The following is a 72,089-nucleotide window of genomic DNA, read 5'->3' on the forward strand; positions in this document are numbered from 1 at the left end:
AAGAATAAAAATACTAAAAATATATTCACAAGGTTGTCACGAATATCGAGAGGTACTGAGACATAGGATTTCACCACTAATCACATTCAATTGGTTCATATGATGACTCATAACAATTCTAGCTCTTTTGTTGACTCTTTTCTTTGCCAAAAGTAGATTTTATAAATCATTAGATGTAAATCACAAGAATGACGCATCAAAAGTTCCTAAAACCCAGCATGCGACATCAAAAAAAATCACAACTAATCAAGAAAAATCATAAATCGATTAAAACAAGTGCAAAAGTCATAAAGAATCAATTATAGTTACCAAGTGATTGTGAAATAGGGCTTCCTCCATTATCCCAGTGTTGGGATTTAGCTCCTCATATTAATCATGATCTCAAAGTACATGTATAAAGCTCAAATTAAAAGGGAGTAAAACAATTGAACAGAAAAATCGCAATAGAAATAACTGTTGCAAAGGCGTTGTTCACTGTTACAAGAAGACCGATATATATGAAGTGTTGTTGAGCCTGCAGCTGCGACCCCCAAAACTTTTTCGTAAACACTGTTGAAGAACGACTGTCTTCGGACGTCCGTTCTTCGTGTTCTTCAGCAGCACCAGCAGAAATAAAACTCCAATTCGTGATTTTAGCTCCCTGTTCTCTTCTAAACCTCTCGTAAAGTTGTCTAATTCTCTTTGTGATTTGAAGCAACCTTTTTATAGCCAACAAGAACCCTAATACTCGATTTAATTCTCTATTTTCTTCGGCAGAAAGTCTCGGAATTCTCCACTTTCCAAACTCTTTTCTACGCGTTTTTGAGCTGTACAGGTCATTCCAGTTCCTCTATTATATTGATACGAATCTCAGGAAGGGTTATCTTCCCTCAAATCACCCATAACTGCGAAATATAATCTCAACAGATCCCGAAAACTTCTTCCTCCTCTGTTTTCTTCTCGCGGCTTATCCAGCCTCAATTTGGTTGAGTCCAATCAATCTACCAGCCCTGTTGTGATCCAGAAAGTCCAGCCCAACAAATATCTGCAATCGAATCTGGTCGAATCCTTTGCGAAATCAAATTCCAAACCTTCACGACCGCTGTCGTTTTTCCCATCGAATTCCGATTCGAATTGTGAAGAAGAAGAAGAGGCCCCCCTATCCAGAGTAGGGGTGCCTTTATCAGCTGCCTTGGGGTGTCCTGAGGGTGCCCCTTATCCATGCTGAGAGTCTGAATAACAAGTGTCCTCCGGGCGCTTTTAGACAACTTTTCGAGCCGATTTTTCCAAAAATATTTATTGGCCAAAAATACCTACACACACATAAAACACCATAATAATTACAAAAATGAGAACTATCAATATATAAAATCGAGAAAAATTAGACACAAAAATGTGTCTATCAATGCATTACTAGGTTTTCCCAATTATGACGCGCGTTAGAGCTTATTTATTTTGCCTCTTGCACAAGCGAACTAGGCTGCACGTCATAATTGGTTACCCAGCCTCCCTAGTTAGTTTTAAATTTTATTGCCCCCTATTGAGGTACTTTGAGGCCTTGTTTTTGTCTTGTCTTCTTTTTGCACATTTTAAATATACATTTGTAGGAGAAATGGAATTTTTCTTGTAATAATTGTTGCTCGTACACATCTGATTTTTCTTTTTCATATTTATTCGCACAAATATAAATATCCTACTAGTACTTTAAAACTTACTCACTGCTTCATCTCTTTACTCACTTCGCATGCACATAACATACTAACCATAATATTGCTTCGGGTACATCTTGTTGTAAAGTCGACTCTCCAGAACCAGAGCTCGTTTTCCAGTAACAAGTACCAGGTCGAGCGGAGATAAACCGCATAACGATCTTATCTCCAGAGATGCGGCTAAAGTTTTTACACCGGCTGCCTGCTGGCCTAGACGCAACTTTCCCGGAGGAAAGACTAATCCTTAACACATCCCGTGTCTTGTTCGTTTTCGGTACATGGGGTGGAATTACGCGTTCGCGACCATTTAGGTGATGTATCCACATACTCCATGTCCCGGCTGCAGGGGTACTGGGGGGTCTCCCCCATTCACAATCCTGCGAGTTGCAGAGCTACTGGGGGTCTCCCCCATTCATAATTATGTCGTGGTTGTTTACGTGTTCTCGGTTTAAACAATCATACTAATAGAAAACATAAAAATTGAAAGGTAATAGGGTCAGCTCACGTACCTCGAGTACATACCTCCTTCACGTGGATCGCTGCTTTCCACGCACTTCTGTCGAGAGCCAACTTTCTTTCCAAGCTTCGGTCGTTCAAATCCCATTTTATCAATTCATCCCATGTGAGTTTCGGTCGTCCTGGACGCTTCATTCTACCTTCTGGCCGTGTGATGCGTCCTAAACAAACTGGTGCGTCAGGTGGTGTTCGTTGTAGATGCCCGAACCAGCGTAGCCGGTGTTATGATAGTATATCCTTCACTGGTGCTACCCCCAGTTTCCCACGGAGACAATCATTTCTGATTTGTAAAGTCGACTCTCCATCTTCTCCATATTTCTTTCATCTCTTTCCATTAGCTGGTACATTCCCTCACCAACATATTTCTTCACCACATATGGTCCAGCCCATATAGTTTTTCCTTTCTACTTTCTTCCTTGTTTTCGATAAGGTGGCATTTCGCTTATGACTAACTCTCCTGGTTGAAAGTATTCCCTTTTAGGTTGCTTCACATATTTAAACCCTTCTGTTCCTTCGATTCCTTTTTGAGTTAAGTTACTATTACTCCATTCTTTCCTCGAGGATTCTCCGTTCTTTTCATCCTATCCTTCTTTTGTTATGAAATGAACCATCAATCTCTCGCACCTCTTGCTCTCTTCTGCGTCTTTCTTCCTGACGTTTCTTCTCTTAATCGCACGCTCTTCACTTTTCTCTACATCGATTTCATTACATGTCTTCGCTTCAGTGGTGTTTCCTTTTATGATTCCAACACCTTGGGGCAATGGAAACTTAATGCACTGGTGGTATGTGGAATCCACCCCCAGGATGCTATGTAACCATGGTCTTCCAATCAATGTCGTTGTATGGAGATTCGACATCTACAACACAAAATGTTACTTCTGTAGAGATTGTCTTAAGTGGTTTTCGTATTGTGACTTCTCCTTTCGGTTTGTTTGTCGTTCCATTGAAGTCGTATATTTTATATGTTGAACAAATCAAATCTTCATCGATGAAAGAGAATACCCACAGAACTTCCTGAATCAATTAGTATCCTATTTATCGCCCACGCGAGGTCTTCTTGCCCTTATTCCTTGTTCGGTTTTTCTTTCGGTATTATCTCTAACTTAACCACTAATGGACTGTCGTGAAATTCGCCTCCTCCAGTTACTTCTTCTGCGCTAAATGTTATTGGTTGTTTCTGCCACTCCTTGAGCTTTGGTATCTTTGCTAAATTAAGAATTTCTTTTCCTTAAGCATCCCTCGCGTATACCCGACTCAACACATTGTCATGGAAGTTCTCTATGCTTTTGTACGAGTGTATTTTTGAATTGCATTGTAGATTTTTGGCACTATCTCCCACTTCAATGAGAAAGGTATTTTTGCCTTTGTCTGTTCCTGACGATGATCCTCTTGTTGTTGGTTGCGCTGGTGGTGGTTGATGAGTGCTAAAAAGTGCATATTTCTATATATTTTTCTTGGCATTTAACTCATCTTTTGTGCATTAATTCTACATTTTATCCCATATTCTGTATTTTCATTGTTTTCAAGAATAAATATTTTTCTTACTTAATTTTGCATTTTTAGGTAATAAATAAAGATTGGATGAGTTGCGAAGCAAAAAGAGCAGAAAAGTAGTGAAAATCCAGGAGGAATTACGCAAGGAAGCCGCGAAGAGTGATGTGCGGAAGACCAAAAAAAGGATAGAAATGGGCTTGAAGAAGAAAGTTGTTCTTAAAGAAGAAGTGGGCTCAAGGTTTTCCAAGCCCAAACTCATTTCCCAAACCCATATTCTATACCCAAAAGCCTAAAACCCAAATCCATACCCGCTTGCGTCTTCAGCCGTCAGATCAGTTCTCAGAAGCATCCGACGGTCGCTCCCTTGCTGTGCATCGAAGTTTGATATCTCCGCCTTACACTACAGCACCTAACTCCATCTTGAGCCGTCAGTTTCGTTGTATCCCTTCATCCGACGGTCGCTCCTCGCTTGCCTCCGCATCACCGTCCGATCTACCTACCAGCTCCACATCTCACGGCTTAGTCTCGCTGAACATCAAAAATCGATGAACCCGCCACACACTGGAACACCAAACCCTATACCAGCTACCCAAACGCACCCTTCTCCCAAACCATCGACTTCTTCCTCTCCACCTTACCATGTGCAGAGAGCTCTGCAACCACCATGTACGCCACCACCTTCTTCAACTCCACTGCCACCACCACACCTCCACCATCATCACCCCTATCTTTCTCCATCATTACCCCCTTGTTCTAGCCTCCTATTATATAGTTTTCTCCCCTAATTTCTCTCTAAAAACCTAGGGAAGAAATCAATAAAATAGGACGAGTTGGAAATTCAATTAGAAAGCATGGAGAGGAGCAGAACAGCAAGGGGAAGAATGGGTTGAAAGAAGACTCGTCAAATCACATGTTAGGTGAGTTTAATTTCAAACCCTAATTTCTCTGCCAAATTAGGTATTTGGGAAATTGTCCCCAATTTTCAATTGAAAAAGCATGGAGAAGAACAGAGATGATATGGGTATGGCCGAATTAGGTGAATTAGGTGAGAAATCCCAATTATTTTAATGTTTTCAATTTGGGGATTATTTGGGTGAAGAACCCTAATTTTGTATTTTGGGGAAATGGGGTCTGTGGGTATAAATAGCCTTGTGGGTGTTGTTGTAAAACTTTATGCCTGGGTTAGCCAGTGTGTCCAGAACCAAGTTCTGTTAATGATCATTTGTTTGTGCTGTTAATGTTGTGTTCATGTGTAAATGTAATATCCTGTTGTGTTCTGTGTGTGAATGTTTTGTTCAAATTCTGTTTATGTTAACCACCATGATTGTTATGCTTTTATCCATGTTATGTTTGTGTTAAATTCTATGTATGTAATGTTTCTTCACATGATCCTGTAATCTCAGAGAAGACTCTTAATCCATGATGGTTAGCTATTAGGATGGTTTTTGTTGAACTCAAAATAGCTTAGGCTAGTTAGATTCCTAAAAGCCCAACTGATTTGTGATTAGTGGTGCTGTAAGAAGACCACTAATGCTAGGGGTCAGTGGTGGCTCTAAGGGGTTAATCAGCTACATTAGTTAGTAAGCCACTGCCTAGTTAGTCTGTGATTGGCTGTGCTTTAAACAGACATCCAATGCTAGGGGTTAGCTAAGGCTGTATGGTTAGTTAACTAGACATATGACAAAAACTTAACCTAGGTGAATTAGCTAGGTGAAGGGAATTCTCATCCATCTCCTTACACTTCCCATCCACAATTTCTTTTCCATGTTTTGTTTTGATTAAATTGTTCTTAGTTTTTCTTATTCTTTGCCACTGCCTTTGGCTCACTGCCACTGAATTTTTCTTTGGTTCTTTAGTTCACTGTCTGTCACTAGCTCAGCTATCTAGGAAACTTCAATATCCCTCTCCAAGTCCCTGTGGACAAACCCTTTCTTCCCATCACTAGCTACAACTGACCCTGTGCACTTGCAGGTCAGTTTGTAGGTTGTTTTCAAAACCCACCAGTGGTGGAGGTAGTGGCGTAGCTAGGAAGTGATTAAGCTTTCCTTGTCCGATCATTCTTAATATTATTCTTTGAATATTCTTGCAGTTATTTGTTGTGTGTCCGTGGAAACGATGATAAGCGCAAAACTCTTTGCTTCTTCTTTCCGACGGTGGTTCTTTCCCAAGGTTTGGTGGTGGTTTTATCTCCTCCATCAATATAACAGCTTCACAAACTTTCTCCACTGTTGTGTTAAGAGGTGGCACCCTGACCTCTATTCCTCTGTAGTTCATACCCTGATTGTAATACCTCATATTTCCTCCATATTCGTCTTCATGATTATCATATCTTGCTACTTTGTTATTTCCTTCGTGGTTGTTATACTGCCTCTCTCTGTACTCTTGCTCGTACATTTCTTGGTCTCTGCTACTCATTGCAACTTGCCTGGATTGATCTTCTGCAATTATTTTTTTCTTTGCTTCCCTGCAAAGTACTTGCAACTGGATTTGCCATCCTTGGTAATAGACTAGCATTCCTTGTCCTTTCGTTCGTTACTGCGATCGGGTAAGACTCCATATCTCTATGCTTTTCTTCGAGTGCGATGTACTCCTCTTGGTACTCGCGCAACTCAGCCATTGTTATTTTGTCTTTCATTCTGAAGATATGTGTAAACAACAAGTCAGTTGGTAACAGCGCATTGATGTATGACAAGATGAGATTTCTTTCATCCACTCGCCCCACCATTTCACTACTCATCGTCCTCCATCTGTTGGTCATATCTCGAAGACTTTTGTTTGTTCTCTTTCGTAGGCTGAATGCTTTTTTGATTCCTGGTTTTAGCATACTACTGCTGATGTATTGTCCCAAGAACAGACTCTGTAAGTGCTCGAATGAATTTATTATTCCTACTGTTAACCCATCGAAACACTTCAAGGCTTCTCCCATGAGGCTAGCAGGAAAAAACTTGCATAAGACTGCCTCATTATCCTCATATTGTAACAAAGCCAAGCTGTATGTCTTTATGTGCTGGATCGCATATGTAGATCCATCAAAGATGCTAGGAAATGCAGGTAGTACGCACTTTCTTGGTATTGTTACTGATTGTATCCTCCGTGCGAAGGGTGTTCTTGCTGCTTCTTCTATCGCATCCTCTAATTGTCTTCTTCCTCTATCTTTCCCTTTAGTTACTAATTCTCTTAATTCTACTATTTCTCTTCGGATTTCAGCGTTTGGGAGTATGTCTTATTTTTGTTGTTCCCTTGGTCTTTTCAACCGGGCTTCTCTCATCCTGTTTTCATGTTTGCTTTGCCGTATTGCCTCTTCTAGATGTTGTCGTTCTTCCTCATTTCTTCTTTCCCTTCGTCTTTCCCTTTCATTTATCGCATGGTCTTGTGCTGCTCTATCTCTCTCATTCTGATGTCTCAGCATCTCTCTTCCATGAAGTATCATCCTTGCTTGTTCTACTCATTTTCTCATTGTTCGTCATTATGTGCGCGATTGTGCTCCCCATTCTGCTCCAATCTACCTTCTCTACGACGCATTCGCCTGAGCTCATCCTCTCCTACTTGGATATACCTATCCTCTATGTGATCCCCTTCATGCTCCTCCTGCGTATTTTCATTTTCCTGAAAAGTATTATCCAAAAACTGCCCTTGTGTATTATCTTTGTGCTCAGATCTACTCCTCCTAGTGGTACTCCTTCCTGTCCTTGATCTTGAGCACGCACGTGTTGTTCTAGATCTTGATTGTGACCTTTGCTCTTGTAGTCTATGATTTTCCTCTCTTAACTCATCATTTTGTTGTGTCAAATTCACACGTAGTTCTGTTTTTCTTCTTCTTTCCTCTGCCAATCGCTGCCTTAACTCTGCAATGGTTATGTTGTTTTCAATCTCTGTTTCAGCTCCTTCTGCATGTATCCTTTCATCATCTTCCTCAGTGGTATCTGTATCCGTGGTATGAACACTTACTGCATCGTAATTTCTTTGATCGTTCTCCGTTTGTTCCTGTTGGACCTCGGATCTGATCGGTTGAGATCTGTTATTTATCTCGCCCATTCTTGATGTCTCTGCTATTTCACCTCTTCTTCTACCCATATCTTCGACTCCTCCTAACCGGTGTCGTGTTTTCTCCTGCAGATGTTTGCCTCGCCATTTTGTGTTCTTGAAGTAATACTTATGCAGACTTATGAAAACTACAGCTAAAACGTGAGTAAACTAAAATTTCTTTTCCTAATGAAAATCGTGTTTTGAATGAATGATTTCAAATTTTTGAAATAACAGTAAAATGATTTTCGTGGTAGTGATCAAAATCTTTCACAAAAACAAGAACAATAAAAAACTTAACTTTTAAAAAAACTTTCGAAAAAGAAACTCATCTTAAAATTTTGACAAATAGATTCAATTCCAATCCCGAGCTGTATTATAGCGCCAAAATGCAGTAGTAGAAAATCCTACTACTACACCCCTTAAACAATCTATATATCAAACTATGAAGACATTATGAAGAACAATAAGAAATAATCTTATTAAGTAAGGAAATCAATACAAAGATGATAGACAGAACCCTAACTTGGGAAACAAATAACTTTCTCTCTCTTAAAGTTCTATTTCCACTCTCAAAAAGATCTCTCCTTACCACAAGGGTGGTTGGTCCTATATATAGAGATTTTACATAGTGGAGGACAGCTAACAAAGCCCCTATTTTCGGATCTAGCATGTGATGTCTTCGCACCCATATATCTGGTCTTCTCGCATGTGCTCAACTTCGTACAACTCTCACACTTTACTCGTGACTTTGTGACGTCATTGATTCCGTCATTTAAGACATGCTACGTGCGAACTCCGTTCGCTCCTTAGTAACTCAATTGTCTCGCATGATTATTCACATGTGGCGGTATTTAACCCCTACAAGGTTTGTGTACACATCTATTAAATAAATACATGTGTTCGTGCGTATGTAATTGTATTGAGTGGATGGAGACATGGAGCCAAGGCCATGCTACTTTTGCTAAAATTTGCTGCTAACGGGACATTGATTAAGTCCCCACACGGTATTAGCTATCTAATCAGACAACAACCAAACCCTGATCCTCCACACGTCCATAATGTCGTTGCATGTACGCACTATCTATCAAAATCATGAGATACTTAATTAATTATCTTATGTCCTACTTAAATTAATGATTAGGTATAAGCTTTCATGTCAAACAGCTAATATCTTAGTATCACTGTTTTGACTAGGACTGGCCATGGAACTAGCTAATTAATTAGATAATGTATGTAACCGTGTGGTATTGATTCTGTATTTTTATGGTGGTGGGATCAAAATTTGAAAGGTATAATAACCGTGTGGTATTGATTCTTTCCTCAAGGTTTTAGGCCTCAGGGTCTCCCCAGCTGAGTTTCCAGGAAACTTCATCTTTAGTTTCCTAGAAGCTACATTACATTACAGGTTATTAACTACATACATTGCAAGGATGACGGTGCTAAATTTGTTGTTGAGGAAGACAACCACCATACTGCTCGATTGTCAATGGTATATTTTAGTGTTTTTGACCAAATTATGTCAAAATCATGATTAGATGTGAAAGTCAATCTAAAGGAATAATAATGTGATTTAAAACCTTAATAAGAAAGTTCCTAAGTAGCTTTAGAGCCAGCAGATGTTTGTCAAAATCAGTATTAGTTGTAAACTATGATCTCTAATCTCCCAACATCAAAACATAAAATAATTAATTCAGATCCCAAACTGACATCACTTATGATGTTATTCTTGATTAACCTGGATCCCAAATTGACATTATACTTGTGATTAATTTAAAACTGAAAATAAGTTCAAGTGCATGGCTTCACCTTATGTCTAGATTTTGGAGGCAATCTCATCGAAAATTATTTAAAATTAAAATAAATTTATTTTATTACTTAAATATAATTTTCATATAAGTTCCAACGGAAGCATATGAGCGTGTGCTTGTAGGCAGCGGCGAATCTAGAAACTAGGCTAAGGGGAAGCAAAATCTTGTTAGGAGTAGCAAGAAAGCAAAATTAGGTTTGGAAGATATTTTTGGCTTAAAAATTTAGGCTTGGAATCCAAATGAGTAGGGTAGCAAGTACGCACCCTTGGTATAAGCTGGATACGCCACTGCTTGTAGGTTCTCATGGTGGTGGAATTTATTTTATTTACTAAAAAAAGAGATTAATCTTTATAATTAACAAATAAGAAGTATTTAAAAATTAAAAATTCAAAGGAGGAGATTTCAGATTTATTTGATCTTCCACAGATGTGGCTGATCGTGGATCACATCTGGTACCGAACAACTGCCACCAGAATACAAAAAAAAAAAAGGAAAAAAAAAAGTTAAATAAAAACAAAATTTACCTTTAATTACATCATCAAACTGTCCAAAATAATACCTAAAAAAGGATTAGTTAAACACAAAATTCACCTATAATTAATTTATTAAAATGATAAGAATAATACAAAAACAGGATAATTAAAAACAAAATTCACCTTTAATCACCTTATTAAATTGTCCAAGGCATGCACAAAAAGGGCTTAAATAACAACAAAAATCACCTTTAATCAGCTTATTAAAATTTTAAAGATGATACGAAACAAAAACTTCAATCAACTTATTAGAAAATATTATCTCATAGAAATTTATATTTGTTCTTTGGTGATCGACGATAACCAAGTTTATGAAATGATTTTGTAGGTAACCAATCAAATATATGGTCTATGGCTTTAGCTCGGAGCAATTTTGATCTTAACCGACTGAGTGATAATAATTTTGACGGGCATGCATAAGCAAGAGAAAAGGCAAATAGTTAAGTCAGTTTACAGGAGGACAAACGCTATTCCGCACCGTTTTGTGGGAAGCTATCCCATTCAAGTAGACTTCTTTATCGTTAGATGATCAAATCAACGGTTAGATTCGCATTTAGGAAAGGACTCACCACTTTCAAGAAAAGACCCACCAATTTTCCTAAAGGGTTCAAGACTGTTAGATGTGAATTTTAACGTGATTTAATGGTAAAGAAGCCGCTTGAGCGGGATAGCTACCCGCAAAATAATACGGAACAACATTGCTCTTACAGGAGTAATAAAACTTTCAATAGAGGACTCATATCCCCATAGGGGGCCAACCCAAAGAGAGAGAGGAAGAACAGGCTCAACCTCCCAAACCCATGGTTTCCCACGGACTTAATTTGGAGCGTGACCATATGTACGTAATCGTACGTAGTTGGCACCACCATATACAATTATTAATATTATGGTACAGGATGAGGAGAGTTGGCGTGTATTCGTGTGCAATTAAAATTTAAAATCTCACTTACAAGTCAGCGACTTGTCCATAGAAGTTGAGGGTTAACAGCTTGTGTTTATACACAAAAATCCACGATGTATACCTAATATATGTAGTTATGTACACATTGCGGGACACTAAGAATTATTAGGGTACCTAACTCAGACATACTGAAAGGTTGTTAGTCTATAATGCTAGTTAACTCTCCTCTGTTTTTTATGATTTGCTAAACAAATTTACTTAGTCCAAAATTAAGATCTTGGTTGAATTGAACCCACTTCCATACCCTCTAGCCCAAACCCCTAGGATCATTCCTTGGACTGCTAGGAAATGCCGAAATGGAGAGTTTTTTCATATTCCGTATTTATTTTCCAACCAAATCTTTCATTTAAATAAGTGAAATGAACTAGTGTCCTCAGTAACGCTCAAGGTCGTAAGATCAAAATGTACTAACACCATGTGGGTACACGAAATAGACTCGCCACGTGTCGAACACAGAAGGAAGAAGCATGGCTAAGAAATCTCACTTAAAGATCTTAGTCAGGGCCTTGGCAATTCGAATGTCAGAATTACCTCGTCACCGACCAATCCCGCGAAGTATCCTACAGAATCAAGGAGGCTTCCACGAAGAATATAAGTTACGAAAGACCAAGCTAGAGTACCCAACAAGATGCCAACGAAGAAACTGGAAGGGCGAAGTAAGCTAACTTGGCAGAAAAGATAACTTGCGAAGTAAATGTATTGGGGAGCAAGAAAAGAGACAGGTGTCCCGACAAGCCCATGTGAAAATGGCGAAAGAAGAGGAAAAACTTTATGGAAAATGGACTGGGAAAAGTATAAAGCATCCCCGAAAGAACTTGGCGAAGTAAAATGAGATGTATCTCATTAGGGTTGATTGGCTTATAAATAGACGTCCTTGGGCAAGGCATGAGGGATCGGATTTTGGAGAGAGAAAATAGCTTAGGATAGAGAGTGAGATTAGGGTTTCCTTGTGTCCAAGAACTTGTATTTTGTTTCCTTAGAATTCATCAATAAAGATTTCTTGGTTCATATTATTTTACCATGTCTTAGATCTTGATTTTTTTCCTTATTGGGTGTACTACTGGTTTTCCAGTAGTTACATTTTGGCGTCCAGAAACAGGGAACTTAGATTGGGGATTCATCCTCATCTAAGGAGTGAAGAGAAACTGAAGTTGTAGGAGTGAGATGTCTTAGCGAGAAGTTCCTTTTAAGATTAGGATTTTAAGAGTAATCGATATTGAAACTAGGATAAGTTGATGACTAGAACACCAGATCGAGCGGCACACATGATAGCGACAAAGAGAAGCAAACGATTGGAGGAAAAAATAGGAGGAAGAATGGAAAGAAGAAGAACATCGGCTATAGGAGAAAGGCAAGACGTGAACCAGCAACGGACTGAGGAGGCCAACGAAGATAATTTTAGACAAGGTTATGTACACACTTTCGACACGGACACCATTGCAGGCGAAGAGATGACTCATGAGGAAATTGAGGAGAATATCGGTGAAGAAAACATGACGTTGGAACAACCAAGGGAGACACTTCTCCTTGAAAAGGAAGGAGATAGGGATCTAGCGGAGCAGCATACCCGATTGACGAGAAAAAACGCCAGACAGATGCTACAAAATCGACAACTAAACGAGGAAGCGGCAGCTGACGTCACGGATTCAGAGGTGGACATGATATCATCAGGAGAAGAAGATTTACGACGAAGGATACATACCCGTGAGGACGACAGAGGAGAGAGAAAAAGGAGACGATGAAGAGAAAGCGGTGAAGAAAGAGAATTGAGAAAGGCATTGGAAAAATCAAGTTGGGAAGATCAAAGGCGGAGAAATGAAGAAGAGCGAATATGTGAGGAAAATGAGAGGAGGCAAGAAGATGAAAGATAGCGCGAATTCGACCAGAGGAACGAGGAGGAAAGGAGACGTGGTGATGGAAGACTCGGCGTTATGAGAGGTGGCCGTCGGGAAGAAAACGGAGGGAATCTGAACCAAGAAGTCCTGGATGAGCTGCGAGATATGAGGACGTTGATAAACAATTCGTGAAGAGGCGACAGAGTGCATCTGGCAGAAGCAATAGAAGAGGCAGATAAATCCCCATTTACGTATGAGATAATGTATGCTGATATCCCAAAGAAATGTGTATTTCCAACGCTTACGAGCATATTCAGCGGGTCCGAAAGTGTTGTGCAGCACTTGAAACAATACACTCTTTCATTGATGCAATGGGGACGAAATGGTGCGGTGCTTTATCGATATTTACCCACGATCTTGGATGGGGAAGCACTGGCTTGGTTAGATGGGCTACCAGAAAGATCAATTTCGTCGTTCAAAGACTTACAGAGAATATTCCTGGCCACTTACATTACTAACAACATGCTGAGGCCGGTGATTAAGACTCTATTCAACTTAAGGAGGAGATCCATGGAAAGCCTACGAGGATTGGTGACGATATGGAGGACAGTATGCAGCGAGCTTGCAGGAAGAGTTGACGAGAAAAGTTCCATCCTAGCTTTCGTGAACGCGTTAATCCCAACTGATCTGCTGTACACTCAGATATTTATTATTCGCAACTCCTTAACCATGAATGAATTAAGAGAGTACCAAGAGGAATACATAAAGCTAGAAGAAAAGCAGAGGCAAGTCAGCGAAGCAGTACCAATTCCAGCAAAATAAGGGAATTCAAGGTTATTACCAAGGGAAGTTCATGTCGTGGAGAATGATCCAAAATATGAAAAGGGAGAGCCATCAACTCCGAACCCAGCAAAGTTAGTAGATGTATCAAGCGGAGATCAAGAGTGGATCGATCAACAAAGATATGAGGAGTAAAGACGAAGGAATTATGAGCCACGAAGCTACAACACGGGATATCAACAAAGAAAAAACCAAGGGCCCAGATTTGGAGAGAGAAGACCAGATGCACCATCTTTTGAAGACATAAAGCTCCCTAGGCTTAACACAACTGTGGAAAAGGTATGGGAGGCAATAATATTAACAGAGGATATCCCACCACCACCTAATTTGGGAAGAGAACCACCACCGGGAACTAGTAGTCATGAGTTCTGCAGATATCACCGCTTTCATGGGCATCATACTAATGATTGTCGAAACATTCGGCAAACTATACTTCGTCTGATAGAGCAGGGAAAACTCGCACATTTCTTAGAAAATTATGTACCACCACTGCCACCAACTCGTGACAATCAGCCGGTATACTGAATTGAAATAGATCAAGGAACGTAAAGATGAAATGTAATACGATGATACATGCAGCAAAGAACATCCAAAATTTCCATGACAATATACTCAAGAGAGTACATAAGAGGGACTTCGAAGGAAACGAAATATTCAGCATCAATACGAAGGAACCGTTGAAGGAATGTAAGAAAAGAGAGATAATGTTATCAGCAAAGGATGTACCCGAAGGAGGAAATTCACACAAAAACCCTTTGGTTATAACCCTGAATTTTGGGAAATACTCAAGATGGGAAGAAGATCCATCCGAGAAGGCAAAAATCTGGGCAACTGACAGAGTCTTGGTGGATACGGGGATCTCGGATGATATACTCTTTTATCATACATTTAAAACCATGGGATACAAGAACTCGGATGTCGTGCCATCGACGTACAACATATATGGGTTTAACGGAGTTGCATCTAAGCCAAAAGAAGAAGAATTAGTTGTAAATATTTTTGCTGGCGAGCTGGAAACGAAAGTCACAGTCTGCGTGATAGACATAGACTCACCTTAGAATTCTCTTATAGGAAGACCATGGATACACGGGATAAAATGGATTGTGTCTACATATCATCAGGCCATACGGTTTCATATGCCAAGTGGAATCGGCGAGATAAGGGGAGATCTTAAAGACGCGCAAGATTGTATTAAAAAGGAAGAAAATAGAGCAAAAAAGGAAGGCCTGCGAAGAAAGAAGAGCAGAGCGGTTGATGGTATTCACAATTGGGATAAGTGAAGATATAGTTGCACCACAGAAAGACATGGAAGAGGCGGAGAAGACAACAACGAACGGTGAGAAGAACCGCGAGATGACTCCAGAAAAGGAAAGCCAAGCCGAAATAAAGCAAAGCGGAAAGGCGAAGAAGGGAAAAACGACTAAAGAAAATGAGGTAACAAAAAATGATAAATAAACCCCCGCCATCAAGGAAAAACGAACCCCACGAGGAGGAGCAAAAACGAACACTAATAAGCGCGAGGAGGAGAAAAAACGAACACTAATAAGCGCAAAAAAGTATCGATACAAGAAGCCGAGGAGAGCGTTGAACTACATGATTCTCTAAATAAAGAAGGAAAGGCTTGCGAAGAAGAAGAGATGAAACGATTAAAGAAAGAACTCTATGAAGAAAGACGAAAGAAGGAAGATTTGGTGAGGGAGCGCATAAGGTTGGAAAGGCAAAATGAGAAACTTGTTATTAAGAACAATCATCTAAAAAGAAATCAAGCAGAAGGTAATGCACAACGAGGAAAGTATGCTCCATAAAGTGCGTTAGCAATTGAAGGACGTCACGAATACCGGCGAGAAATTAAGGGACGAGGAGAACAAAATGAACAGGAAGACCTAAAAAGAGCCGTAGAAAATAACACAAGGGAATTTTGAGAAAGATAGTACCTAATGCAGCAATCAATGATGGCCGGTGGGAACAGAGACACTATCCTAATGACGAAAAATACAATCGGACTGCAACCAGAAATGATGAACAAATATGCGAAAAACAAACCATGCGAACTAGAGATGGCGGCACTATTCTCGTAAAAGCAAAGGGAAAATGAAAGTTTACGAAGTCTGCTGGCGAGATGGGACGTAATTTGTGAGGAACTCAGAGGAATAATTTCAGAGGAAGATTTAGTGCGCTCGTTCATCTATGCGCTATCAACTAGGCAGCCATTATTTTCGACTTTGTTAAAGATCAGGAACGAAGTGCAAATGAGGGAGTTGAAAAGATATCAATCTGAACACATTCGCATGGAAGAAGAACACTGATAATCGAGAAAGGGTCTTAGGAATAAGATAAATGTAATAATTTTAATCCTCAATTGATAATGTATCGAATTTTCAAAAGGATAGCAACGAAATCTTGATGAATCGTATCATAAATATGAATTTTCATACTTACAAGATACAAAAAGAAAAATAAGACCTCGCATTATGAGGCAAATAAGATTCACAAAGTAGACAGTTTCTAGGGAAACTTAAAACCTTCGCCTAGGAAGGCTGAGAATCCACGGCATGCACCCTAGTTCGCATGAAAATGCAAGAGGCAATACCTAACGCATGTCGTGAACAACTCTCAGAGAGAAAGTTAGGGTAAATGGTAAGACCTATCCCCCGAGGGTCCCTTTTATGATGGCCTTCGGTAAGGGGTGCAGAAATATGACCAAGACGCCGACGTATTCGGTTGAGCTGCGGGTGCTTGGGACGTATGGTGCGTTACCGGCCATGTCCGTATGGCAAGTCTTGGCTACGATGCACCCGATCCCAAAGAAACCTCACTTATGGTGTGACTTCGTAATCCCAAGTCACATCGACGAAGGTGATAAGAGTTCACAAAAACAACTGAATGTCGTAATAACTGGATGGGAGGAGACCAACATGCATGTTAGGGTTAACCTCCTTGAAGGGGAAATCAGGGGGAATATAAAGGGATGGCACCCTCCATATTTGGGAGGTGTGTGACCAAAAAAGACGGCAATGTCATGGGACTAGCATTCATGGGAATGTCTAGACCTTTCGCATTGTCGCGAGATAGGGAAAAATAAGTGTTAAAGCGAGGTTGATGGATTATATTCGAAATAGTAATAAGCGCCTGAGACTTAGCCGAATAAAAATCCTTAAAGAAGGATGAGGCACAATAAGACCTTAATTAGGAGGCACAGTAAGACCTTGTATACAGTAACATGTAATAATCAGAATGAGAATAAGGACTAATTACGGCGAGACACTTGATGAATTACAAAAAGAAAAGAAGGCAGATAAAAAATCTAGCGAGATTCAAAGTTTGTGAAACCGCAGTAAAGGTAAAGCAACCAAGGGGAATATATAGTGACTTGAACAACTTCGCCTTGATCGGCTAATGCTCAACAAGAACAAGAGGCAAGTATATACTTTTATATTTTATGTTCTTATTTAGCATTATCCTCGCAAGACTCAGCGTTCCGCCAAAGTAAGACCCTGTCAAGAAAAGGCAAAGGCAAAAACAAGTGAAATAAGGAAGTTGAAGAGGGGAACGACGTGAAAAGGATAGACGAAATTCAATATAAGATGCGGAGAAAATGCCTAGTGAACCCCGGGGGAAGAAAGGAGCTCGCAAGATTTAAAGCATAAGGTCTAAAGCTTATGGGGAGGTTTGGATTAGCCTTAGGTCATACCTCATAAATACACAAAAGAATAAGAGGCAAGTATATGCTTTAAAGTTTAATTATTCTTTCAAAGTATTTCTTCGGTAAGTATATACTTGACAAAATATAAAATCATAATAGCAACACAAAATTCAATTAACGACCACCCAAAGAAATTAAGATGTTTTGCCCCCCAAGCTTGGGAGCGCCCAGAAAGATAAATTGTTTCAAAGATAGTTAGACAAAAATATGAAGGAAGAAAAACTAGGATTGTTACTGGCAGAGGCACCCTTGGATTCTTCCTCCTCGATCTTCTGTTCCTCGTCATCTTCGCTGAGCCTCTCTTCTTTGTCAGAGATGATTCTATTGTCCTTTGGCTGCTCATCATCGGAGAACACCTCCATAGGAAAGGCAGGACGAGGAAGGTCATGTTCGTCGCAGAAATTACCAAAAAGAGAAACCAGATAGTCATGGGTGTTCTTGCGAGCTAACTTGGCTATCTTCGCAGAAGTTACGATCATTTCATCCATGTCAGCATTCAAATCACTAACCTCATTCTTCAGACGAGAAACCTCTGTGCGAAATTCATCCATTTCACGGGAAAGACGAAGGACTTGGCTCTTGTGACGATCTTCAGATTCTGCAAAACCAAACAAAATTACATCAGAAACTAGAAATCTGATATAATCAATAGTATTTCGCACTGCACCTAAAGCTACCTTCCATTTGCAAGATAGTGATGTTCAAGGTTTCTTGGACGTCGGTATGCAAGTGGTCCATCCTGGAGATATCTAGATGCGATTTGTGAAGTTGAACACATAAATCGTGGTAGGTATTGTCCCAACCTGTAATGTGACCCGACTTCGAGGTATCTTTGTCAGATTGAATGACAAGAGCACCCTTGTTGTTACGAGAACCCATGGACTTGGTTTGAGAATAAGATTTGATTGACCTCGGTCGAGATGAGCTATCTAACTGAGCTTGAATAAGTTCCACTTTCTTCTTTAAACAGTCGATCTCTTCGTTTAAACCAACTACCTTGTTGCGAGATTTGCGAAGATTGACCACGAGTTTATCTTTACTCTTGATCACGCGCTCGTTATCTTCTTCCAGTCTCTTATAGTTAGCTAGTGACGAGGAATGAAGGTGCCTCAAAGTAGTGAGGGAATTGCTTACCCGTTGAAGATCGGACCTAAGACGCTCATTCTCGTTGTGAAGATGGTAATTTAATTCCTCGTTACGAGAACAATTAATGGCAAGGCGGTCCACTTGTGAAAAAAGAGTCTCGACCTTTTCGTTCAAAATCATATTCTCAGACACATAACAGTCATTTTGGGTCACGAAGTTCAGATTCTCATCACGAATATCTTCTAGCGAGGCAGACGCTTCGGAGGAATCCATTTGGCGTTGCATACAACGAGCTTGACGAAATACAAAATAAGAAAATAACAGAAGTAAAAGCAAAGGCAAAAAAAAAAAAAAAAACGATTCTGCGATGGGAGGGAACTTACTTAAAAGCTCCTCTATCTTCTGACTTTGCTTGCTGGAATGCTCTTTTTCCTCTTGCAGATCCTTTGTCAAAACTTTGATTTGAGCCTCGTCATTCTTTGCTTTCTCGCGAACAAGTCTAATTTCCACGAGGCTGGCCATGTGACGGTAGACCTCCTGCGAATTGAAGAATCGAAATTCAATAAATTAATCTCAGATAGAAGGAAGGCATAACAGGAAAAGTATAAAAGGCTCACCTGGTTCATCAAAGTTGAGTGTTGTTGGAGAGACAAGTTCATGGAGGCGTTAAGTAGTACGGACGGATCTTGAGAAAGGAAGTCATCAGAACTAAAAGTCACCAGAGATTCTAAGGCACGAGACCTCATGGATGGGTCTTCACGAGCTTTGTCGTAAATCTCTTGGAGGAATTTCATATCCGGATCATAGAGAGGGTTAGATAGCACAGATGGAGTCCCTTGCTTATTCTTCTCTCCAGCAGAGGGATCCTCTGTGGATTTCTTCGGACGTTCAACCTTGGGATGAACAGGAGGATCAGCTACTTTGGGAGGAGGAGTTGTGCGAGGCTGAGAAGTTTGAATTTTGGGAGGAGTAGAGAGACTTGAAAGTACGACTGAACTTGGAAGTGCCATCAAAGCATCCAGATCCAAGACCTTTTGTTGTCTCTTGGACCCGCCAGAAGAGGGGACACTAGTCTGCGAGATAATGAGTTCGTCAGGCAAAATGACTAAAAAGATCAAGTATGCGAAGTAACCATAATGACGAAGTAAAAATACCTGAGAAGAAGGAGGAGGTGGAACAAGATGATCACGCCTTTTTCGCCCCTTAGTTGACTCATGAACAGGCTGCTTCGCAAGAAGAGAGTCGTCCTGTGAAGGATAGAAGGTTAGAATTTAAAGATGTCATAAGAAGAAAATAATAGGCGAGGTAGATACCCGCTTGGGAGTTAAAGACTCGGAAGTAACAACCTTCCCCTTGGGCATCTTGAGAAGACCAGCAACAGGCATCACGAACTGAAAGAAAAGGGGAACATAAGGACGAGATTGGGAACTAAAGCTAGATAAATCATAAGGAAGAAAAACATACCTCGGCTGGCACAGACCACCGAAGTCTCCAGGGATCACAACCAGCGAGATAGCAGTGTTTAGGAAGAGGACCTTGGCGAGGAGCCCCCTTTTCGTCAAAACCCCAAACAGAAAGGCCACCAACCATCAGAGGAAACATCTCCCAATCATCATCACAAGAGAGGCGAAGTTGGGAATCCACATCTAACAAAAGAGCTTTGGTAAGATCCATAACAACATTTCGAACAAGATCAATGCCCCACTCCTGGTACTCACTTGTGATGGTAAATTTAGCTGAGTAGTTGGCCACGAAGGAGTGCACATTGAAGTCACGAGAATCGAATTCTTCAGGTGATGATGGGACTTGCGAAATACCATTACTTGAGCGAATCCTAAACTCGCTGGAGATGCGAATTGCGTTACCAGAGAGTTGAAAAACTCCACACTGCAACTTGCCTAGAATCTCGAGAAAGATGGGGTTAGAAGGATCGTAAAGCGGGAAAGATAATCCAGCCCTCAATTGGCCCAAAGTGACGATCATCTTGTCGGACGTCCAAATATCCGACTGAATCCACCTGTAGTTCAGTTCCATGTCCTGGGTAGCAGAAACAGGCGTACTCACAGAAGAATCAACGGCGGGAGTTAGGGTTAAACCCATCTTTTGAAAGTATGCTTGGAATTCTTCAAGAGATTTGAGTGAGATACTCGCGGAAATCTTCTTGGGTGCCATGATAACGAAAAAAGAATAAAAGATTTAGATAGATAGCAATAATGGCAGAAAAAGGAGAAAGCGCAAAAGCCAGATGAACGCGGAATAAGGGAATAGGAAAAGAAACCCCAAACCTAAATCAAGTGGGATATAAATAGCACAGAAAAAATGACCGGCTTAGTGGGTTGACGACACGTTCGAGGTATGCTAACCGGTAACAGACGGTTACTCAGAGAACGTGGACACGTGGAAGAAGGAAAGTGGAGAACGTGGCGGTTAGGGAATCCAAAACGGTTCTTATTCCATTCACGTATGGCTTGAATGGAATAAGAAAAGGCAAAATGTGGGTACACGAAATAGACTCGCCACGTGTCGAACACAGAAGGAAGAAGCATGACTAAGAAATCTCACTTAAAGATATCAATCAGGGACTTGTCAATTCGAATGTCAGAATTACCTCGTCACCGACCAATCCCGCGAAGTATCATACAGAAGCAAGGAGGCTTACACGAAGAGTATAAGTTACGAAAGACCAAGCTAGAGTACCCAACAAGATGCCAACGAAGAAACTGGAAGGGCGAAGTAAGCTAACTTGGCAGAAAAGATAACTTGCGAAGTAAATGTATTTGGGAGCAAGAAAAGAGACAGGTGTCCCGACAAGCCCATGTGAAGATGACGAAAGAAGGGGAAAAATTTTATGAAAAATGGACTGGGTGAAGTATAAAGCATCCCCGAAATAATTTGGTGAAGTAAAATGAGCTGTATCCCATTAGGATTGATTGGCCTATAAATAGAGATCCTTGGGCAAGGCATGAGGGGTCGGATTTTGGAGAGAAAAAAGAGCTTAGGGTAGAGAGTGAAATTAGGGTTTCCTTGTGTTCAAGAACTTGTATTTTGTTTCCTTAGAACTATCAATAAAGATTTCTTGGTTCATATTATTTTACCATGTCTTAGATCTTGATTGTTTTCGTTTTTGGGTGTACTACTGGTTTTTCAGTAGTTACACACCAACAACTAAAACATAATTTAGAACTCATTTTCTCTAACAAGGTGAAACCAACACCAAGGCCACTGCAAAGAAAGTTAAAGGGAAGAGATACCCTGAAACTGAAAGCATACCAACCCACTTGAATAGAACAACATACTGATCCCCAAGACCACCGAGACAAAGAAAATGCTAGTGGTGGTTAACCCTGATTCCACCTTGCAATAAAATTTCCATGTTACCAAGGAAGTTGGGATTGTTAAACGACCAAATTAAAGAACAAATATTCTTGATGCGAGCTAAGACTTGTTGTTGAATTCCATTTGATCCCTCTGCGCAACAAGGTTCCCAGATGATAGCAGCAGGAAGGATGTTTATCACATTTGCTTTTCTAGTGTTCGCTTTAGACTTAGGCCACGAAAAAATAGCTGCCGTATAAGTGTAAGGCATGTTTCAGTTGAGATTAAAAGAAATTCTCGAAGAAATAGTAAATGAATATGCCTAACGTTAAGTGTGAGGCATGCTCCATATATTACTAAGTTACTAACATTATCCTCTTTAATATAATGTGCTATTGCTTATATCTATCTTTTAAACTAAGTAGAGCCTTGTTTCATGCTTGCTTAGAAAACTAGTGTGTTATTCTATCCTCGAGTTATTACTTGATTTAGACAATAAGCAGCACGTAGTGGTGAATCCCACGCACCAACTGAGACTTCCCTGATTAATTGAGTGGATGCTATTTGATTGGATGATATTATTTATTCTCAAATTATATCTGGTCGATGAATCCAGTATTCTCCCTATTTGATAAAGAAAATCTCATGTTGTTGAGTTTTGGCACTTGGTGTCATGAATCATGCCCTATTTGAACATTATCCAGGCCAATACATATATAGTCATGAACGATAACTAGGCATATTATATGCATATGTGCATGCCACTATACATAATTTCATGTGCTTTTTGTTCTCGAAAGAGTAAATGCATGAGCATAAAAGTTTATGCAGCAATCATCCTTCCAACAATTTACATCTGGGGAGGAATCGGACAAAATACCATAGCTATTGCCAAATACAGTTTAGTTTTTTTCTTTTTGGCATTTTAATGCGTGGCTGTAAAATTAGAACACTTGGATCAAACTGTTTTTAGAATTTACATTCAGGCTATTCGGCTTTGATTTGATCATCTTTAGTCACCGTTGATTGTCAAAGACCATTGAATTTGGGAGGTCAATCAACAAGATGTACCAAACTTAAAGCAGGAAAAATTGAAGTGATCGAGTACCCGCAAACTACCTATAGTAAAGAAAAAAGAAAGTACAGAAGTCAACAAAAAAAAGTAATTGAGTAAAACTTTCAAAGAGAAAACGAAAAACGAAAATTGATAGAAGTCCATATATGTACCTCATCATCTAATATTCGACAACAACCACCATATTTCCTCGATGTAGATTTGACAAGATCACATTATACCCAGCTAGCTGTCATGTATTTAAGATAGTTGAAAAATCTACTACTACCACTTCACCAATATTCTGTAAAGTTGAGGTCTGGTTTTGTTCATGACCACATCAATCATTGGTTCTTCTTTGTAGAGATTTACTAAGAGAAACTTAATTTAAACAAATTCAATTATTATCATTTCTAAGTAAAAGAGGTTAGACCAGACCTCACTTTGCTTTTTTCTTATTATATAAAGACTCTTATTCTCTCATAGTTTTCTCATCACTCAATTCATTCTTCACTCTCTCTGTCTCTCTTTGTCTCTCTTTGTCTCTCTCTCTCTCTCTTTCTCTTCTCTATCTCAAACTCTCGCTCTTGGATTTGTTAAAAAAATTTATTGAGTATACTATTTCATTATCTGATTTATATTCCATATATCTAGCCAGATTAATGGCTATTGAGATTGGTTCTATTACTAGTAATAGTGTTGAGTTATCAAATGTTGCGAACTCTGATACTCATGGAGAGGATTCTCCATACTTTGCTGGATGGAAAGCTTATGATGAGAACCCTTATGATGAGATTACTAATCCTTCTGGTGTTATTCAGATGGGTTTAGCTGAAAATCAAGTAAGTATTCATCCATCACATCAAAATTCTCTTATATTCGTGTCTTCTTCAATTTTCATTAATGGGAACTAGTTTTGTAATGTTAATTGCGTTGTTTTGAACAGGTTTCGTTTGATTTACTAGAAGAATACTTGGAAAACAATGCAGACAAACAACCAACAACCAGGAAAAGTAGTGGGATTTCAAGCTTCAGAGAGAACGCTTTATTTCAAGATTATCACGGTTTACAAAGTTTTAGAAACGCAATGGCAAGTTTCATGGGGAAAATCCGAGGCGACAAAGTGAAATTCGACCCTGAAAGAATGGTTCTTACTGCTGGTGCAACAGCTGCAAATGAACTTTTAACTTTCATTTTAGCAAACCCTGGTGATGCTTTATTGGTTCCAACTCCATACTACCCAGGGTGAGTAATTCAACTCCATAATACTTTAACGCAATCTCGTAATTTGATTCTGATTTAATGATCCATATCTTTATTTTTAAAATTTGTATTAAATGTTTCTTTTTCTTTTTTTGATTGACAGATTTGATAGAGATTTAAGATGGAGAACTGGTGTAAATATTGTTCCGGTTCATTGCAACAGCTCAAACAACTTTCAAGTTACTCCACAAGCATTGGAAGATGCATACAGAGAAGCTGAATCAATGAACATAAAAGTTAGAGGACTTCTGATTACAAACCCATCAAACCCACTAGGTATAGCAATGGAACGTAAAGTACTCGAAGAGATACTCGACTTTGTTACGCGTAAAAACATTCATCTCGTATCAGATGAAATATACTCAGGGTCAGTTTTTTCTTCAACCGAATTCGTAAGCGTTGCAGAAATACTAGAAGCACGAAACTACAAAGATGCGGAAAGGGTTCACATTGTTTATAGTTTATCAAAAGATTTAGGGTTACCAGGGTTTAGAGTTGGAACTATTTATTCATACAATGATAAAATTGTGACAACTGCAAGAAGGATGTCAAGTTTTAGTTTGGTCTCATCACAAACACAAAATCTTTTAGCTGCCATGTTATCCGATACGAAGTTTACTGAAAACTATATCAAAATCAATAGAGAAAGATTGAAGAAAAGATATGGTTTAATTGTTGATGGACTACGAAAAGCTGGAATTCAGTGTTTAGAAGGAAACGCCGGATTATTTTGTTGGATGAATCTCAGTCCGTTTTTGAAGAGCTACACAAAAGAAAGCGAATTGATACTCTGGAATTCAATGGTGAAGGAAGTTAAGTTGAACATATCTCCTGGATCATCTTGTCATTGTGATGAACCTGGTTGGTTTAGGGTATGCTTTGCTAATATGAGTGAAGCAACATTAGAAATAGCATTGAAGAGAATTTACGACTTCATGGAAACTTATCAAAGAAGCATGAAGAATTAGAAACCAACACATTTTTATTCATATTATTTTTTTGGTATTACATTGATTCTTTAGATGATTCAAGATAACCCATTTTTTAAAATGGGATAATTCATCTCTAAATATTGTTAAGAAATGGGACTTGCATTTGATTGTCAAATAAATATATTATTTTTATTCTTAATTTTACATTACATACATTCTTTGGCAAATTTATTTACGCATTTCTTGAAATGAATAAAAACTCCCTTTTGAGCTTGTGTTCCGAGTCTTTTCCGACTTCGGATTGGTTTGTTCAATCCATTTTCAATATAGCTTGTTCTATGAGAATCCAACAACTTTAGAGGTGTGGACCAAAATGAAACAGCTACTATATCCTTGATATGGAAAGTAAAAGTATGTTGCTGAAGAAATTACGTACCTATAATAAAGATCTTTAAGAGTTTCCACTCTTTATGACTCTTGCAAGATAAGTCAGAGTTTACAGGTACAGTACGTATAACCATGACAAAGAAACATATATTAGGTAGGTCAGAAAAGGATATTTCAAGTGGCGGTGGTGTTTGCATTAATGTCGACAGGGACATATTCCACTTAATTAAGGATATCAAACCATGCATAATTATGATTAAGTTATAGTTTCATTTTCATTTTGTAATCAAGGTAGGTCAACTAGAGGAATTTCATTGGAGGTGACTCAGTCAGGAGTTGACCTTATAAACATATTTGACTTTGAATATGTAACTTAATTATATGGAAACACTTTGTATGTCGTGGGTTTCTCCCGAGTTTTATACACTGTGACACAAGCCGGAAGACCAGTATTGGCTCGTTACTATCCCACTGATAAAATCATTGACTCTTTTAAGGATTGCCTTTGAGTTCTTATACGGTAGGATCTTTTGTCGTTGTAGAATTGTTGAACTGAATAATACTTTCCTAAAGAAGTATATATGTTAAAAGAAAATTCAAACAAGGGACCAAACATCAACAAGAGAGTAGTGCCAAAGAGAAAAAAACCATTGTGGTTAGGATCTATCAAAATTTCACGAAAATGTTACGTGGTTTATGGACCAACTACACTTAGGGGTCACATCAGAGTCTCAAGGTTCAATGGTTCATCGGCAAGTGGCTTCTTCTTATGTCTTGATCGGCAAACAAGCCAAGCAACTGACTTTTTCTGAACTTTTTTTCGCTAACTTTTTCTTAAGTTTGGCAAACAAGTATTTGCCAAACTCTTTTGTTAACTCTTTCTTTCACCAAAAATGTAGTGCTGACTCCCGATAGTGAAATTTCTGTCAGCCTTTTCCTATAAAAGTAATTTTATTTTTCTAATATGGTCAAATGTGGTCCTTCTCGTTACGTGCCATTTTCTTATTATGGTCTCTAATTCTCTATATACTTCGACAAATCCATACACCTGTTAATTTCGTCTTGTTCCTGTAGTTAAAGTCAACTCAAAACTCCAACATGACACTCTAGTAGCCAAGTAGTTATAATCTCCAAAATACTCATTACGACGTGGCATTCGTACATGGTGGACTTTTCCGGCTCTTATTTCTTTCACGGATGAGTTAATCACCAACAAGTCTCCCTTGGAGTCTGAATTTGTTCACACTCTTCCAAGAAGTATATATTTAATATAGTTTTCGTGATTGGTTGATTATTTAATTGATGATCTCACTATTCTTCATGTTTAGAACCTCGACGCTCGTTATATAGCTTTATAAGTTAAATCAATGGTAAAGATTGAAATGTTACGTGCACATTCATTAAGGAATGTGCAAAAATTCGGACTCGTCTCCTTTGCTTTAATTTGTTTTCGAACTCTATTATTAGGACTGAAAGAAGGGAGTTTTCAAAAAGAAAAAAGATAGTTCTCGGGCTCACTAGGTAACAAAAAAGGGTAACGAAATAGTAATCTTGAGAATGTTTACAATGTCCTGTAAGAAGATCAATGGAACACAAGACTACAAGCAAGACATGATTATTGCAAATTAGCTATTCTAAAGGCAGAGAAGTGGAGATCCAGAGCTAGAGTCAATCACATGAAGCAACACGATGATAACACTAAATATTTCCACAGACTTGCAACAGATAGAAGAAGTTATATTGGTGCTATCAATGTTAGAGGAGAAATGACTAAAGTGGAAGCAAATATTAAAAAGGGTATTGTTGATCATTTTCAGCATATTTTTCTAACTACTTCTTCCAGAACTGTTTCAATGGATCATATGAATTTCAATATTATTTCTGAGGAACAAAATACTTGGATAGAGAATGACTTCACAGAGCAAGAATGCTTGTCAGCAATGAAAAAATTGGGACAACTTAAAGCCCCATGGCCGGATGGCTTCCATCTAAAATTCTTTATTCTTTGTTGGGATATCTTGAAGATGACGTTATGTTGGTGTTCAAAGAATTACAAGATAAATGTTTCATGGATTGGAGGCTTAAAAATTCTTTCGTAGCTTTAGTTCCAAAAAAAGAAACAATAGAAGAGATCAAAGATTTGAGACCCATTAGTCTGATTCATGGTATGTATAAAATTATTTCTAAGGTTCTTGCACATAGATTCAAGGAAGTTCTTCCATCAATTATTTCTTCTCATCAGTCTGCTTTCATCAAGAAAAGACCAATCCTAGATGAAGTGCTTGTGGCTAATGAACTTATTGATTCAAGAAGAAGAAGTGGAAAAGCAGGGTTACTAGTGAAGGTGGACTTTGAAAAGGCTTTTGATCATGTTAGATGGGACTTCTTAGATGAAATTCTTGCTCTTATGAATTTTGGTGAAAAATGGAGAAAATGGGTGAGAATATGTCAGATTTTCAATTCTAATCAATGGGTCTGCAACTGGTTACTTTAAGTCTGAAAAGGGAATCAGACAAGGAGATCCCATCTCTCCTTTCTTGTTCTTGCTTGTAGGTGAAGCTATTTCTTTTATGATTAAGAATGCTCAGGAACAAGGTTTCATTGCAGGTTTTCAAGTGACAAATGGTGGTAAGATGATTAGTCATTTGCAATTTGCAGATGACACTTTAATTTTCTTAGATGCTGATATTGATCAAATTAAGCATCTCAGACTGTTACTGTTGGCTTTTGAACAACTCACAGGTCTTAAAATTAACTTTGCAAAAAGTCAAAATTTTGGAGTAGGTTATGATGGTGATTTATCTCAATTTTATTCTTTACTAGGCTGCTATAATGGAATGTTACCAACTACTTATTTAGGCTTGCCCTTGGGTGACAAAAGTGGAGGAGTTGATAAATGGGACAAAGTTGTTGATAAGTTCACTGTGAGATTGTATGGATGGAATAGAACTATGATGAATAGAGCAGGTAAAATCATCCTTATTAAGAATGTTCTTTCCAGTCTTCCTGTTTATTATATGTCACTTTTTGTTATGCCAGTTTCTGTTGCTAAGAAGCTAGGAAAAATTATGAGGAATTTTCTTTGGAATGACAAGTCCAACAAAAAGAAGATGAATCTAGTGAAATGGCCTACTCTATGAAGAAAAAGAAGTTTTGGAGATCTGGGTATTAAATCACTTTTGAAGATGAATAAAGCTTTATTAACAAAATGGTTGTGGAGATTTGCTATGGAAAAAGAGGCTTTATAGAGAGGAATTATTGAAGAAAAGTATGGTGCTGAAGCAAGTGGTTGGTTCTCTAAAATTCCGAAAATTTCTTATGGTACTTGTCACTGGAAATGCATCATGAAGTGTGATACAATTTTTAAAACTAATGTCCATTTCAAAGTTAATTCTGGCACTAGTGTCAGTTTTTGGAAGGATGTTTGGCTTTTAGAAACCTCTTTACAATCAAAGTACCCTAATCTATTTGTTTTATCTAGAAGTAAGGATCATATTGTAGATGACATTTAAGCAACAGAGACAGGCACTTGGAATCTTGCAGTTCTAAGAAGAATGAATGCAACAGCAAGATTGGAGTTAGAAGAATTACAAAGAAATCTGAATGGTTTTTCTCTCAATAATGAAGCTGAAGATGAGATATCCTGGTCTCTCAATACTAAAGGTCAATATACTGTGAAATCTACTTATGATTTATTGAACTCTGAGAATCCAGAACCTGAGCAGAATGACATATTCAATTACATCTGGAAACAAAAGTTACCACCAAAAATAAGATTTTTCCTCTGGACTTTAGCTCACAATAGCTTACCCACCAAAGATATGCTGAGAAGAAGAGGTATTGAAGCTAATCCATCTTGTGTCTTTTGGGAGAATATTGAAACTGTGGATCATCTCTTTTTACATTGTCCTTATGCAAGGAAAGTTTGGTCTCATTTTCAAGAGAAGATGCAGTGGAAATTTACTATGCCTGCAGATTTTTTCACTATGTTACTGTCTTGGAATCTATCTTTTACTTCTCCTTAGCAAGAGAAAATTTGGAGTATGATCTCAGTGGCAATTGTTTGGAATCTCTGGTTAAAAAGAAATGATCGTGTTTATACTGAGAAGCACAATACATACATTGGTTTGTTCAATAAAATTAAGTACACTATCTTCACTTGGTGTCTTGTTTTTAAGGACTTTGAATTTCCAACTTCTGTGATGTTATGGCAAGATGGCCAAAGATTTACTTTGATTATCTGTAATCAAAGAAGTATTTTGTTTCTTTCCTAGCCCGTTTGTTTTGTTTTAGGAAGTAGTTTGTTACTTACCTAGCTCTCTTGTTTTGTACTCTTAGGGTGGTACAAATCTTTTGTACCCTCTTCTTTTTTATTAATAAACTTCTTTACCGATCAAAAAAAAATATTAGTAATAGCTAATATGCCTTTGATTAGTACTAATATAAATGATTAAGTGTATTAATTAAAAATCAGTGATTACATTAATTTAATGATTAGATTAATATTTTGAAATTTTAAAAAAAAATGTTTACTAAGAGAAAGAGGATTTGTTTTTTTTTGAAAACCTTGGAAGAATATGATGAAACATATCTTCAAAATAGTCAGAAAAACCTAATACTCGACTCATATTACATTTTTGTTGAGTCTAAGGGCCTTTTTTTTTTCTTTTTTTTTTTTGCAGTTACAACTAGGAAATTATTACACCCCAGCCGTAACCGACACTTCTGGGCTGAGAATTTAAAATCTCATAGCGAAAAGTACTAGTCACGGCTGGGAAATCCTACCCAAAACTCAACCTTTGTTTTTTTTCCTTTTTTTCTTGGGTATCAAAATCACTTACGACTAGTTAATCATAACCGTAAACAACATCCTACGGCTGAGAATATTAATTTTTCCAATCGTATACCTGTGTTATGGTTAGGAAATCCCAACTGAAACCCAACCTCTGTTTTTATTTTGTTTTTCGTGATTATCAGAATCTCTTACGACTAGGAAATCCTAACCGTAAACAACATTTATGGCTGTGAGTTTTAATTTTCCCAACCGTAAACCTAATTTACGGCTAGGAAATCCTATTAGATGTATATATGACTTACATTTGGAGTGGTTGGAAATTAAGAACTCTCAACCGTATATAGTACCAAAATTTTGTTTTTTTCATTTTAACTCTAGCTTATTCGAATCGAATTTGTTTGGCAATCAAAAGCAAAAATAAATGGTGATTTTTCTTAGTTTTTTGTTTTTATGATCGTCATCTTCATCACGATGCGATGGAGAAGAAGAAGAAAGGAAGAAGAGTAATAGATTTAGGTTTTTTTTTATGATCATCATCTCATCATGATTTATGAATGAGAAAATCAGGATAAGGAGAAGATAATACATTTACATTTTTTTATCATCTTTATTTTCATCATCATTAAATCATGATCATCATCTTCATCATGATTTGTTAAAGAGAAGAGAAGCAGAAGGAAAAAATAATAGATTTATTTATTGTTTTTTAATGAATAGTTAGATTTGGAATAATTAGATTTGGGTTAGGACATTTTTGACGTTTCATATACATTAGGTGCCCTCCATCTACTTTGTTGGACATTAGAATCATTTTCATCCCCAAAACCCAATGGTTTTCAGCCGTACGTAATAATATGATTCCTGAATTTATGTGTTTTCTTTTTCATTCTTGATTTGAAAAAATAAACATACGTAGCTCTTGTTCTTCTACCTATCCTAGGTGGCATCACATTCACCAGCTCGGTACACTACAAGAAAATCTACCTATTGCCACATCTTCAATATAAATGTTGCAAAGGAAAAAAATTAGTCACGATAGTTCTCAAGTGCGGTTAGAAGCTATAATTTGTTGCTGCAAAATGAAACTGTTGCCACAAAAATGTAACAACAATATCAAAAGAGTGTGGCAAAAAAGTATAATCTGTTGATGCAATAATAGGAAAAGAATTTGATATGATGACATAAATATGATAGCAAAACATGCTAGCTCGATGGAGTATGATTGTTTATATGTCACGAGGGAAGGTATAAATAAAGTAAGATGATAATGCAACGCATATAATGTAAATGCAGTAATGTAAAAAACGTAAACATTTACGCGGTTCGGAATAATGGCTTACATCCGCATGGGTATTGAAAGATTTCTCTACGAGGTTATGATAATTTCAAAGTTAAGTCGAATAACTTTGAGTAAATTAAGGGAGACTGAGATTACACAATGGAAGAGGTGTAAACTGGGTTGTGCCCACCCAATACATGAGTTAGCCCAGCACGACACAACACGTCATCTTAACGTGCTGGGATGGGCCAGGATAATCGTCACAGTGACACAGCACATCACGTGGCACGGATAAATATGTGACACATCACAACACAACACACCATAACATGTATAAAATACTGCACAATACGGTAAAATACAACACATTTATTTTGTATATTTTATATTACAAAAGAGTGTTTATTCTAACCAGTTTTTGACACTCTATCTTCGTTTTTTTGAATTATTTCAATAACAACACATATAATATCTAAATATGTTGAAAATATTTATTTTGAAAAATGTAAAATAAATGTGTCAGGCACAGCACGGCACAACACGCTCTCAAACACAGCACAACATAGCACGCCTTAATTTCTCACACGGCACAACAAGTAACACGGCGGATTCACCTCTTAATGGGATGTGCTGGGCTGCGCCGACACATTTTACACCTTTAATTTACTTACTTTCTCTCTCCTAAACTACTTCTTTTCTCTCCTCTTAAAGAAATTGTTAACTCTTAGTCCTAACCAATAGACACGAGATTTCAATCAATGTTCTAAAAACTGGCCCGGACATCAAATCGAAAAAATTACTGGGTCAGGGTCAAATGGTTCAACTCAGGTTCACCGGGTCACATATGGATATGATTTTTGTTCATGTTTTGTTGTTTAAATTTATATATGCATGATAATCATCAAAAAAACAGTTGGCTCTGTGGTTGGGGGTCACTTGAAGGAGCAATTGGTCACGAGATCAACTCCCCCTACTTACCCAAAATCTTTTTGCACGAAAAGGAACGAGTCAACCCATTTGAGAACCGTTCAGAATCGGCTGGATCACGGGTCAATACGGACGAGTCAACCGATTTTCATTAAAGAAAACGGTTTCTTGTAACTTTACTAGGTCATTGATGGACTAGCCCAGAAAGGTGACTGGGTCACCGGTTCATTGGTCTGACCGGCCGGGCCGGTTTTCATAACCCTGATTTCGATTCCTTTCCCATAAAAATAATTTCGTTTTCTAAATAGGGGCCGACCTTTTCAGTTTTTGGAATGTGGTCCTTCTCTCGTTACGTGCCATTTTGCAAACCAGAAATTTATGGATAGAGTTCAGCCACCAAAAAAGACTGAAGAGTGGAGAACCAAAACATGGAACAAGTGTTTTTTCTCTAGACTACAGAGCTAGATAGTCTGCCATCCAAAGTTTAGGAATATAGAGGGGGTAGCTATCAAAAGATCTTGTAAAGAGATCTTCTAAACATAGACATTAGCACCACTCTTCAAAACAATAGCTTTTCGAGAGCAGTCCAGAGACTCCACACTCCAAATCCCACACGACTCCCCTATTCCGACACGACTCCCCTACTCCGACAAATTCCAACGGCAAACAAACACGCCTATAACTTTCGGCTAGTTCTTGTTGTTAAAGCCGACTCAGTTACCATCACATGACTAGGAAAAATGAAGACTTTGTTAGAGAGGGGGCAAAAACTTATAAGAGAGGGAGGCGGATGTCACTCCTGCATAAAGATAAAGTCATTTAGTGCCGATATCAGTGACCTTTATTCAAAATTCGTCAGCGTCAAAATTCGTAGAGAAAGCTAAAATCACAGTAGGGTCACTAATATGGGCCGATTCAATGAAATTTCCTAGACGAGCCCAAACTATCCCAGTATCACCTACCTATCTGAATGTCTACCCATATAATAAGGATGTGAACAGAACCTACTCATTATTTTATAAGGGGGCTCTAGTCCCAGTTCATTTTAATTTCTTCCTCATCAGAGTGATTTTCACTTTTCAGTTCCTCCAAAAACCCTAGTTTCGTTTCAAGATGAAGGGGCTAAGGCAACTCTTCTTCAGTTCTGCCAAACATCTGCACCCTAATCGTGAACAAGGTAATCAATCTTCTTCATCTTATTGTTAGGGTTTATCAAATCTGAAGTGTTTTATTGATTTTGGGTTATTTTTTCTTCCTATGTTTGCTGCATTTAGGATTTCTGTTTAGATTTAACAAATTTTTTGTTCGGGGTTTCTTGATTAGTGAATATGAAACTGGGTTTTAATTTTACTAGGGTTTTGGAATCATAGTGATGAAATAGAATAGTGCCGATTTGAGTTATACTACCCCGCCTTGGTTGGAACGGGACTAATGAATGAGCAACAGGCAAATTGGGCCTTTGCCATTAAAACAGGTAGAAATCGAAGTTAGTTGCCTTCGCATACCATAATTTGATTAGATTGTAGATTTTTCTTTGCAGGAATGGTTTTGTGTGACATGGTATCGTTAAGCCACTTGCCTGTAAGATCCCATCAGAATTTTGATTAGAAGAAGCCAAACTTTGTCATGATTGTCGTATCACTTGTACCTTCCACTAGCAATCTCTCATGATTAAGATTTAAGAAGTTTATTTGATTCTCTGCTCTCTATCTCCATTACGTTAATTGTTCCTGACTGTATGTGGCATTCATGTTTGGTTAAGAAGATTATTTAGTTTAAGGATCTGTCTTCATTTGGAAGAAGACCATGATGCAGAAAGCTCAAACTCAAATGACGGTAGTACACCAGGAGTAGTTAAAATAAATAACCACAATCGTAAGAACGATTAGTATGGGAATATCATTTTATTTTCCTATCATTACTCAAATTCACGGCTAGTTCATGTATTCAAACGTTAGAGTAGGTCCTGTTTATATAGAGAAGTAACTAGATAAATATCAATCATGCTGTTATCGGTGTTTCCTGTATTTAACTGCAGGTTTTCTTGTTTGGTTAGTAAATGTGAACTTGGGTTTCTAAATTTCTAGCATTTAAATTTATCTGTGATGTTTAGGTAGGTTTGTTGTAGCGATGGGATTAAAGCTGCATCAATTGCAAGCTAAGAAATGTCAAGCCACTAGAGATGTAAGAAAACAGTTGGCTGCATATTGGCCACGCCCACCTGCAAGTAGTAGAGACGAGATACTTGATCGATCTGCTCAAATAGGGAATTGTGTACCTTTATCTGAGTTACGTACAGGAACATATGTGCATTGGATTGAATGTAAACCAGGACAAGGTGCAAAGCTGGTTCGAGCCGCTGGGAGTTATGCTAAAATAATGAAGGAACCAGCAGAGAAATGTCTATTGAAGTTACCTTCAGGGGTGGAAAAACTTATTGATTCTCGATGCCGAGCTACTATTGGTACAGATAAAGATAATACTCATGTTAAGAAGAAGCTTTACAAAGCAGGACAAAGCCGGTGGTTGGGTATACGCCCACATGTGCGTGGTGTTGCAATGAATCCAGTGGATCATCCTCATGGAGGAGGAGAAGGGCGTACAAAAGGAGGTAGACCTTCCTGCTCGCCGTGGGGGAAGCCCACGAAATGTGGATATAAATCAGGGGCCGTGAAAAAGAAGAAAGCTAACAACAAAGATTAGTTCATGCCATGACTAACTATATGGAAGGTCAGTTTTATTGATGCATTGTTGTAGTGAATTAAGAAGCTAATAGATTTTATCTCTTTGAAAATAGAATGTTTGAATGTTAAAACTGAAATGTGTATGTTTTGTACCCTGTATTTCCCTGTGTGTGGACATTAGACATTGGTTAAAACCTTAGCCACCAGGAGCGGGAGCGAGAACAGAAGCGAAATTCGTAAAATTTTCAAAAATGAAATTCGAGGAGCGAGTCTGGAGAGTAAATAAGTTTTATAAATATATTAGTTGTACCACTAATTTTCATAATAAATACACAAAAAACATAGAGAAAATTCTAATAAAATGACTACTTTCTATTTTCCTTAAGTGTATCTGGTAAACACAAGTCAATTTTTGGTATTAAAATAAAAAAACATAAATACAGAATTTGGAAATTGTATTTAAACTTGGAAAGTTTAGTTGGTATTAATGGAAAAGCTCCTTCCTTGTTAGGAGCGAGTTTCTCAGCAGTTAGGAGCTAGCTTCCGTCGAGAATCTTACTGAGGAGCGCAGATTCGCGAATCTCAGGGAAATTCGTGAGGACTTTCACGAATCTGGTGACTAAGGTTAAAACAAATGGCTATGTTAGCTACGTGTTGTAAGACTATAACTCGGGAAACTGTATGCTAGTTTAAAGGTCTAGTTTAATTAGGAGATGATTGAGTTTGATAAAGTTTTTCTGTTAATTCATTTCGTTTCCCAAGAGTCATTGCGTGTTGGTCGTCTTCTTGGTCTTAGTTCTTATACTGCAAAGAAGGAGACCCTTAGTTTCCCCTAGCTGTTGTGGTTCTTTTGCTCGTAGTTGCCATGAATTTTTGTTATTTTCTTCTTTTGTTGTTCTTGGCAGATACATTAGCAAATAAGGGTTGTTTCTTAGATGTAGCCTGTAACTAGTATACCTGATTCTTGAATAATGTAGAGTGTTCTGATAAAGAGTATTACAGATTTGGATATGCGTAGAGATAATAGGGATCGAGTTGTGTAATTGAGGTAAGAGTTTGAAGTCGAGTTTTGTTTGATCTGTGTTTGTAGTGGTCTTTTTGTTCTGTAATTCTCTTTTGGTGAAATTAGTTGTTGAAGTGGTCAAGAAAAAGTAATTGCGCGTGTAGACTATTCAGAGGATTCTTTCATTTCTGCGGGGCACTTGGATAAGAAAATTTTGGTTACTATTTGGGCTCAGATGGTTATCCAGATAACAAAGAATGAGGTTTTCAGTGCAAGCTCTTCAGAAGAGATGATACTAGGAAAACAAATAATATCAGCGCCTTTGCTTATTTTAAGCTCTAGAATAACTTTTGAGTTGTGTAGAATTCTAGATAACTGTACTGCTAGCAAGTTACACTTTGTTCATTATTGTCCACATGGGTGAAAGGAATGGCTAATATGGGTGTTGCCATTTCATGTACTTTACCATTCTTTTATGTCTTCAGCTGGCAAGCCTTTCATTTTCTATTTCACGTGGATGTCACGGCCATAGTATGTTAAAGTTTTGAAACATATCAATTTTTGTTTCAAGTTTAAGAATTCAAAATTGTTTAAATGAATCTCTTTGAAGTCTGATTAGATCATTTGGAAGTACAATCTCTGGATAAGTATCTCCATATTTGTTGATGAGCCTACTGGTTATTAGTGGAAAGCTCTTTATTCTTCTTGATTGATGCTTGTGCCCTGTTTACATACTTCTTATTTTGTTCTATGACGTAACTACTGCATGTATTTACTGTAACTCAATGTCTCTGAAAACTTGTGTGATAACGCTATAGTGTTTTCTACAGTGTTTCTGGTCATATGAGGAAGGAATTTGATTCTGTGAAGCAGCGAGGAGGGAGTTGAAGGTTGTGTATTGGTAATCTCTGCTGGAATGTCAGTCTCTGCTAGTTTTGTAATGGTGAGATTTTAAGGATTCACTTATCTGAAACACATACCGAAAAATGCTTCAAATGACAATTTCTTCGTCCACTTCAGATTTTTATTTTGATGTATAAATTCTAGTGATCATGGTTAGCAAAACCTGAATTTACTGTCAAAATTTTGTTTTTCTGCAGAAGTAAGTTTTTTCCTTGGCCGCCTCAATAAATTGTGAATTTCACCACTCTGTTCCTTCTGCTTTGAAATGGTTACTGCTGCAGGGATTTTGTACTTTTCTGTCATATCTGACCCAAGTAATTAGCAGTTTGTCGAATTTCTTTAGTTGTTTAAATACTCACATGAGAGTTGTGCTGTGTGACGCTGTGATACAAGCTTTAGTATAGTGATATGCATCTTTTGATTTCCAGAGTTTTGAAACTAAAATTATCTGGAAGGTCAGTTGAGCGAAGACGATCGATAGCAGGCCAAATCTTTGATATTGAGCAGTAGAGAATGTGCATATTTCTTTTTGAAGCTTGTTGTTGTTGTATAGGCTGTGATCTGCCTAGCTTTTCCCTACAATCACGCTGACGTTAAGCTATCGAGAAGTTGAACCGACTCAGACGAGTCAGATGCTTTGCCCTATGACCCCAAAATATATTCTCCAGTATGATCTAACAAATCTGACTTACAACGGTGGCACGGCACATTTGTGACTTTCAATGCTAATTATACCCTCATATGGTCCTGTCAAATTCCCAAAATACCCTCAATTTGCCAAAAACTTAAAGATGAGAAAACTGAGCAGTGAGGGTTATAATAGTCAGAATAAATTTACTTCTCCCAGTCCCCAAGGAACTAAACTCCAACTTATTCCGTTAGAAATTGAAGAAAAAGAGAGACTCTATACAAAGGACTCTTTCTTCCTTTTCTTCTTCTCCTCTTTCATCTCCATCTCTAAACCCTAAATTTCTACACTACAGGTAATGAATCATCTCTCACTCTCTAACCATTTTCAGATCTTAATCTTTTCGTAGTGTTTATAATTTCTTCATATCAAATCTAGGGTTTTATAAGTATGTTTTTTCGTTTCTTTGGTTTGTTTAGTTTAATTTGGGGGTTTGTAATTTGTGAAAGATTTTCTTCGATTTCTTGTCTGGGGTTGTTAGATGAGCTAATATTAATCTGGGTTTGTGTTTGATTAGGGTTTTGATTTGAATTTGAAGACTAATTGATTTTTTGTTGTGTTTTTTTTTTTTAGGTTTGATTGATTGTTGTTAGAGATGGCATCGAAGTTTGTTCAATTGCAAAGTAAGGCATGTCAAGTGACAAAGTTTGTGAGAACACATGGGTCAGCTTACTACAAGCAGATGTTGGAGCAGAACAAGAAGTATGTTCAAGAGCCAGCTACTGTTGAGAAGTGTAATGAATTGTCCAAGCAACTGTTCTATACTCGTCTTGCAAGGTTAGATTTCTCTACTTTTGGTTTGTAATTATTAAGTTAATCTTGTGAAGTGTGGTAAAATAGTGTTGGTCTGTGAGATTTTTTGCCTTTTGTTGAAATGGGGGTTTGTTGTTTGGCTGTGTGTAGTATCTGAATGTTGGTTGTTTTAATGTTTTAACTCTGGTGTTTAATGTAAATTTTGAGAGTGTAATTTGCTGAAGGTCAGTTATGATATTGGGCACTATTCTGTGTGTGGGTTGTTTGAGCTAGGTTAAGTGTTTTTTTCTTTTGGTCTATTTTGATACGTTGATGTTACTGCATTGAACGATGAGTCCCTCTTTAGTAATTTTGTCTTGATAGTTGCCATGTTTGGATCTTGTATAGTGTGTGTAGCTAGTGCAGAATAAAACTGAGGTTGATTTTTGTTTTTCTATTCAGCTTGTGTAAATGTTTCACCATTTGCTCTTGAGTTAGATTACATAGGCGGTATATAACTCAGATGCTGAGTTCAGACTTTTCAAGACATTGATGCTAGAAAAGCAGATGCCATTGTGAAGTTTTCTTACATATGTGATGTGTAGAAACTTCCTAGATTTCTTGACAGGCTTATGTGTTATACTTTGTTCTTTTATGTTCAAATTGGGTGAAAGAAATACCATACATGGTTCATGTTGTTGGTGGTATAGTATCATACTTTCTGTTTATTTCTTTGATTGATGGACGAGCCTTTCATTTTCTATTGATAGCCTTTTTATTGCGTATTTTGGATTCTTGAGTGGGCAATGGCTATCATAAAACAAAAAATTTGAACATGTTTAAACGGTTCTCTTTGGGTTATGATTGAAGTGCAACCTCTGGCTCCGATCTGTCTTCACTTATAAGCCTTTTGATCAATGCAAGATGCGTTTCTCTTTCCTGCTTTTTGCGTATGATCCTGTGAGGTTTAGATTATTTGAGTTTCTTAATGGATGTTTCTATTTATGGTAATCGCAGTTTCACTGTGTAGTTTCTGCGCGTTTTATGTTTTAGTTTGGGATTTGTTTCAAATTATATGGCCCTAACTTGCTGAAGCTCAATAATGGTTTTAGACTTTTAGGTAGTAGGTTCACATGTAATTGTCATGGCCAAGTTCCTCAGAGCATTGAAGGAGAGCTGGTGTTTTATTTTTTTGTTGCCTAGTGTGCAGCTACTGTAGGTTCTATCCAGGGTTATGATTCACTGAGAATAGCTCAGATATTTTGTGCAGTTTTGCGTACATATGCTTTCAAAAATAACATGTGATATGCTGTAAATTCTAGATTTCTGAGTTTTATACTTTGTTTCACTTATGTTTCAAATTTGGATGAAGAAGGCCACATGGCTCATGTGGTTGGGGATATGTTATTATACCTTCTTTTTGTTTCTTTGATCGATGGGGAAGCTTTGCTTTTTCTATTACTGTGCTTTTTATTATATTATCTTGAATTAAAGGGTGGCTATGTCTTCCTTGTATTAAGTGTTTCAACAGTTCTCCTTGAATACATTGTTCGTCAGTACAACCTTTGGATGCATATCTCCATCTTTACTCTTAAGCTTTTTGATTAATGCAAGATACTTCTGCTCTTTCTTCTTTCTCAAATTTGAATTTCTACTGCTGGTTTCGCAAATTTGTTTTGTCAATTACAATAAATCTTAAAGCTTACGCAACACCGATATCTTTTCCTGCAGTATTCCTGGTCGTACTGAGTCATTCTGGAAGGAAGTTGGTGCTGTCAAGCAGCTATGGAAGAACAGGCAAGAGCTGAAGGTTGAGGACGCTGGTATTGCTGCTCTCTTTGGTCTGGAGTGCTTTGCTTGGTTCTGTGCTGGTGAGATTGCAGGAAGAGGATTTACCTTCACTGGTTACCATGTCTGATAAACACAATGTACCACCCAATGCTTCAACGAGGAGTTTCTCGATTTTCTTTGGATGATTAGGTTGATATATAAATTCTACTGTAGTTTAATGGTTAGCAAAACCTAAATTTACTTGCAAAATTTTGTTTTTCTGGAAATGCAAGCTTTTTTCTCTAGCTGACTAGTCAGTAAGACACATATGGGAAGCCTTAATAATTTGTGGATTTGACACCACTGTTCGTTCTCTTTTGAAATGGTTACTTCTGCGATTCGAGTTTGTAATTTCCTGTCATATTTGACTAAAATACTGCACAGTTTTTATAAACATCACTTGATGAATGTTTCTCTGCTGTTAGATCATTTGCTGGTTATGTTTTTCAACTAAACAGGAAAACTAAGATGATGGAAATTGTGTTAGTATAATCGACCAGAACTAAATCATGGTATATTGGTGCTAGTTTTTGCGGAAGATTATATTGGTGTTGTCTCCGTTTCTAGAAAAGAGGTACTATCACTTTTTCATTTTAACCTAAAAATAGGAAAGCAATAGTAACTCTTTCATAGAAACTGAGGGGTAACCTAAAAATAGGAAAGCAATAGTAACTCTTTCCTAGAAACTGAGAGGGGACAAAACATATGCTTGCACTTTGCCTCCATTCTCAACTTTTAGAATATAGGGTAAAAAAACACACATATGTATAGGAGGCAGCTTCTAGCAAACTTGGCCAACCTGTCAACTGGTTTATTACGCACTCTATTTATATAGCAAACCACACAAGAAGAAAAAGAACATGACAAAACCACACAAGAAATGAGATTGAGATCTTGTCTCCTACAACTGGAAATCAACTGAGAAACAGCTTCAGCCACACCCTTACTGTCAGTTTTAGTTTATTACGCTGCAGTTGTTGCGCCTATTGCAAACTCTCCTATACTGCTAAAGCTTCAGCTTGGTCAATGTGTCTTGCATATTTTCTCTTGATAGAGCCATTTATTCAAGTAAAAGAATACAGAGAGTGCACATAAAACATGATGCAGTACTAGTACAAGTTGGGATTTTGTCTAAGCTGTCCTTTTCTTAATGTTCACTTGCAATCCATTTTTCATATAAAGGGTTGTCCCCTGTTGAGGGCAAACATGATGACCTTTCACCACCTCAACATGGAAGTTGAATAACACAGCTGCAACAACAGATTTCATTTGTGTAAAAGCTGCATCTCTGCCTAAACAACTTCTCGCACCAATGTTAAACGGCACGAATCTGGATGTTGGATCAATTAGCTTCCCATTTTCAGTTATCCATCTCTCTGGCTTAAATTCCAAACAATCTTCACCCCAAACCCATGGCATTCTTCCTACTGAATAGAAAGAAAGTAGTTTCTCCATTCCAGGAGTCACCACACTTCCATCAGGAAGTACGCCTTTCTTGACAACTGATTTTCGGTTGATAGGAAGTGGTGGATATAACCTTAAGGATTCAGATAAAGCCGCATGCAAATAAACCAATCCTTTCAAGTCATCTGAAGGGAAAACCCATGGCCATTCATGGGTTCTCTTTGTCAAAGACACCACAGAATACAACTCTTCCAAGATCTTTGCTTCAACATAAGGTGTGGTTGAAATTAACCAGAAAAACCAAGTGAGAGCTGATTTTATTGTATCTCGCCCGGCCAAGAATAAATTCAGCATTTCATCTTTAAGATAATTGTATTTCCCAGCCAAGGAAGCAAAATTACTGCTATTATCTGCAAGAGCTTTTATGTAAATTGATAAGAGATCTGCAGTTTCAACTCCGGCAAGAAAGTCTTTTCTCTTTTAAAAAATGTATTCACCATAGTTTTCATCTACCATTTTTTGAGCCTTCATTATCACTCTCTCTTTACCAATTTTAAACAGACGCTGTAATTTCCAGACAAACAGAGGCACTACGTTCCTGAACAATAAGGCGCGCTGTGCAGCATCTGTAATCTCAGCCATCTCATTTGAAGGAAGACCTATATATAGATAGTTTTCATACCTACCGAAAACCATACCCATATTAATATCATAAGCATACCTTGAGAAAACATCTTGCAAATCGATGCTGAACCCTTCTTCGGCTACATGAGCTAGAAATGGTACTAACTGTTCTTCTACCACCTTACGGCTAGTGTTAGCAACTTGAGCTTTAAATTCTCCTAATCTAAACCCTGCATGAGCCAGTTTCCTCCGTAGTCTCCAAGTATCAGAATCCACATTAAAAATCCCAACACCAAGTGCATCGAAAATTTCCTTGAAACTTTCTCCTTTTGGGAAATTGGAGAAGTTGGTTTTGAGTATATATTCCAAGTTCTTAGGGTGACAGGTTACTAGAAATCTATAGTTTGAGAACATGGGTCCATCCATATAAAATGAACCTCTGCCAAGTGAACGAAAAGCTTCTGTCATCAGGGCCGTCTTACAGTATTTGGGTACCTTAGGCGACAAATAAAAATTGGGCCTTTTTTAGACTACTGAATAACCGATGCATTACACAAAAATATTTACCTGATAGCACAAAAGACGTACCTGATAACACATGATGATATGAGTATAATATTACCAAACATTTATCATTTTGTTCAAGAAGATACAATACTAGTAATGGACGTAAAGATCGACCTTTTCGCATTTACGGATGCGAACTCATTTATAATACTATCATAGTCAATACTACTTAGCATATCTGCTTCAATGGATAACATCGCTAGTCCGTTTAATCTTTCTTGAGACATCGTTGATCGAAGGTAGGATTTGATCAACTTTAACTTCGAAAAACTTCTTTCTGCAGATGCAACTGTAACAGGGATTGTCAATAAAATTCTATATGAAATAGACGCATTTGAATAGCAGCCACCCATATTTGTTAAGAAACTCAACACGTCAATAGCCTTTTTTGTTTCGTTAGGCAAAAAACTTCGCAAAACCTTCAACTCCGTATATAACTCATCCCCATTGATATCGAATTCCATTTCATAGCTTAGGTACTTTTCAAGTTTCACACAAGAATTCCGTAAGGTACTATCATCAAGAGACCTTAATTTTTCTATATTAAACAAAAATCCATAAGTTTCCTCGTATGCTTGAAATTGTTTAAACCTACGTTTGAGAGAAGAAATAACCTGGTCCATTATAAAAATGAAGTATTCAATTCGGAAGGATTCCATACCTTGCAGCTCTATTAAGGCATCTCGTATTTCGGGAGCTTGAAATCGGATTGCTTTGATAGCTTCTATATGACTCTCCCACCGAGTATCTGATAATGGTTTAACCGTAAGACCTTTTACATGTTTCTTAAACACCGTCCAACGTTTTGTAGATCCTGAGAAGAAGTTATATATATGTTGCACCACTTGGAAAAAGGAGACTGCTCTAGGACATGAACTGGCCATATCACAAAGTGCAAGGTTAAGACTATGACAAGCACATGGCATATAAAAAGCTCGAGGATTTACCTTTAGTAGTCTCTTTTGCACCCCTTTATTCTTTCCGGTCATATTAGCTCCATTATCGTACCCTTGCCCTCTAACATTACAATTTTATCTTTCACATGACGTGCCAACAATGCGATTAATTCATTTTGGATTGAAGGACCAAGATAATGATGATAAACTTCATGGTTTTTAATACGTCGAAGATGTTCTTGCATTACCAAATCGAACTCGGCAATCATATCAAAATTCTAAATTTCTAATTAACAACACAATTCAAGATAAATTCATGTCAAAATTCTAATTAACGCCTAAACCCACGATTGTTAACTGTTGGTTGTTCCTTAACCTCCTTTTTACAATCAAAATTTATAAATACCCCAAATTTTGGTTCACAACTCTCAAACCCTAACAAAATTACTCAATCATTAATCATTCAAAATTCTAAATTTGCAAGAGTAAGTTAATATTACCTTATGAGACACAAATAGATCATAGATGATGGATGATGTTGGTTGTGAATTTTTTGATCGAGATGATAAGATCTGATTTAGTGTTTCTGAAAGATAAAGAAGAGGAAGGAAGTTGTGCCTGTTGTCCTCGACTCCTCGTGGAATTAAAGAATTTTTTTTTTCCTTTGACGTATGTATAGGTAGTATGACCCAACCTTTTTGGGCCCCCTAGCAAATTGGGCCCTAGGCAGCTGCCTATACTGCCTTGTGTATAAGCCGGCCCTGTCTGTCATCCATTCAAATACACGATCGGAGTTCCATAATAAAGATGGAATTGTGCCTAAGAAAATCCAGTAATCTATGGCTTGGCTGGTGTATTTGAAGTACAAACCAAGAGTGGGAAAACAAAGGAGGAAACCACAAATTACAGGATATGCGCTCAGCGTAAACGGTGGAAAAGATTGAAGATACGTAAAATCCATCTATTCTTCTAATTTAGTGTAGGCGAGAGTGACAGACGGAGAAAGACAATGAGAAAGTATGCATTAGAACTGGGGAGAGACTGGGAGAGACGATGAGAAAGTATGCATGAGAAACTACCTTATAGCTGCACCATTTATGGCTATGCAATAATGTTCGATTAAATGGAAGAGATTTTGAGCCACTAATTCTTATGCAGAATAAAGTTCCACTTAAATATAGGTAAAAATCAATTTGCTGTCAGTATTGTAGTTGCAATAAAACTTACAACTACACTCTAATGTATCTAGATTATTAATCTAAGTAATCATAATGAATTCTTTATTAACTTTCAAAAATTGTAATTGGATACAATGGATAACAATGATTTCACAATGACTTTTCTTACTCTTCAAACAAACTTTCTCTCTCCTAGTCTCTTGTCTAACACACACTAAAAGATCTCTCTCTCTATGTGATGACTTCCTTCCTTTATATAGGGGATTCCTCATAGTGGATGACAGCTAAGAGATCCACTATTTTCGGAATCACTATGCGATACATTCGCTTATTTACAATCACTCATTCTCGCACAGACTTTACTTCACATAGAACATCACATTTTACTCGTGATCTTGCTGACATCATTCAATACGTCACTTCAGCTCTGCAGTCTGCGATAGTCCTCGCTTACATCAGATGATCCTTACTTCCCATTCTTAATTATATGTACGATATTCCACTCCTACATTTTGCCTCTTCTCATTTCTCTTACATTGTGAAGTGAGTGAGAAATTTCCATCATATAATATCGCATGTGTATATCTTTTCGTATTCTACCTTGCCAACATCCCTCCAGAATTCCAGTTCATTTATTCACACGTGTCGATTCTTCTCCTGTTTACCGGCTCAAGCCGTTTATAACCGGTCGTGTTTTCTACCTATTTATTGACTTATTTTTAAGAAGAATAAAATTTCCTTTTCTTCTTCACTAAAATTTCTCTTTCTTCCGCTGTTTATTTCATTCTTGCTGCTACTGTTCTTCTGCTTCTACCGTTGTTGTTCTTCTGCTACTGTTGCCATGGATAAAAATGCAAAGTTTGTTTTCTTCTTTCAAGATTTATCCTTTTATTCTTCTGATAATCATGATTCTTGATTGTAACTGTTATCTTTTTAATTAACCTAATTCCCATACTATTCCAGAAAAAATTCTTCTTTTAAGCTCCCTGAGGATAACTGTTCCAAACCCTAATTCTTCATCAAAAGATACAAATAAAGAATCTCATAAGAGGAAAACTTCGCACAACAAAGAAGTAAGAAATATCTAATTTTAACTAAACAATATTGTTGCCTCTATTTCTTATCTACTTTGTTTTCGCAGGCTTCTGATTGTGAGATAGGTGGGATCAAGAAATCAAAGTTTAAGAAAACTCGCAAGCCCACAGTAATGAAGTCAAATCTTTTTATTCTTGACTTTGATGTTGCAGACGTCATCCCTTTAGCAACAATTCAAACTTCTGATACTAATGCCTCTATCACCCCAATTAAAACTTCAGATGCAAATATGTCTGTCACCTTTGAAGAAATTTTTTCTGGTGAAAAAGAACCTGCTGCTGATCAAGGGACAAAAGATATTTTTATTACTGCCTCTGCAAATTCATCGGATGCGAATCAGACTTCTTCTTCATTCATCCATACTAACCCTCAACCAAATTCTGTTAATGTATCCTCACCTACAGATTTTACTATTCATTCTCCTCTTATATCCATCCCCTCTTGTTCGTCTTCTTCTTTGTTATTAAATTCCCTTTCTCTTAGCAAAAAAGCTTTGGATAGCGTGAACTTTGCTTCCCAAACTCTATCCGACATCATCAACTTTGCTCAATCCTCTACTAATGACCCTTGCAAACTTCGCATTTGTTCTGATTTAAGTAAACTTTTGTGCGAACTTCCCTCTGATAGCACTGTAAGGGATGAGATCCATTCTCACATTTATCCAAGCTTCCATACTTCTCTATATGTCTTGGTAAGTGCCTTTTTCATGTTTTCACTTAACTTTAACATCTTTTCCCCTTATCCTTGTCTTCTTTCTTCTTTAGGATTCTCATCGACGAATGATTCTTGCCGAAGGACGTTTTAAATCTATCTGCTCTCAATTGGAACTTTTGCAACAAAATGCCTCTTTGGAAGATGAAGTCAATAGGTTGAAAATGGACTTTCAAGAGGTCCAGAAATTAAGGGGAGAACTTCAAGTTGGAAATCTTGAGGCTGAAAACCTTACCAACCAAAATCAAGAATTTAGAGGTGACTTTTTCTCCTTTGTTTACAGTATCTTATGATATATTTCTTCGCTTACCAACATTCCTTAAATTTCTTCATACATTTATTAAGATTTAAACCAGAGGCGAGTTTTGGAGAGATATACTTTTCAATATCTTGCTAAGGATACTCAAGCGAATAACGAGAAGTTGTAGACTCAGTTAGACCAGCTAAATAATCAACATTCATATTCTCTTGATCAGATTAATAATATAACCCATGAAAATAACCATCTCATTCAAGAATTAAATAGTCAAATATCCTGTTTTTTTAAATTGTCACGTAATGCCGATCTAATGTATGAAACATTTTCAGAAGAGAATCATACCCTTTCTAAGGAGAAACATTATTTCTTAAGCAAAGAAGCAATGTTTTCGCACCAGTATTCAATTCTTCAGAAAATAAATGAAGATCAAGCGCGAGCTCTTCGTTCACTTGAAGTACAACATGAAACATCGCTTAAGGAATTAAAGACCCAGAACGAAAAAATCATTCAAAGTAAAATAAATTTGACGGTGAAGAAAAATCAGCTTCAAGAACAATATAATCAATTAAAGCAATCTCATGATGTTCTTAAGAAAAGAATAAATCTCTCTCTGCTGATGAAAAGAAGATTCGCTCCCGTCTTAATGGTTCAGTTGGTGATAATTTTGATAAAGCTATGGAAAGTATGAAGAATAACACCCTTCTCCTTTCTAAGTTCTGCGAAGGTAGTCAGCTAGAGTTGACTGCCTTGTTACTGTTTAACTATTTCTTTGAATTTCATTGGTGCGAGCTTTATTTCCAATTTTGATAGTTTATTATTCTTCGCAGATTATGAAAAGTCATATGAATCTACTATTTCTCAATTGAGATCTGATTTATCCAAAATTCGCAAAGAGCGGTTGAACCTTGACTTTCTCTTGCTGCTTCTCGAGATAGAGCGCGAAGAAGACTCGCACATCAACAATATTTTTTAGAGATCAATGCTAGAAACCTTGAAAGGGGAGCTATTCGCAAGGCTCATGCTAGTTCTCAATTTGTAGTTAATGGAATTATTCTAAGCAACTCTCTTCCTGCGGTAAAGATTCCTCTTCTTAATGTAGGCGAAGATGAAGAGTACCCTGAACCGGATAGTGATTATGAATTTGTGAGCGATGATGAGAAGGATCAAGAGGATGAAGAGGATCAAATTGAGAAGGACGAGTCTGTTGATAAGTCTAATGCCGAAATAGAGAATCCTGGATCCAATATTGATGTTGAAAAGTCTTTGGTCGAACAAGATGTAGTTGTTAAACATGTTTAATTTTCTTTTCACCCAATATTTCCCTTCTCTATTTCGATACATTTTGAACTTGTTTGTTACAAGGAAGATAATATTGTATTATTTCAATTCCCATACTTGCCTCTTATTAGATTTCTTGTATAAAACAAGTGTGCGATGTGATGAATTTTAAATTTCCTACCAAACAATCATTAGGTTTTATATGTATTCTTTCTTATGAGGTCTTATATTTCCTTCCTATATAAAGGTCTTATCTTGCCTTATTTCTGTGCGATGAGATCGCATACGGTCTTTACACTGTAGTGTATCGACCCATTGATCTCATCTTACCTTTCTCTTGGATTATTTCCTCTTCAGGTTTTATCGCATAAATATGATAAGTCTTAATACTCCCTTGAGTAAAAAGTCTTATGACATTTACGTATTTTGACACAATTCAGCTCCCTAATGGAGGGTGCCGTCCTTATCTTCCCCTGATTTCCCTTCAAGGAAGCTTACCTCTACCGGGTTAAGGTTATGGCTCTTCCCATCCAGTTAATTCAACAACCAGTTGATTTCGCAGCCTCACATCCCATTACCGATGAGGTTTATGGTTGCGAGACCGCACCCTAAGTGGGGTATCTTCGGACCGAGTGCATCATAGTCAGGACTTGTCAAGAGTGGCAAGGTACGCTCCAGACGCCCCGGGCACTCTTGACTCAACCGTGTACCTCGGCGCCCTGATCGAGTTTCAAGGACTTTCTCACATTAGTCTCTTAATCTAAGATTATTATCTTAGACTGAAAATTTAAGGTACCTCTCCCGGATGGGAATTTTCATTTGTTCTCACCCCAAATCTCCATGATTTAAGTTCGAGGGTCGGTATAGCTTTCCCTTGAGTCATGCTTTCGAGGTTCTCCGACTATGACGTGCGATAGGTCTTACTTTTTTGCCTCTTGCATGTATGCGAACTAGGTTGCACGCCACATTCGAATTCCTAGCCAATCTGATTAAAATCACTTCTGGTGCCTTTTATTAAGGTCTTATTTTGAGGTCTTATATTTTCCTTTTTCTTTTAAAAGAATTTCTTAAATATGGGCGAACTTTTCAGATTTTTTTATTGAATCAAATACTATATCCCTTTTCAAGGATGAGGATTCATATGCTTAATTTCGCACATGTGTTAACTTGTGCGATAAAATTCGCAAACTCCTATGGATAATATTTATTCAAATATTGTCTATTCCAAGGACGATCTAATCTGCGACCCATATCTCGCCCTTCTGGATCCATTAACTCATAAGCTTCATTCCCAACTATCCTTTTTATTATATAGGGTTCATCCCATTTCTTTTCCAATTTTCCATCTCCTCCTCTCTGGTAAATTGGGATTTCTCGCAACACCAATTCTCCTGGCTGGAATTCTCTTATCTTAACACGTTTATTGTATTCTCGAGCTAGTCTTTGCTGATAATTTTCCATATGTTGCAAAGCGACTTCTCTTGCTTCCTCTAAGTCATCAAGTTTTGTTAGAATTAGATCTGCACTTAGATTCTTCTCCCAAGCTTCTTTCTTTGTTGTTGGAATGATAACTTTTGTTGGTAATACTGCCACTACCCCATATGTTAAACAGAAAGGTGACATTCATGTTGCTTTTCTCCTTGTTGTCATGTAAGCCCACACTATATTATGCACTTGTTCGCACCATCCTTTGTTGTGCCCTTCTAACTTCTTCTTCAAGTTGTTTGCGATCGTTTTATTTGTTGCTTCTACTTGTCCATTACTTTGTGGATATAAAGGAGTAGATTTTCCGCTTTGAATTTTGAACTGCTTTCCATTATCAGATACCAACTGTGCAGGAATACCAAATCTGCATATAATATTTTCAAAGATGAATGTAAATATATCCTTATCACGAATATGCTGAACTGCTTTCACTTCTGCACATTTTGTAAAATAGTCTGTTGCGACAATCAAATATCTCTTTTGTCCTGTTCCTGGTATAAATGGTCCAACAATGTCAATCCCCCATTTCCCAAAGGTCCACGCATTTGTTGATGAATTTAGCATCGCTCCTGGTGCATGTATCTTTTTTCCATGACGTTGACATTCTTCACATCTTCTTGAGACTTGTTTCGCATCTTCATGCATGTATGGCCAATAATAGCCTTGTACCTTAGATCTGTATGCGAGTTACCTTCCTACGCTATTATTACCAGCATCTCCGTAATGTAATGCCTTTAAAATTTCTATCCCTTCTTTTCGCGTAAGACATCTGAGCGAAGGTCCAAGGAATGATATTCTATAAAGAATGCCCTCCCTCAATTCATAATTCGTCGCACGACTTTTAAATTTGTGTGCTTCCAATCTTTTTCTTGGTACTTCTCCCTTCTCTAGGTATAAATGGATTTCAGTTCTCCAATCTTTTTCTTTGCTCACATTTTCTTCTTCCATATTTTCTATTGTCATCACATCTGTTTGTGTTGCTTCTCCTTTCTTTATAGATGGTAAAAAGAGTGTTTGTATTTTTATGTCCCTTGCAACTGGATCTATTAACATAGAGGGTATGACGGCCAATGCATATGCGAGTCTGTTGTCCTTTCTGCCTATGTGTCTCCAACTTATTTTTGGAATTTGCGTTGCTAAATCCATAACCAACTGTTTGTATTTTTGCAAAGATGGTTCATTTGTACTATATGTACCTTCTATTTGGCGAATTACCAGATGTGAATCACTAGTTATTCGTGCATCTTCTATTTTCATTTCGACTGCTAGTCTTAGCGCATGCACAACTGCCTCATACTCAGTCTCATTATTTGTGGATGCAAATTCCAATCTAAATGAGTAAGCCATTCGCGCTCCTGTTGGTGAAATGAATACAATACCAATACCATTCCCTTCTCCATTGGATGACCCATCTACTAATATTTCCCATCTATTTGAATTCCGATCAGTTAGTAAGTCTTTAAGATTTCCATGGTCTTCATCCACATCCATCATTTCTTCTACATATTCATCTTCTTCTAATGGAAACTCTGCGAGAAACTCTGCGATAACTTGAGACTTTGGTGAAGATAAAATCTCATAACCAATTTCATAATTTCCTAATTGTGCATTCCACCTTTCAACTCTCCCTGATCTTTTTGAATTCTTCATTGTTGGTTCAATTGGTACTTTCGTTAATACCTTGATCTTATGAGCTTGAAAGTAAATGTGAAGCTTGAATGATGCATACACCAATGCGAGAATTAGCTTTTCAATCTTTGAGTAATTTTTCTCTGCTGAGTTGTATGTTTTACTTATGTAATATATTGGTTTTTCTATCCCCCCATCCGAGCGTAACAATACTGCACTTAATGCATGCGATGTTGATGCTAAATAGAGTAGCAATTCTTCTCCCGGTTTGGCCTTTTGCATAATGGATAAATTCACCAAATAATTTTTTATGATCTGCAATGCTTTATCACATTCTTCAGTCCATTCAAATTTGGTCCCCTTCTTTAGTATGTTAAAAAAGTGTTTACACTTGTCCGAAGATCGTGAGATAAATCTTCCCAACGAAGCTATCAATCCATTTAGATTTTGAACATCTTTCACTGTTGCAGGAGGTGGCATATCTCTAATTGCTTGTAATTTTTCTGGATCAACTTCTATTCCCTTCTTGGACACTACGTAACCCAACAATTTCCCTGATGATACACCAAACACACATTTTTCTGGATTCACCTTGATATTGAATTTTCCCATCTGCTCAAAGATTTCTCGCAAATCACCAACATGATCCTTCGCCTCTTTACTCTTAATTAACATGTCATCGACATATACCTCTAATGTTTTATGTATCCACTTTTCAAATACCTTTTCCACCATTCTTTGATATGTCGCACCTTCATTCTTCAATCCAAATGGCATTTTCGTATAACAGTATAAACCTCTTGGTGCGAAGAAAGAAGTATGTTCTTGATCTTCTTCATCCAAAGGAATTTGATTATAACCTTTATATCCATCCAACATTGATACCCAATCATTTCCTGATGCTGATTCTACCATTTGAGGGATATCTGGTAAAGAAAAACTATCTTTCGGATACACTTTATTTAAATTAGTGAAATCTATGCAGATCTGTATCCCCTTATTCTTTTTTGGTACTACCACCATATTTGCTATCCATTCTGGATATTTCGCTTCCCTTATAATCCCTGCATCCAGCATCTTTTGTAACTTCGCTTCTATTTGTGGATGATAATCAATCGCAATATTCCTTATTCTTTGCTTAAACGGTTTTACATTCTTTTTAGTGTTCAATTTATGACATGCAATAGACGGATCTATTCCTGGCATTTCCTCCATACTCCATGCGAAGATGTCAACATATTCTCGCAAGATATTTACCTTTTTTTCTTCTTCTTCTTTATCCATTTTAGTTCCTATTTTTAACATTTTCGGTTATTCTTCTGATCCAACATTTACTTCTTTCGTTGGTTCTACTGCGGTAAAATTTTCTTTTGGTTCTCCCATTGGTGTTGGTTCTTTGATCTTCTTAATCTGTTCACCTTCCTTTGCGGGTGCTTCACTTGGTATTCCTTTTCCCTCTTTCTCTCTGATCATGTATATCCGAATTCATCCTCCTTTTTTAATTCCTTTGCTTTTCTCCAGCGATCCTTTCGCTTCTTTGCTTTTCCTTCATAATTTGTTACATCTATCTGATTGCAAATCTTCGCACTCGTTACATCTCCTTTGATTTCACTTATACCACTTGGGATTGGAAACCTGATGCACTGATGTAATGTCGATGCTACAACCTTTATCGCATGCACCCACGGTCTTCCCAACAACATGTTGTATCGTGATTCTATATCAATTACACAGTGTTATCTTTGTTACTACTTCTCCCAGTAATATTCGCATCTCAATTTCTCCTTTTGGTTTTGTGATTGCTTTATTGAATCCATGAACATTGTAAGTTGGATGTGTCATCTCTGCATCCTCATATCCCATTGCTTTGCATGTGCGGTAAAATAAGACAACCACTACACTTCCTGTATCTATCAGTGTTCTATCTACCGCCCATATTTCTGAGTTCTTCTTCATTACAATGTTTTCTCCTCGTTCAGCTGCGACTGTAATTACCAACGGATCTGTTCTCTTTAAATTTTCTTTCAGAATTTCTTCTGCTGCAAATGTAATCTTCACTTTTTCCCATTCTTTTAATGAAGATTCTCTTTCCATTGTTTCCACCTTCTTTCCTTCATAATTTCGCTTGTGATTCTACCTGTTATTCTTTCTTGAAAATCCGCATCAGAGATTGATGCTTTAGTTATAGAATTACATTGTATATCTCTACCTTTTCCTTGTATTGTTACGATTCTTGCGTTCTCCATATATTCTTTATTATTCTTCTATATTCCCAAAAGTTTCAGATCTATCTTTTGAAGATTTTGTAACTTGTTAACAGGATTTATCACCCAAAGCTGTTTCTAGCGCCAAAAATGTAGTTGCAAGAAAACTTACAACTACACTCCAATGTATCTAGATTATTACTCAAGTAATCATGATGAATTCTTTATTAACTTTCAAAGATTATAATTGGATACAATGGATAACAATGACTTTACAATGACTTTTCTTCTTCTCCAAACAAACTTTCTCTCTCCTAGTCTCTTGTCTAACATACACTAAAAGATTCCTCTCTCTATGTGATGACTTCCTTCCTTTATATAGCGATTCCTCATAGTGGATGACAGCTAAGAGATCCACTATTTTCGGAATCATTATGCGATACATTCGCTCATTTACAATCACTCATTCTCGCACAGACTTTACTTCGCATAGAACATCACACTTTACTCGTGATCTTGCTGACATAATTCAATACGTCACTTCAGCTCTGTCATGTGCGATAGTCCTCGCTTACATCAGATGATCCTTACTTCGCATACTTATTGATATGTGCGATATTCCACTCCTACAAGTATTTCATGCATTAGTCTTCCAGACGGTAGGATGATATCATAAGCATCACATGTCTACTGATAACAAGTAGTAACTGTGACATTAACCAGCCATCAAATAGACAAAAGCATATCACCATACAACAACGCTAAGGTTTATTATTTTGGGTGTTGCATATGACGAGTTGGCAGAAGTTAGACCTTGCCTTAACCTGGATCTGCCCTGCCTGCAAATCGTTTCCTACTAAAGGAGTGAAATTGAGATAAACATATATAAAAGGAAAATAGAAAACCAATTAAAATTTGTACGAGTTATTAAAATGGAGAATGATGCATATAGAAAAAGAAGAGGAAGCTAGGCCATTGAGTATACTCCTAAATAAGTATGCCTAAGTATACATCAAGCAGCGAATGATGTCGGAATGTCTTCATAATCACCTAAATAGTACAACCAACCTGTACTCTTAAGATGCATGGGCGCACTTTGTCTTTCCAAAGTTCCTTTTCTTGGTTCAGATTCATTTTGTTGGAAACATGTACCTTATTTTCCAGGTTAGATTCCTACAAAATATATCAACTAATTAACATAATTGTAACTTACATTCTCATATAATGGTTTCATGTGAAAACACACATGAAACCAGACTATTATTTTGAAACGCATGCAGTATACAATATTTGAGTTTTTTCATGGGTCACCTATTTAGTTCATGCCACTCGAGATGTGTTCATTTTTATTTTTTTAAATCTAATGTTTTTTTAGGTGTTTTAGACTCCGTTTATTCAGGACTTTGAACCCTAGTTAGCTATTCGAGGTACGAGATACGTACGAGTACGGTTTCGTAAAAATAAAATTTGTTCAACCGCGGCATACATACTGTATAAGCTTCATTTCAGTCTCCCTTGTGTGACTTTTGGTTGGTATTTTCAGTCAAGAGTAACTGCAATACTTCAATCAATAATTACTTTGTTGGGAAATATTACAATATAAGCTTCATTGCAATCTTCAGTTTGTAATCTTTGATTGGTATTTTCAGCCTCCACATCGCAGTATTGTATATGTATCCCTGTCGATTGGTTTTGCTAAATTTATGCCACGAATTTCAAATAAACCTCTGCCAGTAGTGAACTGAAAACTTCTGTTGGAATATATGGCAAGTTAGGATACTGGAGTCAAGGTATGTGCACATAAGAAGACCAAGTGGGTAACAAAAGAAGACCAAGTCGGTAACAAATCTAGCATGTAAATATCTAGATAAGCTTCACCTAGTCAACACAATAAGTTTGTTCTAAGTTTACTCATTCTTGTTTATCCTATTACTCATATAAATAGGAATTACAATGTAAATGTAAGGTATCTCAGAGAAATCATCTGAAGATCAATAATATTTCACCCTACGGGGTTTGTCAGTGGACGTAGGCCATTAATGCCGAACCACTTTAATACTTGTCTCCTCCATTTGATTTTGGTATGTAGGTTAATTTTTTTATGATTAATTTATGTTTATCATTGATTTAATCTTAATAATGTTTTTGTAATCAATGATATTCATCTTAGATTTGATCTACATATCAAAATCTAAGATGGTATCAGAGCAGAAATGCTCTCGATCCAATCGCTTCCGCTTCCCTATTCTTTGATGGAGTTTTTCAATATTTTTTGCTTAAGTTCTGTCACTTTGTGTGGATTTCCTAACACTACAAAGGTTTTTTTTTTTTTTTTTTTTTTGATTTTAGTCGTTCATCCAAAACTAAAATCATTCTTTCATATAAACAGACGTATAGTTTGCTTCACCACTTAACTGGTTTCTGGCAACTCTGTCTTCATTATCAATTATATTTCTTGTTGTTTTTCACTGCGTGATACTCTCGCATGATACCACTATTCATGATTTTCTTCATGAAAGTCAATGGTGTTATTTCCTTTTGAAAGTTCCGGAAATAATTAACATTTTCAATTCCAAAAAATAGGAATTTCTGAATATCAATATTCTTTCCATTGTTCACCGCAAGATCCCTATTATTTGTCATTGGGTTGCACTTTGTGCAACTAAACAATAATCATCCATTTTTCAAAATCAATGAAGTTATTTTTTGTTTCCTTATAAAATAACTTTCATTTTCTTTAGATTTAAAGATCTAAAATCTTCGCATATCTTTCTATTCCAGGAAATCAATTCTGTTTCCATTTTTGTTCAAAATATATTTCAAGAGTATATCTAATATATTCTTTCTCCGGAATATGTTCCTTTATTTATGAGAAAGTAGGTCAACATAGTATATCTTGTTTAATCCGCAGTCATCGCCTTCTAGTACTGCTCTAATCTCTTTTATTTACCTACCTAAATCAAAGATATAGTACTGATCTTCAGTCACTTGATCAGCGAAATCATATTGAAAATGGGTTTGATATATATTAAACAACAACTCTAAACTGTTGTTCTCTCTCGACATAATAAAAATCAATATCCTAAACATTGATTATTTGATTAATTCATTCCCAAAATCACAATATTTTGGTGATCTAATATTTATCTGAAAATATTTTCCATATTTTCTATAATCCACCCAATATATCTCTCATGTTTAGTCAAATATCCTAAACATTGATTATTTAAGTCTGATTATGATGTAAATCAAATCCATCTTCCCTTTATGGTCACTGAATCTTTTGTGTCCATGAGATATAATCAGATCTGATTTTTTGTGTCCTTGATCAAATATTTTTTGTTTTTTATCAAAATCTGTTTTGCATCTCATCCAAACCATTTTTATTCCAATAATTATTTATCATTCTTGTTGGTATAATCTCTCGTCTTTTCCACTACAATCACAAGTAGTTTCTCATAGTTGATCCCATAATCACAGCAAACCTTATTCAAAAGGAATGAGGTCTCTTACGTATGTTAGGGTAAGATGAAAACAAAACTTTGGGATTTGTTTACTTATTCAGTCAAACCCATTTAAAATTGTCTTACCCTTCTCTGGTGCTTATTAGGCAAGTCCAGATGTTTGGTCGATTTGGCATTAATATCCGTTTATTTTCTAAAATATTTCTCACATCACGGGAGATTTGACTCATTCCAAAATTTTCTTATCATGCAATATAATTTCAATCTGTCCTACCTTCTCGTATCTTTCGTAAGGCTTTTCATGAACTCCTGTGGAAGAAGATATTGAAGAAAAAAAAAATCAAATTGCAGGCTTTAAGAAAGCCCAAGGTTCGTGAATGAAGATCATAGCAAGGTCCGTGAATGAAGATCATACGCCATGGTCGAAGTACATTATACAAAGTTTGGTTACAAGGTTTCTTTTCAAGTTGCACACTTCAGTTCCCTCCGTGTCCAACTTAAGGGGGGGTGTTGGAATATATGGCAAGTTAGGATACTGGAGTCAAGGTATGTGCACATAAGAAGACCAAGTGGGTAACAAAAGAAGACCAAGTCGGTAACAAATCTAGCATGTAAATCTCTAGATAAGCTTCACCTAGTCAACACAATAAGTTTGTTCTAAGTTTACTCATTCTTGTTTATCCTATTACTCATATAAATAGGAATTACAATGTAAATGTAAGGTATCTCAGATAAATCATCTGAAGATCAATAATATTTCACCCTACGGGGTTTGTCAGTGGACGTGGCCATTAATGCCGAACCACTTTAATACTTGTCTCTTCCATTTGATTTTGGTATGTAGGTTAATTTCATTATGATTAATTTATGTTTATCATTGATTTAATCTTAATAATGTTTTTGTAATCAATGATATTCATCTTAAATTTGATCTACATATCAAAATCTAAGAACTTCCGTCGTCATCCGTTCTAATAAGCGGTCGGAGTTCCATAGATTCTTTTTGAATTAGTAGTGTATGTAAGAGAGAGTATGAGACAAATGAGGAAATACACAACAGGATGTAATTAAAGGGAATTTTTGTTGCACAATTTATGTATATGTATAATAATAAATGTCTAGCTAAATGCAGGAGAGACGGAGCTACCAAGATACGGGTGTAATTAAGTTTCAACTAAAGGGTGAGTTGGCTGTCAGGTTTTTCCCCACCAGGGTACAGACCTGAATATGGCGTGTCATCAAGTACGAAATTTCATATTCACGGGGAGGTTAAGTTAGCAAGGATTAATTGGGGACCATGACCCCAACTGTACACACATCAAAAAATATGTGGGGCTTTTAAAATGAGGATGAAATACCTATTTTACCCTTCCCTAATAACTAAACCTAAAATCCTATTAACCTTTAACGGAGGCCCCTAGTTTTCATTTCAACTCTAAACTCTTCTTCTTCTCCTCCCCTCCCCCTCTTTCGGCTCCATTAACTATTGTGGAGAAATTTTTTTCCAACCGATTCATCGTCGTAACCAAATCAGGCGGAGAAAGATATGGCTCCAATCAGAAGGGAACTAAAACCTCCTAATCTAAATCGGGTTTGCGTTTAATTTGATGTGCTTATTGAAAAATTAAGTTTTCAACTGCAAAATTGTAGTTTCAGAAACGGGTCGTTAACTACGAAGTTTTGTTGCTTAACGATTTTTTATCTGCATATTAAAATCATGAAAAATCGTTAACCATTAGGGTGTCGGAGATAACGACCCTAACATTAGTTGTTGTCCTAATTTAGAGTCGTTTAGTAAACTGTTGACGATTCTTTTCGACGACCCTTTTTAAATATGAACGACTCTATATAATGCAAAACCACCTCTCTGTCCCAAATAATGATAGGGTCGTCAATAAATTTCTATAAAATTAACGATTCTATTTTTGACGATCCATTTATGAAACTAACGACTTTGTATGATACAAAATTAATTCTCTGTCCAAAAAATAGGAAGGGTCGTCATCTGAAAGCAATAGGGTCATCATTTTGTTTTAAGTATCATCATTTGAAAAAATTTAGTCGTTATCTATGTTGAAGGATCGTTTAGTTTTAAGATTTTTTTTTGTGACGACCCTTGAACTGCCACAATGAAAATGATGTCTTATTTTGGACTGCTAGTGCATGTGGACTCATTTGTTATTTACATTTCGCTCAACTCATGGAAAGAGGTCTTGTACCTCTGAAAGGTAACAATACTAGTGGAAGAAAAAAGCCAATGTCCTAACACCACATAGCCAATGACAAGTCTAAAACTTTAGATAAACAGGTAAGCAAGAAGAAGGTCTGGTCATGACTCGTTCACGCATGGTGCGCCATGCACATGTGGTAGTATTTTTTACAGAAAATGGGCTATGTAGCCAAAAAAGGGAGTTTTATGGGCCATATAGACAGTTAGGATTCGGCCTGGGTCAAATAGCCAATGGAATCTTTTTAGTGTGGAGAGACTAAACTACCCTTTCTATCACTGCTACTTAACATTTCTTCTCGTCTTCTCCGCCTCCACATAACCAGATCTAAAAAAACCATTACCATCTCTCTCTCCATCAGCGTCTGCAACGTATCCTTCTTCTTCATTCTTCACAGAAACACCACCACAACCAATTCACAGCGACACCATGACCACTCGACGTCTTTGTTTATTTTGGAAACTAACAACAAGAGGTAATTCATCTGATTTTGGGTAAAGGCGGTATATCATTAGGGTTCTTATGTTTGATTTGAATTCGTTAAACGAGAATTGACTACTTATTAATTGCATGTTTGATTTAGGATTTTTTATTTTCTGAAAACTCCCGGTGTTGTATGACCTTTTCTCAATTCAATCTCTTCTGATTGAATCCCCTTGAAAAAGATGTTAAAAGACTTTACCCTAAGAAACCCTAATCATCAATACCTATTTATCTTTCAATTCTGAATCTAATTTCTGATTGTTTCTGTCATGATGAGTTTCAACGGCGCCTCCTCTGGAAGTAAATTTCTTCATCGATATTCTATTTCTCATCTTCACTTTATGCTGGTAGGATGGGGTAATGTTGAAATCAGCAAAGATGTGATGTGATTGGGGAATTTTCGGTTGGATTCAAATCAGTTGAAATGCCATTAATCAATTGGTAAATTTCTTAACCTTAATTGTGTTTTTGATTGAAATTGATTTCAAATTTAGTGTAACTGGATTTTAGTTGGTTATTGTAATGAATTTAAAGTTTATGTTGTGGATGAAAATGGTTTGCATCTGGTTATGTGTATTGTATGGTTTGCATCTGGTTATCGAAGTCGTGCCGCAACAAGTGTTTGTAAGAAATGCCCAAGTGTGTTTTTATGGCTAAATGGTTAAGGATGTAACTGGTTTTCATCTAGAATTAAGATAGGATGTAACTGGTTTTCATATGATACATGCATATTTGAAGTTTTGATAAAGATGATAATAAGGAGGATGTAACTGGTTTTCATCTAGCATAAAAATAGGATGTAACTGGTTTTCATGTTATTTGATGTAATTAAGTATCTTTATACTAGGATGAAAACCAGTTTCATCTAGGTTTAATTTTTGGTGTATATTTTTCAGCATCTTTATACTAGGATGAAAACCAGTTTCATCCAGGTTTAATATAATATAAACTAGGATGAAACCAGTTTCATTTAGATTTGATTTGTGTTGTATATAATTTCAGCATGTTTAAACTAGGATGAAAATGGTTTTCATCTAGGTTCAGTATAGTAAAAACTATGGTGATATCAGTTCTATTTAGGTTTAATTTTTGGTGTATATTGTTTCAGCACTTTTAAACTAGGATGAAACTGGTTTCATCCAGGTTTAATGTGTGAGTACGTGTTTAAGTAGTAGTAGTAGTGTGTTTACTAACCAGCAATCTCATTTTATAGTGCAGCAGTTTCATAGTGCTAGTCTTAGTGCATCTGAACTTGTACATATCAGGTTCTTGACATCTTTTAGTTCTGTTTCAATCCCAATTTATACCTTATGCTTATCAATCGGTTACTTGTAGATTTTAGTGCAACATATTAAAACAACACTTCCAAAGTTGAAGTCACGCATAATTTCTTCACCAGTGGCCGTAGCGAAGGAGCATGCTAGCTATGGGGAAATAACATAATCAAAAGTACGTATTAAATTTTCCTTTTGAATGGGATGCATTTTAAATGTCTTGCAATTTTATCGAATCCGAGTAGTTCCACTGACCGTTGATTCACTAATTATCTGCAGGCTGGCCAGGGAGCACTTTTACTGAAAATTCTTTCAAAATTTTCTGAGGGTAAAATATATGTTTCCATAACCTTTTATCTTGTTATCAGAAAGCTTATCTCATATGTATCTTAATCATATCAGGTCAACCACAGGAGTTATTAACTGTGTATGAACTCGTTTTTTTCTTCAGTGTATTTGAAGAATCGATTAGAGGAGATAATTTAAGTGTATAGCCATGTATCTGGAAGTGATTATGGGTATCTGGAAGTGTATAACAATCGTCGTAGTTTTCATGTTAGCTTGTTGTACAAGCTCTGTTTTGCTTGTACAGCAAAACAGAGCAATTAACTCTGTTTTTTACTCTTTTTTATGTACTCTGTTTTCTGTGTGTATCTGTGTTACATACTCTGTTTTTTACTTTGTTTTATGTAGTCTGTTTTTTGCTCTGATTTAGTACTCTGTTTTTTGCTCTGATTTAGTACTCTGTTTTGCTTGCAATTAACTAGTAAAACAGAGCAAAAACAGAGCAATTAATTATTATTATTTATTTTTTTTATACTCTGTTTTTTTGTTTTTTGTTGTTGTACTTTGTTCTTAAACAACCCACTAAACATTTGTAGAAGATAGGGACATATTGGTCTGTTCCAATTAATTAACAAAAAAGATTCTGGGTGAAATATCCATTTTGGCTAAATGAACAGTATTTTTCTGTTATTTGGCTATATGAACAGTATCCAAACCTAAGAATATATTTCACCCAGGATTTGTTGCAATTGGTCTTTTTGACCAATTTTGTGTATTTTTTAACCTTGAGATGACAGACGCACAACAAGGTGCAAGTCATTAATTAGTCGAGAGAGATTGGGTTTTGAGACCATTAATTATGTAACGAAAATGTGGGCTTGAAGCAATGAGATGCCATGAATCTTACGGTGTGGTTGAGGAATGAAATGATTGATGAGCTAAGGTCAGTCGAGCATTTTTGTGCGCTTTTTCTTTTTTGTTTTATATCTTGTGAGTTATATCGTACCAGCCAGTTAAATTGACTTATTTTTGAAGGTAGGTTGTTCAACTCTCTTCCTTTGTTAATCTGGATGAAAGACTCTCATAGAGTCGTTATTATAATGTGACAATGACGGCTCTCATGCAAAGATGAAATGGTTTGTTAGGGTCGTCATATTACATGAATACCAAAATGACGACCCCCAGATTTATTTTTGCAGAGAGCATTTAATTTGAGAGTCGTCATGTTCTAAACAAATTCGACTAACGACACTAGGTGACCTAACTTGTTAGAGTCGTCAATTTTATCAAACTTTGTTGACGATTTTTCATAACCCGAAAAAGTTGCAGGTTTGAGTCGTCAACTGTTGTGTGAAATACTTGGCGACTCATTAGAGTCGTTAGTTTATTAGCCTCTCGACCTAACGACTCTCACTCTGAGTAGTTGCATAGTGTACATGAATCGACCACTTGGAGAACCATTCATACAATTTGAAGAGTATAGGAAGTTTACCTGATTGTTTTGAGCTTCGGGTTCTTCATTTTGAGGATTGGTTCCTTCACCTTGAGCAATATGATCTTCATTAGAATCACTCATTTCAAATAACCATAATTTCTCCCAAAACTCACCTCCTTCTTCTTCACAACACAAAAACACAATTTTTCTTTTATCAAAATTTTATCCCTAAATCTGATGTTAATCTAACTAAACTAATTAACAACTAATGAACTCAATTAACACTAATGATTTGGGGGTAGTTTAGCCATTTTATAAAAGGTAGGATAAGGGATAACCCCCAATTACTACTTCATGACCTTGTTTTGTCCTGTAGCTAAGGGCCCCCAATTACTTTCCATGGCCCCCAATTAATCCTTCTAAGTTAGTGACTAGTTTGGTGCTCATAGAAATATCTAAGGCCTGTCACTTGAAGATAAAATAAGACATTTTGAAGTAAAATGAAAAACCTCTTTTAAGCATTATTCTCCATCTTGGATAATTTATTCATGATTAGTTAGTGTTAGTTCAGTTACTTAAAAGATGTTTAATCTTGTTAACTTAGAAATCAATTGATGCTAATGCATCCTCAAAACATAAAAAAGAGTTATTGGAGGCTCCAAACTGGCCGGGTAATTTTAGATGTTGAAAATCGAAGCGAAAGTGTCGTGATTGGCGAGTCGCATAGGTTAGGAAGCATAGTAAACTTAGAAATAGTATGCTGGTCGTCGCTCAGGCACTCATCGGCAGGAAGTTGAGTTTGGCCTTCTAACAAACGAAAATTCTAAACTGGCCGCGGGTTCAATCCCATGGTCTGTCCGGCCCTTAAAATTGGCGGGACCCATGTATCCCCTACAACCCGTTCTTATCTCCACGGATTGGGAAGTGGAACACCGAATTGTTAGAGACGGAGACGGGATTTGAACCCGGGATGAGTATATCAGTTCAGTCTAACAAAAACTTGAGTTGCAACTACCTTTGTCGTGCAAATATCACAATAAGAGTAGGCCAACAAGTATTCCTATCGAGAGAGTAAAACTGAGATGGATGTTATATATTTTATGAATGTTCTTATAATAAAATTGAAGGGTATTGGTTTATTCTTTTCATTAAGATCCATTCCGGTTAGAGGATCGTTGTTTCTATTGGTAAGATGTGGAAACTGAATGCATCGCCCTGTTCAAATTTTTTATCCTTGTCTAGACTTAGTAGATTTTATTCAAAGTGTTGAATTGAGAGAAAACCTTACAGATAACAACCCTAGGGTTATATCCCCAATTTATAATTTTTTTAATATGTACTACCTCAACCTGCGACCCATCCCCTAAAAAAAATCGGGTTATGAAATTAGAGATCGAAGTCTTAAAACAAGAATCTAGAATAACTGTCTTTAGTACTTGACTTGAAATGGGTCCTAAAAGGCGGATCCTAATAGGCCACTATTTATGTGGGTTGTTGAGTGTTGATCCCAAATTTCTTGGCAACCAACTTAACCTATTTCAAATTCAACCAACCTAATTAACTCGTATTTATGATTCATCCTGTTTGTGTTCTCCAAGTTATCTTCTTTTTTTCCCAACTTCACTACTTGTATATCAGCACATTAATTTCTCAATATTTTTGTAAAAGAAAACATTACCAAGAATTCAGAAATTTTTTGGTGAGTTACACTTCTTCTTGGTTCATGCCATTGTGTTCACTTTTTATACGATGTATTTAGTTTTTTTCTTTTTTTAACTTGGTCAAAAAATTATTAACAGCAATAGAAATTTGTGAGTCTTTATCAAAGAGAGATAACTTGGACGGTACCAAAGACCAATATCCAAGGATCAATCAACTACAATCAACAACCAGAAGTTGGATTAGAGAAGTTGATGATCTTAACGCACAACCTGTATTATTTTAATTATATAAAATATAATGCGGAAAAGAAATAACACAGACACCAGAAAGTTTTTTAACGAGGAAACCGCAAATGCAGAAAAACACCGAGACCTAGTCCAGTTGAATACACAGTGTATTAAGCCGCTACAGACACTAGCCTACTGCAAACTAACTTCGTACTGGACTACAGTTGAACCCCAATCAGTCTCCCACCGATCCAAGGTACGGTTGTACTCCTACGTCTCTGATCCCAGCAGGATACTGCGCACTTGATTCCCTTAGCTGATCTCATCCACAAACAAGAGTTGTTGCAACCCAAAATCACATACTTGATAATAAACAGATCAGTCTCACACAGAAAAGTCTATCAAAGGATAAATCTGTCTCCCACAGATAAACCCTAGGTTTTGTTCCGCCTTTAGATATAAAATCAAGGTGAACAGGAACTAATTGATAATTCTGTCTTATATTCCCGAAGAACAGCCTAGATTAATCATTCACCTCTCTACAATCCTTCCTGACAACACAAGCGGATTGTCGAGGAATCACAAACAATGAGACGAATATGTTTGTGACTTCTTTATCTTTCCTATTGGAGAACTCTCACGATCTCAAGTCAATCAATCGATTGTACTCGTACAATAGAAGATGCAAGATCAGATCACACAACTACGATAAAGTAGTATCGGTCTGGCTAAATGCTAGATGTGTGGGGATTAGTTTTGCACAATGTTAGATGTCTCCTTTATATAGCCTTCAAATCAGGGTTTTTCCTTAGTTACAAAGCAATCCTTATTCACCGTCAGATGAAAATCTGATTTAGATTCAAGTTAATATTCTCAACCGTTAGATCGAAAAACATGCTTGTCACACACATTTTGGTAAACGTTTACTGGGTTCGTGAAAACCATGCCCAAACGTGTATGTGTATGTTGGTTCAACATAGTAACCCAAAAAGGTCAACCATATGAGTATTTCATATTAACCTTGTTCTTCTCCACCATAACTAGTTCAATTGACTCAAATGAACTAGTTAAAGAGTTGTTCAATTGCTATGAGATCTTATGTAACTACACAAGACACAATTGAAACAAAGATGATTCGATTCGATTGAATCGGCTCATGAACTTTATAGCCACGGTTTGCATAAAGCATTCTTTAGTAATTTAAGTTTCATGTTCAGAGCACTTCTTTAGATCATAACCTCTTAAGTTCACAAACAAGTTCGCAGACTTAAGTTAATCGGTTGAGTTTTCCGAACTCAGCAGAAATTCTTGGAAAGAGTTTTTCGCCAGTTCACGGACTTAGCACACAAACGAGTTTTGGAAAATCCAGCAGAAACTCACGGTCGAGAACTTCCGTCAGTTCAAGGACTGAGTCCGCGGACTGGGTTCGCGGACTTGGCAAGCCAATTCCATAATCCTCCCGATTTCTCTTGATCAACAAAGTTCGAAAACTTCGGTTCAAGGAATACATGGTCATGTAATCTAAACTCTAATTTCAATCATTGAGACATTCTTAGAGGACGCTATGTAGCCGTTATTCACAGACCAATTCACGTCAGAGAAATTCTCAAAGTGATTGAAACTTTTCATGACTTTCGTCACTAGGTGAAGATAAACTTGATCAAAGAGAAACGCTTTACCAACACATGATTTCGAGATATAGATAAGAGAGATATACTCGGCTCGAAATATCAAATGTGTATGATCTAGTCTATACAACATACGACTTTTGTCTCATAAGAAGTAGGAGATAGAAGAGATAGACTTTTGAGTGATAGATAAGTTCAAGTCTCCACATACCTTTTTGTTGATGAAGTTCCACGGTTCCTTGTATAGATCTTCGTCATTGTATGATGAATTTCCATGAAGTCCTTGAGCTCAATGATTACAGGTTTTTCGTGGGTTGTAGTAATGAGGTTCAAACTCTCGGACTTGTGAAGGATAATTTTTTAAACTTAATAAAAAATATAAATATATACAATAAAAATATAACACTGGTGCGAGAAACTGGGACTAAAGATTCAGCCATTTTTCATTTTCAAGTGGTTCAGAATTTAATTCTAGGCGATTATAGTTCAAAACAAAACAAATATTAACTCTATTCTTCGCCAAACTAGATTTTATAAAATATTACTTGTATTTTATGAGCATGGCGCATCAAGAATCCCTAAGACTAAGCATGCTCCATCAAATAAAATCACAAATAATTAATTAAAATCTTAATTCAATTAAAATTGGTGCAAAAAGTAAATAAAGAATTAATTTAAATTACCATACAGATGAAACACGGCCTACTCCGTCGTCCCAGTGCTTGGGATTTAACTCGTCATATTAATCATGTTCTCAAAATACATAATTGATGCTCAAAATTTGATTAAAAGAGTGAAAAAATTATAAAACAGTGAATCTACGACCCACAAAAGGCGTCCAGAAATCAACGATAGAAGTGTACTGCTGTAAAACAACGATACATAGCTGTTGCTGTTGACACTGTTGAAGAACGACGATCCTGGGACGTCTGTTCTTCGTCTTCTCCTTCTTCTTCAACAGCAGCAGGAAACTTTCCTGCAGTTCTTCTCTTCTCCTCTGCAACCTCCCTGTGGTCTCCCAATCGACGCCAAACTCTCGACACCTTTCCCAAACTGTTTTGCCTTGTATTTATAGTGAATTGGAGATAAAAATCCGACCATTGATTGCATATATTCTCCATTTAATCTAAATATTCTCGGCTGCCAATAATAACGAAAATTTCCATTTTTAATCCCATGCACGCGTTAACTTTGATCGTCTGTGGAGTGTAAATAGCAAATGCCCAACTGAGGTGCCCCTTAGTAATTGGGTTGCCCCTTAACCAAAATGAGAGTCCGAATAACAAATGTCCTCCGGGTATGCCCCGCATAATTTTTCGAGCAGATCTTTCCAAAAATGTTTATTTCCTAAAAATACATAAAAACACAATATTAGTACAAAAATAGAGTTCCAACAATACGGACATTGAGGACAAATTAGACACAAAAATGTGTCTATCAAATACCCCCAAACTTATTATTTGCTAGTCCTCGAGCAAAACTAATAAAAAATAAATAAAACCGAGTTAATCTCGGGAGGGTTTACTAGAGGTGTGCCCACAAAACCATTACTCCAGACCCTAGCTTATCTATGCAGAACCTTGGAAGGCACTAAAGAATCTCCTTGGTTGGAATACTTATTGACTATAGGAGGAAGTACCCTGATGCGAAATTCCAATTGTTGTACACGAGTTTGCACTCAAGCATACTAAAATTCATATAAAGTGACAGAGCTCTACTCAGATAGTTGCACTATGGACATCATATTCGGAGTCAAACTAATCATATGGATAGAAAAAGGAGATGGAAATAGAAAAATGTAGATGGTTTTGATGTTAACCAAATGATCGATATTTCATATATCTGTCTGAAGGCCACTGCCAGAATGAAACCTATCCTAATGGACTTAGATATCGGTCTGACTAATATCAACACAACTGGCATATACAAGGGAACCAGTGGTCAATAACTTAAATCTAGATCAACAGACTGGCAAATACAAGGGAACCAGCAGTTGACTACACATAACAATAACCATTTTTTTTTAACTTAACGGCATGAATAGATCTTTTTGATCCAAGCGCATGCTTCTTGTCAGCAAATTACACGATAGTTCCCACAGGTCCTGCATTCCATGCTTGCTTAGGCGACGGAAACAGGGAGAACACATGCATATTGCTATCCAAGTTTTAATACTTATTCCGATTGGTCTAACTGGTCCGGTCTTTTTTTTTTTTTAGTAACTCAGTCACTCTAATTCACCCTAACAGTGGTAACAACTTGAATCATGTGCCCCACCTAATCACTTAGAGAAACATAGTTTAAAAAGAAAAAATAAAATAAAAAAAAAAGAAATGAAAAGGACTTAACGAGATATGGTGAAACTATCATGTTATTACTAACACCTGAGCTCTGTGCTTTTATGAATAGACTCTTTCGATGTTTCCATCTAATAAGATTGGTTCCTCAACTCCTATAACCAAGATGTTCCCATCCATTTAGATTGGTTAGTGCAAACCTTAATAGGCATAAATTTCTAGGCTCTGGTGTTTACTAATTGCAACTAAAAAGTTTCTCCCATACCCCCAAACTTAAATCTAACATTGTCCTCAATGTTCTAAAGATGAAACTAAAAGCATGAACAAGGAGAAACTGTTACCATTTGAAGCGAAAGAGTTAAGGAAAGATATTACCGTGTTGCATGAGCATGGGATACCTCCCAAGAAGGGCTAAGTTTAAAGTCTTCAGTCAGACTTAGGAAAGGAATAGTCAACTCGAACCATAAAGTAACAGTCGAAATAACTGTGGGTCTTCAAAACTAAATAGAGCTGACCAAAGGAAACTGCAATGAACCAAGAAAGTGAACAAGACTAGCATGCCCTTACTTAGTTTCCTGATTAAGAAATCTATATCTAATTGTGGTTCAGGTTCAGGTTCTATGAAAGGGTCTAAATAGAAAAATTTCATTGGATGCATTTCTTCATAGGTGGGATCCGAATCATTAGGTCATAGAGTCTGGAAAAACTCAAATATGATCTTAGAAGCGCACAATAATAACCTAAATAACTGAGGATCCTCTAAGTCACTAAGATTTGACTTACAAAGTTGACCATAAAAATGGTCATTCTTAAGAAAATGTGTCGACCCTAATATCCTAAAGTAATTAGGTTTAGTCTCAAAACTTAAATACCGACACGACTAAAAATCATATGTTCCCACAATTAGAAGAAAAGTTTTTGGTGGGAAAACAAAGTCAATCTTGGTATCATAGCTTGGGTTAACCACATCAACCAGAGGATGGGTCTTTAACAACTGAGCTTCTTTCTGGACATAATTAGGTTCGGTAAAACATGTATGAAGATAATCTTGTAAGATGGTTGAGGCATAAATGTCAAGTACTACACGAGGGAACTTTCTAAGAGTTAAAGAACACGGAGAATGATAATCACCTCCATACTTAGAGTTTTTTGTGTCTCTATAAAGACTATTCACAACTTCCCTAATTTCTAGGTCATCAGATTCCTGGAAATGGTCAATTGATTCTTCTAAGTTGGGTTCATCCTCACTAATTTCTACGAGTTTATCATCTTCTAAGACTATTGTTTCTAAATCGCTAGACTCTAAAACATTATTCTCATAATAAACTCGTTCCTTTAAATCTTTATCGGCTTTGTAAACAGGAAATACTACATCGTCTAAAACGAGGGTATCTCTAGTCAAATCCTCGTCCTTTTGAATAGGTGAATAATTATTAAAATTATTTGGATTTGAACTAGAAATAATATTATCATTATAAAGCTCAATTGGAGTAACCATTTACTGATCACTATTCCTACATAAGTATGATTCTCCATCAACACTATCCTCATCATAATAACATGAAAAAGATCGAACCTCATCAAAACAAGTAGTGTTACCAATTCTAACCTCGTCATCTTGATTATGAAAATAACTATCCTTATTTTTAAGGGTATTATTGGAAACACTATATTGGAAAGTAAGATTATTTCGAGCAAGTCTTTCGTTCGTCTCATCCATCAGCTTGAGGGATTCCTCTATAGAAAGTTCACTCATTATTGTAGTTCTTTCGTCTATAATTACACTATTCATCTCAGCTAACTTACGCGTCGACTCAGCTAACTCCCTGAGGGACTCTTCTAAAGGAGGAATAGGAACAGAGGGATCATAAAAAGGACTACTTTTCAATTGTTTGATTGTATCCTCTAGAGACGAAGAACTAGTACTATAATCTTCTTGCTCGTAAGACTGATGCATGTGTGGATAGTAATTGGGATCACCAGGGTATGACCCATATCCTTCCAAAGGATGGCGTTCCCAACCACTATTCCCTACATGGTCATAAAAAGGATGATGTCCATATTCAAATTCAGGTCGATAATCATTGTATTGGCTTCTATCATACCAGTTCGACATTCTTAATTGCAAGGGAATTCTACACAATCACAAACAAGGCTGACTCGACCAAATCAAACCTATAAAATCTAGCAAACAACAAGCATGATGACTCCACTTAGATTGTTTTCTAGACCAGCTTCTATTCCTTCGAATAGGAATTCTTTACAATTTTAGCACACCCCTCTGGAATCAATCCGAGCTAATGTAAGTTGAATCGAGGCGAGGGAAGCTCAGTGGAGCTTTGATACCCAAGGCCTCACCGCTATCACAAGGCGGCGCAATCACGCATTCAACTCACAGAAACCATCATGAACTTCGAAGCATGCTAAAAGAGTAACCAATATTTTTCGAACGACTTTCCTACTAAGCTCGTTACCCTATAGGTCTCGTTCTAGTCAAAATTTTAAGCTTAGGTTAGCGTTTGGTTTCGTTTTCCTAAGGCGGGAAAGAAGGGAGCGGTGATGAAATCCGAACCCTTATCTTGTATTGGCCAGGCCTTGCCCTTTACTAGGAATTTAAAAACAGTCCAAATTCGTCCTCAATCAATGAATCACCTTAAGGAATACAGTAACTCGCTTAAAAGAGATTCGCGAGTGTTTCGATGGACTTACCTCCCGTACCAGACGGGGGATGAACCGTTGAAGTCGACTCGGGCCACGACTCCTATGTCATGTACGAACCCGAGGGGCCGAGAAGATATTGTAATCGTCTTCCTTCCTTGCAAACAGTTTATATTTAATTTTTTTTTTTATATAACCCTTCCGTAGGGTTTAAAATCAAAATAAATTGTCCAAAGTCCAGACCAATGAAAATAAATACAAAAAATAATAAAAATAATTACAAAAAAAAAATGGAAAGTCTCTTAAAAAAATAAAAAATAAAAAATAATTCTCTCTCTTTTTTTTTTCTCTCTTTTTTCTTTATTTTTTTGCTTTGTCTTTTTTCCTTCTCTTTTAGCTTTAAGCATTGATTCCAAGGTCTTTAGTATCCAACTTCAAACCTGTAATACAAAGACACAACCAAAGAGACGTAAAAAGAACAAATGGAATAATTAAAAGTAATAAAAACCTAAAAATTCTACCTAAGCACAAACCCGCGTCGGCGGCGCCAAAATGATTAAAGGTTTTTCGTGGGTTGTAGTAATGAGATTCAAACTCTCGGACTTGTGAAGGATAATTTTTTTAACTTAATAAAAAATATAAATATATACAATAGAAAAATTAACACTGGTGCGAGAAACTGGGACCAAAGATTCAGCCATTTTTCATTTTCAAGTGGTTCAGAATTTAATTCTAGGCGATTATAGTTCAAAACAAAACAAATATTAACTCTATTCTTTGCCAAACTAGATTCTATAAAATATTACTTGTATTTTATGAGCATGGCGCATCAAGAA

The 72,089-nt window shown here is 36.9% G+C and overlaps 5 protein-coding genes across 5 annotated transcripts; 3 read left to right on the forward strand and 2 right to left on the reverse strand.

The window, feature by feature from the left end:
* The first annotated feature begins 23,392 nt into the window (after positions 1-23,392).
* Positions 23,393-25,188, forward strand: LOC113319212 (1-aminocyclopropane-1-carboxylate synthase 7-like). Its single transcript, XM_026567484.1, has 3 exons — positions 23,393-23,701; positions 23,806-24,104; positions 24,226-25,188. Exons 1-3 carry the CDS (start codon positions 23,522-23,524, stop codon positions 25,088-25,090), a joined length of 1,344 nt encoding a protein of 447 aa, XP_026423269.1. The 5' UTR covers positions 23,393-23,521; the 3' UTR covers positions 25,091-25,188.
* A 2,222-nt stretch (positions 25,189-27,410) lies between these two features.
* On the forward strand, positions 27,411-28,581 carry LOC113316311. The gene is made up of 2 exons (XM_026564523.1): positions 27,411-27,888; positions 27,995-28,581. The coding sequence occupies exons 1-2, from the start codon at positions 27,411-27,413 to the stop codon at positions 28,579-28,581; spliced, it is 1,065 nt and encodes a 354-aa protein (XP_026420308.1).
* A 9,275-nt stretch (positions 28,582-37,856) lies between these two features.
* LOC113318499 lies at positions 37,857-40,690 on the forward strand. Its single transcript, XM_026566668.1, has 3 exons — positions 37,857-38,015; positions 38,294-38,497; positions 40,184-40,690. The coding sequence occupies exons 2-3, from the start codon at positions 38,316-38,318 to the stop codon at positions 40,368-40,370; spliced, it is 369 nt and encodes a 122-aa protein (XP_026422453.1). The 5' UTR covers positions 37,857-38,015; positions 38,294-38,315; the 3' UTR covers positions 40,371-40,690.
* A 723-nt stretch (positions 40,691-41,413) lies between these two features.
* Positions 41,414-42,778, reverse strand: LOC113316312 (cytochrome P450 86A7-like). The gene is made up of 2 exons (XM_026564524.1): positions 42,184-42,778; positions 41,414-42,096 (listed from the first exon to the last, which is right to left on the reverse strand). The coding sequence occupies exons 1-2, from the start codon at positions 42,776-42,778 to the stop codon at positions 41,414-41,416; spliced, it is 1,278 nt and encodes a 425-aa protein (XP_026420309.1).
* A 117-nt stretch (positions 42,779-42,895) lies between these two features.
* LOC113317158 lies at positions 42,896-43,858 on the reverse strand. Its single transcript, XM_026565284.1, has 2 exons — positions 43,539-43,858; positions 42,896-43,415 (listed from the first exon to the last, which is right to left on the reverse strand). The coding sequence occupies exons 1-2, from the start codon at positions 43,801-43,803 to the stop codon at positions 42,952-42,954; spliced, it is 729 nt and encodes a 242-aa protein (XP_026421069.1). The 5' UTR covers positions 43,804-43,858; the 3' UTR covers positions 42,896-42,951.
* Positions 43,859-72,089: the final 28,231 nt, after the last annotated feature.

Source organism: Papaver somniferum, chromosome 10, assembly GCF_003573695.1.
Source record: "Papaver somniferum cultivar HN1 chromosome 10, ASM357369v1, whole genome shotgun sequence".
NCBI lineage: Eukaryota > Viridiplantae > Streptophyta > Magnoliopsida > Ranunculales > Papaveraceae > Papaver > Papaver somniferum.

Coding starts and splice junctions, on each gene's coding strand:
- LOC113319212 (XM_026567484.1), top strand. CDS start 23,522: ATGGCTATTGAGATTGGTTCTATTACTAGTAATAGTGTTGAGTTATCA. Junction 23,702..23,805: donor TGGGTTTAGCTGAAAATCAA/GTAAGTATTCAT, acceptor TGTTTTGAACAG/GTTTCGTTTGATTTACTAGA. Junction 24,105..24,225: donor CCAACTCCATACTACCCAGG/GTGAGTAATTCA, acceptor TTTGATTGACAG/ATTTGATAGAGATTTAAGAT.
- LOC113316311 (XM_026564523.1), top strand. CDS start 27,411: ATGGCCGGATGGCTTCCATCTAAAATTCTTTATTCTTTGTTGGGATAT. Junction 27,889..27,994: donor GAGAAAATGGGTGAGAATAT/GTCAGATTTTCA, acceptor TCTTGCTTGTAG/GTGAAGCTATTTCTTTTATG.
- LOC113318499 (XM_026566668.1), top strand. CDS start 38,316: ATGGCATCGAAGTTTGTTCAATTGCAAAGTAAGGCATGTCAAGTGACA. Junction 38,498..40,183: donor TTCTATACTCGTCTTGCAAG/GTTAGATTTCTC, acceptor CTTTTCCTGCAG/TATTCCTGGTCGTACTGAGT.
- LOC113316312 (XM_026564524.1), bottom strand. CDS start 42,778: ATGACAGAAGCTTTTCGTTCACTTGGCAGAGGTTCATTTTATATGGAT. Junction 42,097..42,183: donor AATGGTAGATGAAAACTATG/GTGAATACATTT, acceptor AAGCTCTTGCAG/ATAATAGCAGTAATTTTGCT.
- LOC113317158 (XM_026565284.1), bottom strand. CDS start 43,803: ATGCCATGTGCTTGTCATAGTCTTAACCTTGCACTTTGTGATATGGCC. Junction 43,416..43,538: donor TGCCTTAATAGAGCTGCAAG/GTATGGAATCCT, acceptor TGTTTAATATAG/AAAAATTAAGGTCTCTTGAT.